Here is a 55,291-nt window from a genome sequence, read left to right as displayed (position 1 = left end):
TCAGACCTCTTCCCACGGTCTGGTATCATCAGTTAGAATAAGAGTACATTGTCCACCCTAAACTTCTTCCAGCACAGCATCCTAAATGCTAATGAGTTTCACTCTGTGCTCAGCTCTGTTACTGTATGCTGCTTATATCTCATGCTCTATACTTTAATGAATAAACTTAGTGATAGACATTCGTCTGATGTTATACTGGTGTGGCTGAGAGTGTGACCCTACGATAGCCTCCGAATACAAACACCAAACATGTTTGCAATAACAACCGTGTGTATTATTCATGTTACACAGAACGTATACGTGGATGTCTTGCAATCAATCAACAAAGAAAGGGCGAAAAGACTGAAGTGGGCGGATCAAACGGGTTAAGGTTTCTAGTAGTACACCAGACTGATAATCCCAAGAGTAAACCCGATTAGGAACTCCGGGGTCAAATAAGGTCAGCACGACCTGCAAACCCCAGACATGTGTACACAGTGCTTACCTGCTATGTTTCTGCCAGCTTTTTAACGAGAGAGGTGTTTCCAGGTAAGATAAGGTAATGTAAAGTAAGTTCATATAGGTTTGTGAGGTCAAAATAGAGCTGGAAAAAAACCACATAATAGACAATATAACTGTTAAGTTTTTATTAGTTGTGGAAGAGTTGCTTTCCGTTGTTTTTCTTGCTTGTTTTCACTGTAAAGCTGGGGCAATTCAGCTGCATACCCGTGTCATTGTAGGCCAAACACTAGAGAACGGCGTGTCTCTCTACACGCGGCGACGATTCGGGCCCGAGACAGCTGGGGGGAGGGGGGAGGGAGAGATTTGTGCCCGGGAAAAAATATTTGTCCGAAGAAGCAAAATGGTGTTATCTGGTTCCATCGTAGTCTTAGCTTAGAAATTGCCACGTCAGATTTGTTTCTCTCCTTTTTTTTTCTTAAATGGAGGGGGTTACACGTGCGCCCAGTAGTATACCCCTTCCAACCCCCCCCCCCCCCCTCCTCGTCCACCCCCTGTAATGTAGAGGCCGTTTTCATGACCTCATCCTGTTCGCTGCCAGCATCTAATTTTACACAAAGTATTACCTGTGTTTACCTGAATTGACAACTTTCAGTGCATGAATACACCACATACACACACACACACACACACACACACACACACACACACAAGCAAACACACATACATACACACACACAACCACACAACACACACACACAAGCAAACACACATACACACACACACACACACACACACACTCACAATTATGAAACGAAGAAGACAAAAGTATATACAGTACTATGTTTTTTGTTGCATGTCTGTCTCATTATCTTACTGGGTTATTACTGAAAAAAGTAGGAAGAATACATTCTAGTTGCCATTTAATTTAGTATACGTTATAATCATTTAAAGGACTGGAAACGTATGTCACAAAATGGCACACAGATCTGGATAATAACCTGTCTATGATTATAGACATTACCTCCCTTTGTTATTTGAATTTATAATGAATGCTCCGCCTCGCTTAGTTACAATCCAAATATTAGACCTGTGTCTCTTTGCCCATTCGATTACACAGCAGATGTTTTATCGTAGTTTCAGTATGGTAATATAATTATCACTGAGTGATTGCCGTTTGAACCATTCCACCACAGCGGTCGAGTTCTGGGCGACGCTCAACATTTTAGTTGTTAGTTTGTCGACCTCGAGCAGGAATGACTTTTGTCACCCCCCTGTATAGACGCATCACCGTAGCTTGACGCATGAAGAGGATAAAGAGCAGGGGCGGATCCAGGGGGGGTTTCCGGGGTTTCCGGACCACCCCCCAGCCTAAAAAAAAAAATTTAAAAAGAGAAGAAAACGAGTCGCGTAAGGCGAAATTACTACATTTAGTCAAGCTGTGGAACTCACAGAATGAAACTGAACGCACTGCATTTTTTCACAATGACCGTTGTCCGCCGCTCGTGCAAAAGGCAGTGAAATTAACGAGCCTGTTTAGCGCGGTAGTGGTTGCGCTGTGCTGCATAGCACGCTTTTCTGTACCTCTCTTCGTTTTAACTTTCTGAGCGTGTTTTTAATCCAAACATATCATATATATATGTTTTTGGAATCAGGAACCGACAAGGAAGAAGCTGCAACTGTTTTTAAATCGATTTCGGAAATTTAATCTTAATCATAATGTTTATATTTTAATTTTCAGAGCTTGTTTTTAATCCACATATAACATATTTATATGTTTTTGGAATCAGAAAATAATGAAGAATAAGATGAACGTAATTTTGGATCATTTTATAACAAAAGTAGTTTTAATTTCAATTTTCAGATTTGTAATGACCAAAGTCATTGATCAATTGTTAAGCCTCCAAGCTGAAATGCAATACTAAAGTCCGGCCTTTGTTGAAGATTGCTTGGCCAAAATTTCAATCAATTTTATTGAAAAATGAGGGTGTGACAGTGCCGCCTCAACTTTTACAAAAAGCCGGATATGACGTCATCAAAAACATTTATCGAAAAAAATTAAAAAACTCTGGGGATATCATACCCAGGAACTCTCATGTAAAATTTCATAAAGATCGGTCCAGTCGTTTACTCTGAATAGCTGCTCTACACACACATACGCACACACACACACACACACACACACACACATACACCACCGACCCTCGTCTCGAGTCCCCCTCTATGTTAAAACATTTAGTCAAAACTTGACTAAATGTAACAAGTCGCGTAAGGCGAAATTACTACATTTAGTCAAGCTGTGGAACTCAGAATGAAACTGAACTAAACGTAGTCCGCCGCGAGTGCAAAAGGCAGTGAAAGTGACGAGCCTGTTTGGCGCGGCAGCGGTTGCGCTGTGCTTCATAGCACGCTTTACTGTACCTCTCTTCGTTTTAACTTTCTGAGCGTGTTTTTAATCCAAACATATCATATATATATACGTTTTTGATCATAATTTTTATATTTTTAATTTTCAGAGATTGTTTTTAATCCAAATATAACATATGTATATGTTTTTGGAATCAGAAAATGACGAAGGATAAGATGAAATTGTTTTTAGATCGTTTAATGAAAAAATAATTTTAATTACAAGTTTCCGATTTTTAATGACCAAACTCACTCATTAGTTTTTAAGCCACCAAGCTGAAATGCAATACCAAACCCCGGCCTTCGTCGAAGATTGATTTGCCAAAATTTCAATAAATTTAATTGAAAAACAAGAGGCGAAGCCTTCAAGGCTCACGTAAGAAATCGACAAACAGTAACACAAACTCTAACTCCGTCACACACACACACACACAGTACACACATACACACACACACACACACACACACACACACACACACACACACACACACACACACACACACACACACAGAAAGAGCATAGGTGAAACTGTGCAAGAAAGCGAGACACTAGATCTAGATCTGTCTGTCTGCATGTAGCCTACTTACATGGACACGACTGCCAAATAGTCTCGGCCCGCTCAAAATAACAATCACCGAGACTTTCAGTAATTCCATCGCGTGACGTCTAACCCTCGTACGTCATAATGTGACGTCAATGTAATATGACGTCTTCAAATGTTAAAGTTTCTACCACAGACATACATACATACATACGCACGCACGCACAGACAGACAAAAGTTAGCATCGCATAGGCTACACTTACGTGAGCCAATGAGGGTGTGACAGTGCCGCCTCAACTTTTACAAAAAGCCGGATATGACGTCATCAAAGGTATTTATCGAAAAAATGAAAAAAAAACGTCCGGGGATATCATACCCAGGAACTCTCGTGTCAAATTTCATAAAGATCGGCCCAGTAGTTTAGTCTGAATCGTTCTACACGCACACACACACACACACAGACAGACACACACACACACACACACACACATACACCACACCCTCGTCTCGATTCCCCCCCTACGTTAAAACATTTAGTCAAAACTTGACTAAATATAAAAAGAAGAAGACAGACTTGCTTCTCTATCTGTTTGTTTTGGTTTGTGAATCTGTAGTACTGTTCTTCTTTCTGTTCTATCGTCTGTATTCTTCTTTTTTGTCTGCATTGTTTATGTGCCTGAAGAAGACCCTATGGTCGAAACGTTGCTGTTATTTGTTTCGCCTTCTTCGTTCACACGTGATCCAGTATATTATTCTTTGGTCTTTTTACCTTTCTTGCTTATCGATTCTTGATTTTGGAACGCTATCTGCTTCGGACTTCAGAGAGGTATTCGTAAAGGCTGTTCTTAACCAGACGAACCATTGGTTCGCCGAACTAAGGTTCGCGAACCATGGTTTGTGTCTTAACTGGGTGAACTTGTTCGGCAAACTCAAGGACTAGTTCGTCCAGTTAACCTTTGCCGGATGCCGCTTTTGACTACACACTCCCGACGATGCGGGTTTGTCTGAACCCATACATTTGAAAGAGGGTTTTTACCGTTTATTCCTCTAACGACGATGCGGGTTTGTCTGAACCCATACATTTGAAAGAGGGTTTTTACCGTTTATTCCTCTAACGACGATGCGGGTTTGTCTGAACCCATACATTTGAAAGAGGGTTTTTACCGTTTATTTCTCTAACGACGGGGTGGGTTCAGGGAAACCCACAGCGCTACTTCAGTGGTTGCATCGAGTTTCTCCCTTCACCGACCTCTTGCAGGGGAGGGAGAGGGGGAGGGAGAGACTGAGAGAGACTGAGAGACTAAGAAAGAGAGAGAGAGAGAGAGAGACTAAGAAAGAGAGAGAGAGAGACTAAGAAAGAGAGAGAGAGAGACTAAGAATGAGAGAGAGACTAAGAAAGAGAGAGAGAGAGACTAAGAAAGAGAGAGAGAGTCTAAGAAAGAGAGTGAGAGACTAAGAAAGAGAGAGAGAGAGACTAAGAAAGAGAGAGAGGGAGACTAAGAAAGAGAGAGAGAGAGACTAAGAAAGAGAGAGAGACTAAGAAAGAGAGAGAGAGACTAAGAAAGAGAGAGAGACTAAGAAAGAGAGAGAGAGACTAAGAAAGAAAGAGAGAGACTAAGAAAGAGAGAGATAGAGACTAAGAAAGAGAGAGAGAGAGAGATACTAAGAAAGAGAGAGAGAGAGACTAAGAAAGATAGAGAGAGAGACAAATAAAGAGAGAGAGAGAGAGACAGATAAAGAGAGAGAGAGAGAGACTAAGAAAGAGAGAGAGAGACTAAGAAAGAGAGAGAGAGAGAGACTAAGAAAGAGAGGGAGAGAGAGACTAAGAAAGAGAGAGAGAGACTAAGAAAGAGAGAGAGACTAAGAAAGAGAGAGAGAGAGACTAAGAAAGAGAGAGAGAGAGAGACTAAGAAAGAGAGAGAAAGAGAGACTAAGAAAGAGAGAGAGAGAGAGAGAGAGACTAAGAAAGAGAGAGAGAGAGACTAAGAAAGAGAGAGAGAGAGAGACTAAAAAAGAGCTAGAGAGAGAGAGAGAGAGAGAGACTAAGAAAGAGAGAGAGAGACTAAGAAAGAGAGAGAGAGAGACTAAGAAAGAGAGAGAGAGAGACTAAAAAAGAGAGAGAGAGAGACTAAGAAAGAGAGAGAGAGAGACTGAGAAAGAGAGAGAGAAAGAGAGACTAAGAAAGAGAGAGAGACTAAGAGAGAGAGAGAGACTAAGAAAGATAGAGAGAGAGACTAAGAGAGAGAGAGAGAGAGAGAGACTAAGAAAGAGAGAGAAAGAGAGAGAGAGACTAAGAAAGAGAGAGAGAGACTAAGAAAGAGAGAGAGCGAGAGACTAAGAAAGAGAGAGAGAGAGACTAAGAGAGAGAGACTAAGAAAGAGAGAGAGAGAGAGACTAAGAAAGAAAGAGAGAGAGACTAAGAAAGAGAGACAGAGACAGAGACTAAGAGAGAGAGACAGAGAGAGAGACTAAGAGAGAGAGACAGAGAGAGAGAGACAGACAGAGAGAGAGACAGACAGAGAGAGAGAGACAGAGACAGACAGTCAGACAGTCAGATAGACGGATAGACAGACAGACAGACAGACAGAGCAACTGACAACAGACATACAGACAGAGAGATACGGACAGACAAACAGAGAGACAGACAGTCTCTTGGAGACAAACAGGCAGACAGACACTGTTCCGCCGCTTTGGTAATTATGGGTGTAGCAGAACCCGCGCCGTCGGCAGAGGGATAGTTACAATCACTACTACTCTTTAAAAGTATGGGTATGTGTGAACCCGCGCCATCGGTAGTGTTTATGTAAATTATCATAATCAATTAATTCTGATGTTTTGTCATGTACACACTAAAAATTTGCAGACAGAGAGCAAATTAGGTGTGTGAGAGATACTTAAAATTTCAAAACGATACCTTTAATGGTTCCAGAGTTACAATGATTTTAGTGTGTCTCTGGGTACAGGTGAACCCAGGAAGCACGGCAAAGGTTAAGACACGAAACCTGGATCGCCGACAAACGAGGGGAGCTCACTCCGAGTCGACAATAAAAGCAAGTAAGTTATTCCCCTTCCAAAAATGGCTGCCTCCAAGACGAAATCACCGATTGAGTGGTAACTCCGTGCTGGTTGTCGATTTGGGTCTCTCCTTCCGACTTGATCATGGTGCACGAAGCCTGGTAATCTTGAACTTTAGTGTGTTAAATTCATAGCTCAGAATCGAGTGGCATACTTGACTTATTTTAGATCCAAGTACCTGTAATCAAGCCCAAGAACATTTATCATGAAATTAATTGACGGATTAAGCTCCAATTCCAAACCTAAGCATAATTAATTAATTTGGTTGTTTGATCGGCGAAAATGGCGTAGGTTGTCAACCAAGGGACTTCAATTACACGACAAAGTTGCCTCCCCTGTCCGCTGACACGGATAATTCCTTCTTTGACGCATGTGAACAAAATGCATTCGTACCAGAGTACGCTATGATTCGTACAGTTCATCGGAGTTCATTCCGTGACTTTAAAGGGATCTAAAAGACTTGTTATGATTACAAGTGCAGGTTCTCCAAATTTGGAGGCTTGAATGCCTCTGAATTATGAGCTATGAATTTAACACATTAAAGTTCAAGATTACCCGAAGCCTTCCATGTCATTTACCCTCCTGGGTTAAAGGTTATAAATTGATTCGAGAAAATAACATGACTGGTATGGACTGATCATTGTGTCTACCGTGGAGCCATCGGGGTTCTATGGGAAATGCTACACACAAAAACTTGCCTGTGAAAAGGGAAAGACGGTGACCAAAAATAAATGATGATAGCGATATTTCTAAAATTTTGTGGATCAGCAGAGTCGAGAAGCATACATGATGTTTACCAAAGTGTGTGTGCGTGTCTGTCTGTCCACGTGTGTGTTTGAGCTCTTTTCGGTACAGAATATGAGTTTGGGGATTGAGTGAAGAGGGAGACCTAAAAAAAAAAACTACTCGGTATTTTGGTTCTTTTTATCACAATTCAGTCTGTTTTAATTTTCAAGTTATATCAGAAATTTTCTATTTGCACTGATACACTGGAATCCCTTGTGGATGTATTGCTTTAAGGGTCTACAAATAGTACTACTGAACCAAAATCATCCTGTTTCTTTACGTTTTGAGCAATTCAATTGTCTTGTTTTTTTGTTTTTTAAAAATTTGATTCCTCTTCATTCTTCTCAAAAAAAGCTTTCATTGCGATAAACAAAACATTACTGGATAGACATTTTCTTGGAGAACGTCTGTATTAGCAAGCATTTAAAGTAGGAGGACGATATGGAACGTACGATAAAAGGATGTGCTTTAGCTTTCTGTCTCATCATTTATAAATGTTGCCCTTCAATCACACACACACACACTTTTGATCCAGCTCCAACCATATTTCATAAGGCTTTATTCAGGGTTGTCTCTTGTTCTTAAACATCCGATTTCTAAGCACACGTCTGTGCTGAGAATATGAACATGAACCGATATGAACATCAATGTCAGCCGCCTTTTTATTATGAAATAATGTTCATTTGTGTTCCAAACACTTCCGAAGAATACTTGTTGGTGTGTCTTCAGTCGCCCTGACATCATCACAACTCGACCCTGTCCTGCAAAAATACAAATATATACAGGGTGACACCCAAACATTCAACCCAAACAAATGCTTATTTCTTTAACATCTGTTGACCGAATTAGTTATCTTTCTTTTTTTCTTTCTTTTTTTTGTTGGTCCCTGTCCTGTCCTGTCTTGTCTTGTCATGCCTTGTCTTGTCATCCCTCTATTGGCCTACTGGCAACCTTTTCCTAACTTGTCTTGTCTTGCCATGTCTTGTCTTGTCTTGTATTGTATATATATGATAAATTAGTATATACATTTAGCATACATTTGGGTAAAGGTTTGCGAACAGGTAAGGGGTGTAAGAGAGAGAGAGAGACAGAGACAGAGAGAGAGATGGTGGTGGTCTATGTTACATTACACAGGTCAACACAGTTGCAAGTTCATAGGTTAAAGGCTGCCCTTTTCGTAGCGTTCATTAATTAATTCCTATTGTTTACATGTGCCAATAATGTTATAAAACTGTACCTAAGGGGATATAATAACGATTGGCTGTAGCTTTCAAAAACAGAAAAAATTATTTCAGTATTGCAAAGTGGTGTTGATAGTGTCGAATGTAAACAGAACAGTCTCAAAGTGAAAGTGGATGTTTTCCGGAAATTGCGAAGTTAACAAGAATACAGAAAAGCGCGCTTTCCTGCTTAGCACAATCCGCTACCGCGCTAATCTGGCGTGTCAATATCACTACGTTTTGCACGTGGAAGGTGAGCGATTTCCTTCACGCGGGGATTGACGAAGCTGTACTGTCTGTGTTGACGGTCTAAAAATAGCCCAAGCCCTGGAGAACTGTTTCTAAAGATAGCAATAAACTTTATAAAGAATTGATTATTTCTTGTAATTGGTAAGGACTTCAAACCTAAAACTTTGCAGGAAGCTTAATTTATACATCCCCGCAACGATGGGAAAAGCCCTGGAAGTAAGTAAACTAATTAAATAGGACTTTGTCAGCCTTTAAATGAGGGGTTATTGTGTATAGTGAGGAAATAATTTTCTGATGTATTTTTAATTCATTATTGGTGTTTTATGCAAAACGTACGGTCAATATTGAAAGTTTAAAAAAGGTACTGCCCTCACATTAATACGAAGGCGGGATCACAGCTGGATAAGACAAGGTACGGCAATTTCGACCCGGAGGTCTCTTTCAGGGCGCACAGAGGATGAGACAACACAGGAGAAAAAAAAAACCCACAGATAATAGCACACGGAAGGAACGATTACAGCAGTTATAATTAAATTACTTTGTGGGTCAGGGTTTTTTAGGAGTACAGGGGAAACCCCTTTTAAGACCTTAAAAAATGTGAGAAAATCAAGTCTTAAAATGGAAGGGGTCTAAAAATGGGGGTAATTTACAGGTTATGAACAGAACATCTTCTTCTTCTTCAGCGTTCCAGAAATTCTGGTGACGTGTGAGCTCATTTGCCCATTTGGGTTCCCCACACTATACTCTGAGAGCATAGTCAGCTTCACTCCGCTTTCGTTGAGTAGGCATGCTGGGTATTTTCGTGTTTCCATAACCCACCGAACTCCGACATGGTTTACAGGATCTTTTCCGTGCGCACTTGGTCTTGTGCTTGCGTGTACACACGAAGGGGATTAAGTCACTAAGCAGGTCTGCACATAAGTTGACCTGGGAGATCGGAAAAATCTCCACTCTTAACCCACCAGGCGGCAGCGACCGGGATTCGAACTCACGACCTCCCGATTAGGAGGCTGACGTCTTACCACTGCGCGCCACTTCACCCGTCACAGAACATCTAAAGAAGCAAGACCTTAAAAAGGAGGAAGTCTGAAATGAATGGGTCTGAAAGGGGGGTTCCACTGTGGAAAAGTACCTGTCAGTTTACCTGTATGTATTAGGACCGGGTGGCGGAGTGGTAACGCACTTGCGCTCGGAAGCAAGAGGTTGCGAGTTCGACCCTGGGTCAGGGCGTTAGCAATTTTCTCCCCCCTTTCCTAACCTAGGAGGTGGGTTCAAGTGCTAGTCTTTCGGATGAGACGAAAAACCGAGGTCCCTTCCGTGTACACTACATTGGGGTGTGCACGTTAAAGATCCCACGATTGACAAAAGGGTCTTTCCTGGCAAAATTGTATAGGCATAGATAAAAATGTCCACCAAAATACCCGTGTGACTTGGAATAATAGGCCGTGAAAAGTAGGATATGCGCCAAAATGGCTGCGATCTGCTGGCCGATGTGAATGCGTGATGTATTGTGTAAAAAAATTCCATCTCACACGGCATAAATAAATCCCTGCGCCTTGAATATGTGCGCGATATAAATTGCATAAAAATAAAAAAAATTAAAAAAATAAAAATCCCTGCGCTTAGAACTGTACCCACGGAATACGCGCAATATAAGCCTCATATTGATTGATTGAATAAGACCACCCCTGACATGCGGCACATACCAACTATCTACAAGTGCTTTGTGTGAACAGTAAAAAAAAAAATTTTCCTTTTTGCGAATTCATTTCATTAAACACAACAACAACAAAATTCATCAAATTCCAGCTGAGCAGAACGGCTTTCACAATTATCACTGGGCCTTTAAAGGCATGTTCCTCACCATATTACCCAGCATATCAGACACCACATGTTTGACTAGGTTTTTACATGGGAACAACAAGACTATACAGGATGGTAAAAAAAACCTCCCTATTTTCTTTTTAATCACATTTTTGACTGCGAAAAAAAAGAGATCAAAAAGGAAATATGGCGCTTTTTTTTAGACACCCCTTTTTACGTCCAGCTTCTTTTGGTGGAGATTCAAGTTACAGACACATGTGAAATTCATTAAGCAAAAAGGTTCCCACTATGCACTGCCACAGAACACAACCAGGTTATTAATGTGCGGTACAGTGTATAATTATGTTTAAGTAAAAGGATGCCCTTCTTTTGTTTAATTGGAGCATCTATGATGTCCGACATTTTGGTTCTAACGGTAAGGAACGTATGTTTAGGCTCTAATAAGGACAGTTTGTCTTGTCAAAAGCCTCATGCATATTCCTTCCTCCCCATGCAAGACTTTCTTTTATTTGAATATCTGCCTTTATAGTACAAAAATCAAATAAAAAGGTCGCACTCTGCGCATAGCGACAAAAATCGCAATTTTACCAAGAAAACCTCACACTCTTTATGTGGAGAAAGACCCTGACTGTTGCAGTATGTTATGCATTTGAAAACATCTGAAATTGTGTACTTGAATTCTACAGTTTGATCAGTTCTGTGTGTTTAAAAAGTTACCTTGATCATTCTGACATGCTCTTGCTCAAATCACATCCCAGACAATATTGTAGACTCCATTGATAGACGCTGTGGTGCATGGGAGAACTGCATTCTGAGGAAACGAAAAAAATATACACTGAGGAAGAACAGTCACAACAACATTTGCAGCAGCAACAGGCTATATAATTTTATTCAAAGAACACTTAAATAAGGTAAAATGAAAATCAGTGTTGTGTCAGTAAATTTGATTTGGGGGAGATGGAAGGATTGGGGTGGGGGTTTAGAGGCGGGGATAGAAGGATAGCTGGAAACCGGGGAAGGTGGGGTGGCTAACACAGTTTGATCATGTAATGACTGGTACAATGTTTAATATATCTAAAAAGGCAGCAACTCTGTAATGCATTATGTGAACCAACTTCTCCATAAACTAAATAAAGATCAGTAAAAGTTACCTCTTTCATTCTGGAATCTTTTTGGTCCCATCACAGCTCAGACGCAGACTCAATGGACAGATACTGTAATGATGAAAATAACACCAGCAATTTAAGGGAGAACAAGAATTATGCAGAGAGGAAAAACAGTAATGAGTAAGAACAACAGCAGCAGCAGCAGCAGACTCAATACTCTTACTCTACAGTATAACACTCTCACTGAATGACTGATTCAGTAACTAAATCCCAGTGAAGTGCAAGTGATCAAAATTACTTATGTAAAAACAGAGAAATAGAGAGACAGAGAGAGAGAGAGACAGAGAGAGACAGATAGAGAGACAGACAGACACAGACAGACAGACAGACAGGCAGAGACAATGTGTGTGTGTGTGTGTGTGTGTGTGTGTGTGTGTGTGTGTGTGTGTGTACATGGGAAATGCAGTGCCATTGAAAACAAACACTTGCTTCATTTAAATATCAACAGTTATACAACATAAGAGGCACTAGAAAAGTTGTACATGAAAATAAATGTTGCTCTTGCTGATGGAAAAAGAGCAGGGGGAGAGGGTCGATGTTGCTTGCACTTGCAGATAATTATGCACTAACATCCAGCTGTTTTTCTGTAAGTGTACTGTAACCCTGTAATGTTTAAGCAGAAATGTTTGTGGATCACGTTATGCTTCTGCTTTTAGATCAGTTTGAGTATTTGCAATATTACCTGGATCATTGCGGCATCCTCTTGATCACATCACATTTGAGACTTTGACCTATATAGACTCCATGGGCAGACGCTGAAGTTATTACAAGGGCATTCTGAAAAATGACAATACAAATGCAGAGATGTAGAACTTTACATTACACTTACAGAAGCAACAACCAGAGAGCTGATTTATACAGGTAGAGAGAGAGAGAAAGAGAAGAAGAAGTAAAAGAAAAAAGAGAGCATAGAAAGAGAGAGGGGGTGGGGGATGGGGCAAAGGGAGTGTGTAATGTGACGTGAGGAAGGGGAAGAGCAATGGAAAATGAAACTCTCAGTACTTTTAATTTATATTAACAGTTATGGAACTATTTGAGCACTCCCCATAACCACAAACAAGGTACAGACGGCAACATATGTTGCACGGAAGGGTGGGGGTAGTTGGACTGGAGAGTGTTGTTATGGGTTTAGGGTGGAGCTGGGGCGGAGTGTGTATGTAACTTGATAATAATAAGCATGATCAGTTAGTGCTAAGAACTATCTTGATCTTCACAGACATAAATTGCACAATGATTTCACCACCATGTACCTTTATTTTTGCCCTTGAGTTAGGTGGAAGACAATGTTGAGTGGTGAACGCAAGTTGTATTGATCACTGGGTCATCCTGCGGTCCGGGCCATTGATCTGCACATTGCACCAGCACAAACAAACACAATGTTATGATCTCAATCAGCCTGCATGGTCAATCATGAATCTAAGAACACAAACACTGTCCAGATCTAATTGAAAACGAGATCATCATTACTTGGGAAATTCAATGAAAATCTAGCAGTCAACGAAGCAGATAGATCTGTCCTTGCGATTGTTGTTGCAAGCAGATAAATGTGTGAACTTCCTTATCTCAACGTTATCATTCAACATATTGATATTTTGCCTGATGGATGTTGTGCCGATGAGATAAACAAACAATCAAAATCAAAGTCATAAACTTTTGAAGAAAAAAATTAAACAAATTGAGCAGAAAGAATCTAGCTTACTGCTGTGCTGATTTCGACAAAATCAATGCGTTTACATGCCGAAGTCATTCCTGCTTTTATTCATATCATACTAGATGATCCTAATCAAACACTGTACATAAGGAAGACGTGGAACTTGCGAAGAAAATGCGAAAAAGTGTTTGTGGGTTATCGTCCCTAGTTACATGCTGACGGCGAAAACAAAATGGCGGATCGCGTAGGTACCGATCGCGTGCGAGGTGGTGGTAAATTGTGCTCGGCTTTTTGTTGCAAGAACGCCCGTTACAAACAGAGCTGCTTCGGGAAAACTTTCCACAAGTTCCCTAAAGAAGAAAAAAGGTGGGTTGTGCAGTGATTATTTCATCAGGTTTACCTTCTTCAGAATGAGAATGCAATGGCTCGAGTCAACTCACTCAGATAAGCCAACTGTCTCTGGGCATTTTTGTCTGCTATGAATCATGATACTACAGTATTTATAGAACTAATATGCAAATGAAATATTACAAACATAGCATGGATCGGTTCATCCTGAGATTTCTGTACTAGCTGTACTATGTACGCGTGTGTCTGCGTGTGTACCTGTGTGTGCATGTGTACACTGTACTTACGACTGTGAGTGTGAGTCAGCAGTCAGTACAAAACAACAGTTTACACTTGATGACAAACTACCCGTGGGCATATTTGCCGAAACCTTTATCAAACCTTGCTTACGGGAAAACTACAGTACAAAGGTACATCACTCATCCGTTTTGCGTTCAGGCAGAGCGTTAGATTTAGACTGAAGATCTGATTTAGCTTTTTTTGTCTTTCCTTTTTGCTTAGTTTAACAATAACATTGTTGTTTTTATTGTCAAACTAGGTGCAGAATATGGATGCAATTCACAAGGCGAGAGGACTTTGAAAAGCTGCAGCCAGCTGATGTTCAAGGTCTCAAGCTTTGTACTGATCACTTTGAGGCCAACCAGTAAAACAATCCTGCAGAGAGGATCACTTGTGTGGAATGCTGTCCCGACATTGTTTGCAGTGCCCAATCCACCACCGAAGGTTATTTATTTATTGGTTTTAGGTTTTTGCAAACCAATGAAGCACACTATTAAATGCAGGCTGAGTAATGACAAGTTTGAGGCTGATGTAAGAATTGAAAAAAAACAGCATTGTTCCCATCAAATAATGCCTGTTTGCATTTAGCGCAAAAAAATGATAAGGCCAACAAAAAAAAGTTACTTATTTTGGATTGACGTCTTGATTATAATGATATGATGAACTTATTTTGCCAAAAAACAGCCCCAAATGGCAAAAAAAGTATAGGGTCGGCGTCAACAACAAAAAAGTTGTATGTTTCTGGTCACCTGACCCTACCTATGTTTTCCCGACGACCCTAGACTTTTATTTTGCATTTTCAAAAATAAAAGGGGTATTCGAAAATCAATTGTTTTCCTGCTTTTCAACAAAATAAGTTAAAAAGATGGTTTAAAAAAAAAAGTTTAGAAAAAAAATCTCCACCTTTAGTCATGTTAGGCCACAAAAAAAGTCTGTTTAAGGTAACATAGGCCCCCCAAAAATAGCGTCGGTAGGTCGGCTTTTTATTTTTGTATTTTAGCCATCTGAATATTTTAATTTAATTTTTTAATGCCCCAAAAAAGTCTAGGGCCGGTGGGAAAATAATAGGGTCGGTCCGGATACTGTAAACAGATTATTTTTTGTTTTGCCTTACGAGAAACATACACTTTTTTGTGTGGCCTAAGACCAATGCCATGAAATTGGGAGAATTGTTTCATTGTGACTGGGTGTTGGTTGTGAGTTTGTCAGTTAAAGAGCTGTGCATTTGCAGGTTGCTAGTGGGAGGAAGCCACCATCGCAAAGGGTAGCTACAAATGAAGCCAGCACCGACCTGTCGCCTGATGCACAAATTGTTCAACCAGGTAAGAGATTTTTAACCATGAAGAACACCCTGACATCAAAAAATGTTTAAACCCATCCATTACATAGTTGATAATTGCTGTATAGGGTGACAGGCGGGGTGGTAAGACGTCGGTCTATTAACTCGGAAGGTCGAGTGTTCGAATCCCGGTCGCGGCCGCCTGGTGGGTTAAGTGTGGAGATGTTTCCGATCTCCCAGGTCAACTTATGTGCAGACCTGCTAGTGACTTATCCCCCTTCATGTGTACACGCAAGCACAAGACCAAGTACGCACGAAAAAGATCCTGTAATCCATGTCAGAGTTCGGTGGGTTTTAGAAACACAAAAATACCCCGCACGCTTCCTCCGAAAGCGGCGTATGGCTGCCTAAATACGATCATACACGTAAAATTCCACTTGTGCAAAAAAAATGAGTGCACGTGGGAGTTTCAGCCCACGAGCGCAGAAGAAGAAGAAGAAGCTGTATAGGGCGGATGCATGGATGGATGAAATTGTACCTGTAGTTCCAACACGTAAAGATGGGAAACATATCCTGTTAGAGGCATGGTGTAACAAGAAACAATTAAGTGGCTCTATTCCCATCTCCCCCCCCCCCCCCTTTCCCCGTAGCGATATAAGCTTCGTGGTTGAAAACGACGTTAAACACCAAATAAAGAAAGAAAGAAAGAGGCATGGTGTGTGAGGAGTTTACCTGGTACTGTTGTCCTAATCAATCAATCAATCAATCAATCAGTATGAAGCTTATATAGCGCGTATTCCGTGGGTACAGTTCTAATGGCCTCACCCATTCAGTACCAAACAAGGTCAATTCCATCATTGTTCCACATCGTATCCATAGTTGCTAACACACTTCATTTCTGGCCTGCCTTCCTACGCTATTGTTTATTTTCATTTTGTGATTTAATTACACATGTTTTAATTTCTTCCAGGTTGTAACTTGTTATGTTATTTTATGTGTGTTTTCTTTTTTAGATGACATTCAGGCGATCCTGGAGGACATAGGATGTAAAGCATCAAAGTCGTCATCCTCCCCATCCCCTCGTGAAGCGGAACTTCGGCAGAAGGTCAACAAACTGAGGAGCAAGGTTTTCCGATTAGAAAAGAAAACGATGGAACCCCGTGTAAAACGAGCGAGTAAATTAGCCAAGCCTCCCAAGAAAGACTTTGTAGTAGAACAGTCGTCTCATATATTATCAGGCGAGGCGAGCTATTTTGCCATTTATGCCTGTTACATATTTACCGGTTATCTGCTGCTGTGTCCAATCCTGGCAGAGACGGGAACGCATGTTACCAAGGAGCTGAAGGAGAGTCAATGAGATGAGAGAATGTGATTAACAATTGCCAACTCTCTCCGTACAAAGAGGGTCCAAAATTGTATAAAAAAAAATTGATGGTAGGCAATTCAAAATTAAAAAAAGGACTCTCGGAGCATGGACTTAATGAGTCAAAAATTAAAGAAGGCTCTATCAGCCGAAGTACATGTTTTGTCTATTGTCTTTTTTATTTTGAATTCCCTACCATCTATATTTTGATACAATTTTGGACCCTCCCTGGTGTGTTGTTTCTGATGTACCTTTTAGTCTGTTTACAGTAACATAGGCACACAAAAAGAGGGTCGATAAATCGGCTTTTCTTAATTTTTTTTTATAACCATCTTTTTAAATTATTTTGCAAAAAAACAGGAACAAAATTGATTTTTTTTCTTTTTCTTTTTCTCCAAATGCCCCCCCAAAAAAAGTCTAGGGTTGGTCTAGAAAAATAGGGTTGGTCGGGATACCGTAAACAGGCTATTTTGCTTTGTTTTGCCTAAGCAATGACTAACAAACTTTCTTTAGGGTCTGACATTGTATATACTATACAATTTTTTGGGTATTAACTAAATACATGTATACAGTTTTCGATTCCTTTTATACTTTTTCACAAATTAGCCCCCCCCCCCCCCCCCTTTTTTTTTTGTGTAGTCTGCCCTGGGGGCGGGAGGTCTCCTAATTTCGGTTTCTAGGGTCACCTTATGCTTCCCCATGAGCTGAGAACTTAATTTAAAATGAGCCTCGATTTTTTTATTTGTATTTTGTAATTGTGCCTTTGTCCAGTCACAGGATTTCACTTTGTACTTAAAAACTTGGCGCTGTCATCATTTATTGCTATTTATTGTTCAGTTGTTCAGTATTTATTGCTATTGGGCATCAGTTGTTCAGTTGCCCTCTTTCGAATGAGCCATGCATGCATTATGGATGTGTTTAGCGAATTGGGATACCTCAAGCAATGTAAAAGAAGAAACAATGTGAAGCAAACATATAGCACCAAATAAAATAACCGAATCAGAATGGAAACTTCTTCAGTGTATGTGTGTGTGTGTGTGTGTGTGTGTGTTTGCTGTTTTAAATACCGAAAATGTGAAAATAAAGCAAGTCACAACATGAGAAAGATCGACTGTACTAGTCATAACAAAGCAGGAGACAGCCTGATCAGCATGCAGCAAAGGGGAATAACTCGTATTTAGCCATTCTCATTTCTAAGCATGCCCAATGAGGAAGTTATCCTTCTTCCCATTGTAGTTTCTTTGTCCTAATGCACAACAATACGAAAACGAGCTCAGCGAAATGAGTAACACTGCCTCACCTGCACTAACACAATGCTGCAGAAGCGAAGGTCGTCTACGACTGGAAATTTCGAAGTCGAACAGCGGCGTTTTTTCACTCTCAGCGGTTGTCTTGCTCGGAAAAGTGAAAAGCTTAACTTGAAATCGAACGGAAGTCACCATTCTACCTTTTCGTTCAAGCGTTGTTTTTATAAAATCTCAGAAAATGTAATTTTGACTTGGGTGATTTCGTCCGCCATTGAGATTCAGTTTTTCAATAATTTGTCTTCCTCCTTGGCAGAAGAGTCAAAGGTTCGGCCCGATCTTCAAGGTTCCCAAGACATGACTTGCAAACCCCGAACCTAGTTCGCCGAACCTCCCAAACCTAGTTCGAAAACTCAGGTTCGTCTGGTTAAGAACCAAGACAAGTTCGCCGAACCAGTCTTGAGGTTCGCCGAACCCCACGAACCTAGTTCGCGAACCAAAGGTTCGTCTGGTTAAGAACAGCCTTAAAGCTAACAATGTCGTTTTCAGCCCTATTGGACCCTGTGTGAACAACATCACTTCTAGATTATACGTCATTCGTTTTGTGGACGAAAATATGACATTTTACACATATCGAGATAGACAGCAGTGGCGGATTTAGGGGGGGAGGGGGCTAAGGCCCAGCCCTCCCCCCCCCCCCCTTCGGAGAACACTCGATCAGGAGCCCTTCGTCCCGTCCCCACCCTCCCCCTCCTTCTCCGGCTCCCCCCTCACGTGCTTTCAGCCTGTCACTCAAAACCACGTCAAGCTACTCATCACCAAGACAGCCATCAAGACCTGCGAGCTAGACCCCCTGCCAGGCTTCCTCTTCACCAAGTGTCTGGACAAGCTCCTGCCGTCTATCACAGATATCATCAACATCTCCCTGGCCACAGGCGTCGTTCCCGACTGCTTCAAGTCTGCCGTTGTCCGCCCACTCATCAAGAAGCCCGGCCTTGACGTCAACGAGTTGAAGAACTACCGTCCTGTGTCCAACCTGCCCTTCCTCTCCAAGCTTCTGGAGCGTATCATCCTGGAGCAGTTGAGCGCCCACCTGTCTCGGAACTCGCTGATGCCAGTCAGCGTATCGCCCTCACCACAGCACCGAGACGGCGCTCCTGCGAATCACCACGGACCTCCTGAACGCAACAGATAGCGGTCTCGTGTCTGCCCTTGTGCTGCTGGACCTTTCCGAGGCCTTCGACACGATCGACCACCAGCTACTCGTCGATCGCCTCAGTTCCACGTTCGGCATTCACGACACCGCCCTAGCCCCTCTCTTGGTTCCGGAACTACCTCCAGAACCGCTCTCAGACTGTCACCACTGATTCGTTCTCCTCTCAGCCTGTCCCTGTCCGCTTCGGCGTCCCACAAGGGTCTGTCCTCGGCCCTGTCCTTTTCACCCTGTACACCCAACCCCTCTCCCTGGTCATCGAACGCCACGGCTTGAACTACAACTCCTTTGCCGATGACACGCAGCTCCAGAACAGCGCCAAGCCGGAGGACGTTGACCATCTCCTGGGATCCATCTCCAGTTGTTTCACTGACATCAAGAACTGGATGACTGAGAACAAGTTGAAGCTGAACAGTGAGAAGACGGAGGCCCTTCTCGTTGGAACACGACAGAAGATTGCTTCCCTCACTGTGACCGACCTCCAGCTGGATGACGCGACTGTTCCATTCTCCCCTGTTGTCAAGAGCCTTGGCTTCTTTCTCGACTCTACTCTATCCATGCAGACACACATCTCCTTCATCATCAAGACCTGCTTTTTCCACCTACGACGCATCGCCTCCATCCGTCGCTACCTCACCCACGACGCCTGTGTCAAGCTGGTTGTCTCCCTCATCTTCAGTCGTCTGGACTACTGCAACTCCCTTCTGGCTTGCCTCCCCACCTCATCCATTCGTGGCCTACAACGAGTTCAGAACGCTGCTGCCAGGCTGACGTTGAGGAAGACGAAGCGAGACCACATCACCCCCCTACTTTGCTCCTTGCACTGTCTCCCTGTCAACACCCGAATCTCCTACAAACTGTCCACTCTGGTCTACAAGTGTCTCAACGACTCTGCTCCTGAGTACCTTCAATCCTCCCTGGACCTGTACACCCAGCCCTCCGACCGTCCCCTTCGTTCTGCTGCTGACCCACTCCGCCTTCACATCCCTCGCTCGAAACTCGCATCTGCTGGTCAGCGTGCATTTCCCTCCGCGGGCCCCTCCGTCTGGAACTCCCTGCCGCTTGATCTTCGCCAGAGACCCTCTCTTGACGCGTTAAAGAGTAGGTTGAAGACTCAGTTCTTCCCGTAGCTGGCTGCGACTTTCATGTTCGACGTGATGTGTTGTGCCCCAAAAGACATTCTTGTGCTGTGCTCTGTGAGAGGTGTTTTCTTTGTGCTTAATATTATTTTGTTTGGACCTAGCTATTGATGTGTACATTGTTGTTAAACAGTTGTTTGTTGTATGTTTATCAGGGTTTCCTAGTGTGTCATAGGGTTCGTGTCCGTCTGTAGATGTTAGTTTCTTTGTTAGTCCTGTGTTGACAACTCTTCGACAAGCGCTTAGAACTGTACCCACGGAATACGCGCTATATAAGCTTCCTATTGATTGATTGATTGATTCAGGGGGAAACAGAGAGAGAGAGAGAGAGAGAGATGACTAAATGACAGTTTCTGAGCTCAAGTGGTCCTATAGATTGCAGCATTTTGCTTCCTTGTAAAAAGAAAGTTCGGGGGGGGGGGGGGGGGACATGCCACCGGACACCCCTAGCATGTTCGGGCGCTTCGCGCCTTCAAGTTTGTGCAAAAAAGATCCTGGATCCGCCCTTGGACAGTGTTCCTCCGAGACCGCGCCAGCGGTCGAGGTGAACAATGACTGTCGAGATCGGTGTAAAATGTCATATTTTCGTCAACAATACAACTAACATTTACGTATCGATCGATTTTAGTTAGAATTCCCTTAATTTTTACGATTGAACGCACACATACATGCACTGTTTTGTTGTCTCGGCTGATCCGCCTCAATATGAGTTTTTGTCGGACTCTGACGTCACATGGCTCACAGACGTGAAATCCAATGTTCAATCGATACATACACGTGTATGGCTTCTACTGTACTAAAATAGTAATGTAAAAAAAATACACACGCTCGAGAGCCGTGCTTGTATGTCGAGGAGAAGTATTATGTCATTTCTGTTGGTTATAGAATAAAGTCAGGTTTGTGAGGTAGTATTTTATTGTCCCCTACCTCAATAAAAATCTCATAATGTTTCCATGTGACTTTCACTCATGAGCATAATCATGTGAGGCTATAATTATGACCCACCAAAGCAGTGAAAGGTATCGTAAGTGGTTGCTTGACATGGTCTTGGTTAGCCTGCACTCAGTCATAGACTATAGCCACCATCTCGTACAAAATCACGAGGCCAGTGTCACCAAGACCGACGCTTGTTAGCATTGGGTGTGAGGGGGAGAATGTTTGACTGGAAACTCTATAGCCTGGAAACTCTCGAAACTCTTTGTGGGTACGATTTCTTTGCATTATGAGAATTTAACCCACCACAGCAGTTACACGCACGGTAAGTGTTTGCTGGAAATGATCTCGGTTAGCCTAGAAACACTGTGCTCACAGACTGGCTACTATCTCGTCCAAAAGCTCGCCGCTAGTGTCACCAAGACCATCGTTGTTAGTGGAGGTGTTTTGCTGAAAGGTATATGTTTGACTAGAAACTCTAACCTGCGTTGAACTCAGAAGTTTGTGTGTACAAATTCTTTGCATACGCAGAACGCCTAAGTAAAGTCAGTGACGTTGCCCTTATCTTGGTAACAGTAAAGTGTTTGTGTCACAAGGGACACACAACTGAAAGTAGGTGCATGAGTTTTCTTTCTTACTTGACTAAATGTTTTAACATAGCCGGGGAATCGAGATGAGGGTCGTGATGTATACATGTGTGTGTGTGTGTGTGTGTATGTGTAGAGCGATTCAAAGAAAACTACTGGACCAATCTTCATGAAACTTCACTTGAGAGTTCCTGGGTATGATATCCCCAGAGATTTTTTCTTTTTTTCGATAAATGTCTTCGATGACGTCATATCCGGCTTTTTGTGAAAGTTGAGGCGGCACTCTCACACCCTCAGTTTTTGATCAAATCGCTTGAAATTTTACATAAGCAATCTTCGATAAAGGCCAAACTTTGGTATTGTATTTCAGCTTGGAGGCTTGAAAATTAATTGATGAGTTTGGTCATTAAACATCTGAAAATTGTAATCAAGAAATGTTTTTTTTATATAAAAGGATCTAAAAAGAGTTTCATTTTATTTTTCATTATTTCCTAATTCCAAAAACATATAAATGTGTTATATTCGGATTAAAAACAAGCTCTAAAAATTAGAAATATGAAATTTATTATTAAAATTAAATTTCCGAAATCGATTTAAAAGCAATTTAATCTTATTTCTTGTTGGTTCCTGATTCCGAAAATATATAGATATGTTATGTTTGGATTAAAAACAAGGTCAGAAAGTTAAAACGAAGAGAGATACAGAAAAGCGTGCTATCCTGCACAGCGCAACCACTACCACGCTGAACTGGGTTGTCAATTTCACTGCCTTTTCCACGAACGGGGGACAGACGATGCTATATGGTCTTGTCGAAAAAAATGCAGTGCGTTCAGTTTCATTCTGTGAGTTCGACAGCTTGACTAAATGTAGTTTCGCCTCACGCGACTTGTTTTGTTTTTTTTCCCTTCGAGATTTGCATCTCATGCTCAACTTTCAGTTTGTTTAACTTTACCCAAGACAATTCTTATTTTTAAGCAGCTTCAGCTGGTTTCAAATGACAAATAATTTTTTTTAAATATGAGCAAATAGTTTTGTGTAAAAGGCATAATGCAAAAGGGTATAATTACCTAAATAAGTTTGATAAAGAGTGGCACATGTGTGTGTGTGTGTGTGTGTGTTTGTGCGCGTGCCTGCGTGCCTACCTGCGTGCATGTGTGAGTGTGTGTGTACGTGCGCGTGTGTGTGTACGTGCGCGTGCGGGCGTACGTGCGTATGTGTGTGTTTCTTGCGTGCGTGCGTACGCGTGCGCATGTGAGTGTGTGTATGCGTGCACACATTAATGTGTACTTATAAAATATTCAAATAATTGTATGAAAGCTTTCCAAAATTCAAACTGCAGCATATTGAAGTATGGAGCTGTTAAAAAGTTGTATTGACAATGTGAATAGCCTTTTTTTTAATTTTTCATAGCCATATATGAAAGATAATAAGGCCGAGGCCATTTAGAAAGAAAGATAGTACTTACGGTATGTGAGTCAGAGTGCACATATTTTTTTTATTACTTTATTGTCAAAATTCCTGTACCTTATCCCAGCGAAAAGTTAGCAGCAACAGAGCCACGCGATACAGGTGTGTGCGTGTTTACCTGTAATCAGCCACCGGCCTGCACTACATGTACATGTATCATCATTAGGAGTGTGTACTGTAAATTGTAACCCTTTTATCTTACTATATAGCTATTCTGATGAACACGTGGGGGAATTCGGGGGCTGTGATTGGATGGTCTCTTCCGATCATCAAAGCATAATGCTACGGAAGTCGGCCATTTTTCTCAATATCCAAAAACATATTGTCAAATATCCAAAAGCATATTGTCAATAACAAAGTTTACCCACCTGTACCACACGATGTTTCACTGATCGACAACAGCATTCACTGACAACTTGAAATTCTTCTCGGGAATGTTTTTCAGCTTTACAAATGTCGATAGCATACCCTTTTATGCTAACTTCCCGATGAAACAGGACTAAACCTATTATTTTCTGTCCCTAAACACCACAAAATGCCCAAAGTCGAAAGATGTAGTACAAACAGGGGAGTACAACGGAACAGCCGTTTTTGTGTGCCTGTGAGCTTGGTTCTCGGTTGCCGACTGACACAAATTTTCGCATTCGGCTTTTCTTATCTCGTAACTCCACACTAAATACCCCACTTCCCCTCTAAAGTATGGCACTAACATTCATGTAGTCGTTTATAACTGAGGTTGAAAAATTCGCTTCATGACGAGACAAGTATAAATGCCATTCACCCAAACTGGAAACGTCGCTGCCGTCTGCTCGCTTTGTACGGATTAGCTGTTCTCTTTTCCTCCCCTTGTTGCATCCTAGTTCTTCAGTTGTTTCTAGTTTTCCGTTGATGTTGTGGTTTGGTCTTCTTCATAAGTAGTCTTGTTCAAAATTAAAAAAACTCAAACTTCTTTTTGTTGTATACGAATGAACTAATAAAAAGCTGTTTAACAGCTGTGTTGTCAAATCGAGTTTTTTTCCAAAGTCAGTGTGGCGCCTGCGCAAAACTAATGCGCATAAGAAACGGCGTCTGCTATCAAAACCTGAGATCAACGCATCGACGCAAAAACTGTCATTTTGTAAGTTTGGAACAACAAATAAAGGTCAGAACAGCTATATAATCGCTATTGTATTTTCAGCGTAGCAATAGGGTCCGATATTTAGACTCGAACAAGTATAATGCGACTCGTCTTCGACTCGTCGGCATTATACTTGTCTCGTCTAAATATCGGACCCTATTGCTACGCTGAAAACACAATAGCTGTTAATCGTCTTGCTTTTATATGCTCATATACTGATACATGGTTTTTTTTAAATTCTTTTTCATGTTCTCCACTCAATGAAATGTTCGAGGTAAATAGAAAAATAAGTCATCGAACGTTTAATCCATGTTGTTACATAAAAAGTCAAGACCATGAAAATACTTGTCGTGTTCAACTAGTGAAAGCAGCTCATTTCATTGGAAAAGATCAAAGCAAATGTATCGTGCATACGTGAGAGAGACCACTCATGTGACAAATAAATCATCTCTTCACTCGCGTGTATATCATGTAAATGAGGTCTGATCAAACTACGGTCTGGCAAGGACCTCATCAAGTATTATTCCATAGTTCGTGATGACAAAGTCACCAAGTCATTCTCGAAATACTTTCTTGTTTCCGCTGTAAGAATTTTGATAACTTACACGTGACGCTTTAATTTCTATTATGGCGTGTTTTTGCTTTTCGCGTCAGAGATTTCACATTGGAAGAGATAGAGGTTAAAGAAGACGTGTCTACGGTTTGGAAACTTCAACTTTGTTTGGAAGTTTGAGGTAGAGGGCTGTTACGGCTGGTACTTGTGTGTAAATGTATGTATGTGTGTCGTTAATACCCTATCAGAAAAATGCGTGTGTTATTTCTGTTCACAAACTCCCGTCTCACACACACACACAACACTCGAACAAAGCACAAAGACTAAACACAATTCCTGCCCTTTGCCCTCATACTTGTATTCAAGTGATCACACATTAACCAACAATCACAACAAAATATCAATATAATATCTCATCCACTCAAAGACTCTTTCATCCAATATAACATTATTATCTCGAGTAAGATGAAAGGAAAGTCTCTCTCTCGATGATGTCGTCCTTGCTGACTCTCCGTTCAAGAATCACACATACTAAAATAATTCACATGTCGGCTCACATTTCAGTGGCCGTACATCTATTCTGGATTCATCCAATCCGTTACTACACCACTTAGCTGGTTATCTTTACTTGCCAACTCACAATACAGTGGTTACAAGTTTATGTCGGATTCTCACAATCCTATTTCACATACAAAGTTCTGTAGGTGCGCACACTATTCCAGGTCGCACATGTATGTTTACTCACGAATCAGCGGGTCCGACACTTGCACCATATCTCACATAATATGGGGTTCACACCAGCTGCAAGCTCTCCAGCGCTGCGTTACACTCCCGCGCCGACACCTACTGGTCCTGGCCGCAAGGAGGGGACGCTCCTCTTCTCACCCCTCTACTCTTCCAGTCGAGCGCGTCCGTGCCCCCACTGGGAAGCTGTATAGAAAGTTTATGCTACCGTAAGTTTCAATTCTAGATAAACTTCTCTACACAATAATACTTCCATTCTTTCTCAGTATTATTCAATTATCCGCCAACTACTATTTACACCAGCTCATTTACAAGTAACTTCATTACCACAGAACATACCACACTCTATTCAAAATGGCTGACACAGCTCACGCACGTTTTCCACCCATTTCACAACATGACTCTCACAGTCATTTCACAAGTTAAAGTTACTGAACAAAAATACAATTCAATAAATACCTGTATTCTCACAGCATTTGAATCATAACAGATTCATTCACAGTAGCCACTAAACAGTCGGCTCACTGCTCAAGGAGCAACATCTGACAACAGCGTCGTGTTAACGCACCCTCTCCCGAGAGCGCTTTCAGATGTTCTGCCGGCTATCTAACATGGCGGCTTCAAGGTTATCATATTTTAGTCATCTCTGATTGGCCCGTAGCAGCCAATGACAATACAGGTCACACGAGTCAGCCGTGAAACACAAAGTATGGCCAGCCAATCTGTACACATTCGTTTAAACCATCTAACACTAAATTATGTACAAATCCATTTGTCACAAGGGCACACAAGTACAGAATGTATGATTAACAGAATACTACACTTGCTGGGTGACATCAGGTTTAACCTCGTTGCTTTTTCAAATAGTGATTAGCTCGCTCTCTATATCAATCAATCAATCAATATGAGGCTTATATCGCGCGTATTCCGCGCAGGGATTTTTTTTAATTTTTTTTTTATTTTTTATTATTATTTTTTTTTAATGCAATTTATATTCAAGGCGCAGGGATTTATTTATGCCGTGTGAGATGGAATTTTTTTTTACACAATACATCACGCATACACATCTGCCAGCAGATCGCAGCCATTTCGGCGCATATCCTACTTTTCACGGCCTTTTATTCCAAGTCACACGGGTATTTTGGTGGACATTTTTATCTATGCCTATACAATTTTGCCAGGAAAGACCCTTTTGTCAATCGTGGGATCTTTAACGTGCACACCCCAATGTAGTGTACACGAAGGGACCTCGGTTTTTCGTCTCATCCAAAAGACTAGCACTTGAACCCACCACCTAGGTTAGGAAAGGGGGGAGAAAATTGCTAACGCCCTGACCCAGGGTCGAACTCGCAACCTCTCGCTTCCGAGCGCAAGTGCGTTACCACTCGGCCACCCAGTCCTCTCTTATGACTGTATCGTCATCGTCGTCATCTTCATCATCATCGTCATCATCATCTGTAATGTGTGTATATTGGTGTTTGCAGTTTAATTGTTACTTCATAAGTGTTTTCATCGATAGTGTTGGTCTGTGTGTGAGTGTGTTCGTTCCAAGGACAGATTGTAAAAAAAGGCCCAGCCTTAAATCTTTAGCCTTGTAAAATAAAGTTCAGTTCAGTTCAGTTCAGTTCAGTTCTTAATCGTTCTTTCCTATCAGATGAATGCAGGCGAATGGCAACGCTGGTTGTACGGAGTGTGGGCGGTGGGGGAGGTGCTGCTGTTCGGGGGACTGGTCTACGGCTGGCCCTCACTCGTCCTCCTCCTCAAACCGCGTCACATCTTTAGAGACCGCTGCCTTCATGACGTCACTCATCAGATACGTCACAACCACTCTGACGTCATGTCACTCAACGGACCCCTTATCGCAGACATTAACTGTTCTGAACTGTCTTTAAACGAAGATGAGTTTCCCATGAGGGCTTACGTTTCAAAAGGTCCGGAGTATACCTCGACTACTATGGAAAGTACGACAGTGGGAAAGTCTTAGTTGATTCAACCACGGTGTTAAAATCCTTCACGGTAAGTAACGATAGTTCTGTGGAAGGCAACTTCTCCGATGCTGGTGTGGAAGATAGGGGAGAGAACTGCGTGGAGAGGGACGAGGCTTTTGCCTTGGCCTACACGATTATCACTACTGTCCAGTCCGTCGGAAGTATCGGTGTCGGGCATGCGCAACGGAGTTTGGGCACGCGCACAACCAGGATTGGAACTGGGTGAGTGTACTTTACTATGATGAAACCCGTGCTTTGAAACTCATTCTTCTTCATCGTTCATGAGCCGAAGTTCCCACGTTCACTCATGCTTTTACACGAGTGGGTTTTTGCGTGTATGGCTGTTTTTATCCCGCCATTCAAGCAGCCATACGCCGCTTTCGGAGGAAACATGCTGGGTATTTTCGTGTTTCTGTAACCCACCGAACTCTAATATGGATTACAGGATCTTTTTCGTGCGCACTTAAATTGGTCTTGTGCCTGCGTGTACACACGAAGGGGGATAAGGCACTAGCAGGTCTACACAGAAGTTGACCTGTGAGATTGGAAAAATCTCCACCCTTAACCCACCAGGCGGCCACGGCCGGGTTTTGAACGACCTTCCGATTAGGAGGCATCGATATTTTATCCACTAGGCCACTGCGCCCGTCACAGAGACTGATTATTTAGAATCTCACTACCCTAAAAAGTTGTTTGTTTAAAAGATCCCCCGAAAGCGGCGTATGGCTACCAAAATGATGGGGGTACAAGCGGTCATACACGTAAACACATGGGCGTTTCAGCCCATGAACGAAGAAGGAGAACACGTACGTTTGTTTTAAAGAATTGTGTCAATTCTCCCAGTTAATTTATCTCTGTGTACAGACTCCCTCTGTTTAAATACCTGATTTTCGACCAGATTTTCAGAGGTCTTAATATAATATAGATGTCACTGCACGTGAAAAGCGGAAAGTTCTAATCAGATTTTTTTTTTCGATGCTGAATTGTGTAAACTCTGTCCTGCTTGGTCTCAGAATGCAACAATTAAAGTAATATCTACGTTTGCAATCAGAAATAAGAGGAATACACGTGGTGCGGGTATGCTGACATATGGTTCGACAAGTATATTTTCTTTTGCAGTTTGACCTACATTGGCGGTTTGCTGATGGTGGGTTTCGTCACACCAGGTAAACTGTGGACCCCCCAACCCACACACACACACACACCCACACACACACACATACACACACACGTATGTGATGGTTGAGTTTGGAATTGGGCTAGATTCCGAATGTAGCTGGATAGAATGAGACAGGATTCCGATCTCAACTGGATGAAATGAGAATCTTTGGTAACAAAACACCTTGAATTCTGATTCTATCCAAAAGCTCAGTGACAAGAATCAAATCAAATCAGACCCGCGAAATAGCTGGATGAGATCGGAATGCTGATTCTATCCAGCCTCCCTGGCCTACTTTACATGATGAAGTTCAGAGCATTCAGCACTACTGATAACCGGTAAGATCTGCTCATTCTTTACATGATGTTTATTTTACATGATAAATTTCATAGCATTCAGCCCTAGCTCACTAGTTCACTACCTTGTGCATAATGCTAAAACGTCATTTTATTCTGCTATGGTTTCTTCCAGTGCCACATGCAAACAGCTCTTCAACAATATGACCACACTGTTAGGCACGCGTAAAAAAGCCTCCTTGCCTACCGTCTTTGACTTTCAACAACTTCCGGCCCTTTTTAGTGACTACTTCAAGAACAAAATCCTTTCGATACGTGACAGCTTTTCGCATGTTGCAAACACACAAAGCGCATTTCCTACCGATCCGTTTCAAGGCACTCCCTTTTTAGCTTTCACCACTGTGTCTGAAGACGATGTCAAGAAGTTAATTCTAAAAACCGCCCCCAAGACGTGCGAACTTGACCCGATTCCAACCAAACTACTTATTCAAAACATCGACATCCTCCTCCCTACCATCACTAACATAGTGAACGAATCACTCTCTTCTGGCGTTGTCCCCACGGAATTCAAAACCGCTTTAGTAAAACCACTGCTGAAGAAAGCTTCTCTCAATTCCAACGAGTTGAAAAACTATAGACCTGTCTCAAACCTTCCTTTTCTATCGAAAATTCTCGAAAAACTTGTTCTCCGACAGCTTGCCTCACATCTCTCATCCCACAACCTTCTTAGTGCCCACCAGTCAGCCTATCGACCACGGCACAGCACGGAAACGGCTCTTCTTCGTATTTTGAATGACCTTCTGACCGCTCTAGACCAGGACAAAACATCCGTCCTCTTGCTTTTAGATCTGTCTGCGGCTTTTGATACGATAGACCATGACATTCTCTTTTATCGTCTAGAGCACTACTTTGGCATTAGCGAGATGGCTCTCTCTTGGATTCAAAATTATCTCTCAGACAGGAAACAGTTTGTTCTGATCGATGGCCAACAATCTGCTGAAACCTCTCTTGTGTTTGGTGTTCCTCAAGGTTCTGTGTTAGGCCCGGTGCTGTTCATTATGTACACAACACCGCTGACAACTCTCATAGAGAATCATTGTGTGCTACACGAAATCTTCGCAGATGATACGCAGATCAATCATTCCGCATCACATGACAAGTACCCAGATTTGGTTCTGTCGCTACAGGAGTGTGTGAGAGATGTCGGGGCATGGATGGAAGAGAACAAACTCAAACTAAATGACGACAAAACTGAAGCCATGCGTTTTTCATACTCCACCCCTACCCATGCTAAGTCTATTTCAGAACTCCCACAGGCCATCTCTTTGAACAATATTGACATCAAGTTCTCGGATACATCCCGTGATCTCGGAGTCTTTTTTGACAAAGATCTTAGCATGAAACAGCATGTAGTCCAAACATGTAAAGCAGCGCGAATGGAGATCCGGCGTATAGGTTCCATTCGACAGTACCTTACCGAAGACGCAACCAAAAGACTAGTCTGTTCCGGCATACTCTCTAGATTAGACTACTGTAATTCACTGCTCGCTGAATGTCCCAAATCTGTCACCAAGCCCCTGCAACTAGTCCAGAACGCTGCCGCTAGACTCGTGTTTCGAACACCTATGAAACAAAGCGTCACGCCTCTACTCAAACAGCTACATTGGCTTCCAGTGGAACAAAGAATTAAATACAAGATCTGCTGCATTTTCTATCAAATTGCCGCGGGCACGGCTCCACAGTACCTGTCCGATCTCGTGCAGAAAAACAATCCTGAAAGGGTTGTCCGTTCTGCCTCCCAAAATAAATTTGTCAAAGCTCCTAAGTATCAGAGGGACGATCATGGTGGCCGCTGTCTTTCAGTCGCAGCTGATCATAATCTGGAACAAACTCCCTTTGTCTCTACGTCTCAGTCCATCTCTGCCTTCTTTCAAAGCAAATCTCAAGACTCACCTCTTCAGAGAAGCATTCTATGATGATGTAGTTGTCGCGACCCTGTAAATGTGCACTTTCGGATGAACAATGTTTACTGTGTGTGTGTGTGTGTGTGTGTGTGTGTGTGTGTGTGTGTGTGTGTGTGTGTGTGTGTGTGTGTGTGTGTGTGTGCATCATAATTGTTGTGTATACTGAGAGTTCGTTCCTGTAAGAGCCTCTGGATTTTTGTAACATTTATGTTTTGTTTTTGGTTTTTGTTGTAAAGTGTTTATGATTGTGTTCTATTCCGTCAATGGCGTCATTCTGGTAATGATGTTGTTATTGCTTTTGTAAAGCGCTTTGTGTGTTCGAAAGCGCTATAGAAATCACCATTATTATTATTATTATTATTATTATTATTATTATTATTATTATTATTATTATTATTATTATTATTATTATTATAACCGGAATGATGTTCTTCATACTGTACATGACACTTTGCATGCTGAACTGCGGTTGTTAGCACTAGTTATAACCGGCATGATCTGCAAATTCTTTCCATTGATGTTTGTTTGTTTGTTTGTTTGTTTGCTTAACGCCCAGCCGACCACGAAGGGCCATATCAGGGCGGTGCTGCTTTGACATATAACGTGCGCCACACACAAGACAGAAGTCGCAGCACAGGCTTCATGTCTCACCCAGTCACATTATTCTGACACCGGACCAACCAGTCCTAGCACTAACCCCATAATGCCAGACGCCAGGCGGAGCAGCCACTAGATTGCCAATTTTTTAAAGTCTTACGTATGACCCGGCCGGGGTTCGAACCCACGACCTCCCGATCACGGGGCGGACGCCTTACCACTAGGCCAACCGTGTCGGTTTTCCATTGATGACGCTTACTTCAATATGATGAACTGAAGCGTATTCAGCACTAGTAATAACCGGTATGATCTGCTCATTCTTTACATGACCCTTACTTAACATAATGAAGTTCACAGCATTCAGCACTAGTAATAACCGGTATGATCTGTTCATTCGAATTTCAGAGCATTCAGCACTAGAAACAACCGGTATTATCTGTTAATTCGAATTTCAGAGCATTCAGCACTAGAAATAACCGGTATGATCTGTTCATTCGAATTTCAGAGCATTCAGCTCTGGTTATAACCGGTATGATCTGTTCATGCGAATTTCAGAGCATTCAGCACTGGTAATAACCGGTATGATCTGTTCATTCGAATTTTAAAACGTTCAGCAATGGTAATAACCGGTATGATCTGTTCATGCGAATTTCAAAGCGTTCAGCACTGGTAATAACCGGTATGATCTGTTCATTCGAATTTCAAAGCGTTCAGCAGTGGTAATAACCGGTATGATCTGTTCATGCGAATTTCAGAGTATTCAGCACTGGTAATAACCGGTATGATCTGTTCATTCGAATTTCAAAGCGTTCAGCAATGGTAATAACCGGTATGATCTGTTCATGCGAATTTCAGAACATTCAGTACTGGTAATAACCGGTATGATCTGTTCATTCGAATTTCAGAGCATTCCGCATCTGTAATAATTAACCGGTATGATCTGTTCCTACCAATTTCAGAGCATTCTGCACTGATAATAACCGGTATGGTCTTCGTGGCTGTGGCTGGCTTGGCACTGCTGGTCACCAACATACAGCTGGGTGTTCTGTACGGCAAGGGGCAGACCACTTTTGTCGGTATCCTCTCAGGGTGTTATGACGTCTCGGCCATTATGCAGCTTGTCATCACGGTGAGTGACGTCATCATGTGAACTCTGTTCGGTTTCACCGGAGCCAAACTGTCTAATGCCAAGAAGGAATAACAAGTCGCGTAAGGCAAAATTACTACATTTAGTCAAGCTGTGGAACTCACAGAATGAAACTGAACGCACTGCATTTTTTTTTTACAATGACCGTAGTCCGCCGCTTGTGCAAAACGAAGTGAAACTGACGAGCCTGTTTAGCGCGGTAGTGGTTTCGCTGTGCTGCAAAACACGCTTTTCTGTGCCTCTCTTCGTTTTAACTTTCTGAGCGTGTTTTTAATCCAAACATATCATATCTATATGTTTTTGGAATCAGGAACCGACAAGGAATAAGATGAAATAGTTTTTAAAACGATTTCGGAAATTTAATTTTGATCATGATTTTTATATTTTTAATTTTCAGAGCTTGTTTTTAATCCAAATATATTATATGTATATGTTTTTGGAATCAGAAAATGACGAAGACTAAGATGAAATTGTTTTTGGATCGTTTGATAAAAAATAATTTTAATTACAAGTTTCCGATTTTTAATGACCAAACTCACTCATTAGTTTAAGCCACCAAGCTGAAATGCAATACCAAACCCCGGGCTTTCCCGAAGATTGCTTTGCCAAAATTTCAATCAATTTGATTGAAAAATGAGGGTGTGACAGTGCCGCCTCAACTTTTACAAAAAGTCGGATATGACGTCATCAAAAGTATTTATCGAAAAAAAGAAAAAAATGTCCGGGGATATCATACCCAGGAACTCTCATGTCAAATGTCATAAAGATCGGTCCAGTAGTTTAGTCTGAATCGCTCTACACACACACACAGACAGACAGACAGACAGACAGACAGACAGACAGACAGATAGACAGACACACATACACCACGACCCTCGTCTCGATTCCCCCCTCTATGTTTAAACATTTAGTCAAAACTTGACTAAATGTAACAAGTCGCGTAAGGCGAAAATACAACATTTAGTCAAGTAGCTGTCGAACTCACAGAATGAAACTGAACGCAACGCAACGCAGCAAGACCGTATACTCGTAGCATCGTCAGTCGACCGCTCATGGCAAAGGCAGTGAAATTGACAAGAAGAGCGGGGTAGTAGTTGCGCTAAGAAGGATAGCACGCTTTTCTGTACCTCTCTTTGTTTTAACTTTCTGAGCGTGTTTTTAATCCAAACATATCATATGTATATGTTTTTGGAATCAGGAACCGACAAGGAATAAGATGAAAGCGTTTTTAAATTGATTTCGACAATTTAATTTTGATAATAAATTTTATATATTTAATTTTCAGAGCTTGTTTTTAATCCAAATATAACATATTTATATGTTTTTGGAATCAGAAAATGATGGAGAATAAGATGAACGTAAATTTGGATCGTTTTATAAATGGTTTTATTTTTTTACAATTTTCCGATTTTGAATGACCAAAGTCATTAATTAAATTTTAAGCCACCAAGCTGAAATGCAATACCGAAGTTCGGGCTTCGTCAAAGATTACTTGACCAAAATTTCAACCAATTTGGTTGAAAAATGAGGGCGTGACAGTGCCGCCTCAACTTTCACGAAAAGCCGGATATGACGTCATCAAAGACATTTATCAAAAAAATGAAAAAAACGTTCGGGGATTTCATACCCAGGAACTCTCATGTCAAATTTCATAAAGATCGGTCCAGTAGTTTAGTCTGAATCGCTCTACACACACACACAGACACACACACACGCACACACACACGCACACACACACGCACATACACCACGACCCTCGTTTCGATTCCCCCTCGATGTTAAAATATTTAGTCAAAACTTGACTAAATATAAAAAGGGAGCCCGGAAGCAGGTCACACAAAGGTCGTGTTTCCGCAAGCAGACGAATTTTCTGCATATCGCTATTCTTTGAAGCCAACCGCCGCGGATAAGTTCGTGTGACTCGCAGTCGTTAGTTGCATTATAGATTCAGAGGTACACAAGTACGTGCCATTATAGATATAGCATGCAAGTCGCATTGAAATCACAAACTGACGACGAAATTGTGAGAAAAAAAAGGAAAGTGTGTGACACGGGTTCACAATGGCTCAGGGGTAAAATAAACCACGACATCTGGTGTGTGGTTTACGAAGCTAAATAGCCATTAAAACGAACTGTGTCATTTAATGCTGTTAAATGCTATTGCAAGTGTCTTAATTCCATAAGGTTAGAACTGCTTTTTTTCGTGAGAATATTTAAATCGTTCTGTAAATCATTTTAGGCAGACTGGGCCTTTAATGTTTTTTTGCACACCCACCCCATCCCACCCTACCCCTGGAACACAAAAAAAGCTCTCTCTCTCTCTCTCTCTCTCTCTCTCTCTCTCTCTCTCTCTCTTTCCCTCTCTCTTCCCCCACCCCACCCACATCCCCTGAATAAATGGTTTGTTATCTAATCCCTTGCAGGGTGTCGTCTCATCAGGGGCAGACTACCTCGGTACCTACATCGGAGTTGCTGTCCTTAGCTGCTTGACCTTGGTCAGTACGTTCCTATGGTTACCCAAAGGACCTGTGATGCTCGTTGACAAGCAAGTCAAGGGGCAAGAAATTGTTACCAAAGAAGAAGGTAGGATTCACACATTTTTGAAAAATGGATTGAAAGTTGTAAACCAAACACTGCAACCTAGTAATCATTTGATAGCTACAGTCACTATTCACGTAGGTGTCAGCTAGGAAAACTGTCTTCGGATTTAGTTGACACAATTGCTCGTTTCAGCTGACTACTCTCTTCGCCTTGTATTTGCACTGACCGTAATCTCTAACCTTATAATGAAAGGAACAAATAAAACATGTATGCAATTTAATCCCCAGAGAAACTAAACTTCGGGAACATACAATTCTTTTGTTTATCGTTGTGTTTTTCTCATTTGATCTTTTACAATTTACCTGATCGTTCGTTCTGGGCAGCAAACCCACGTTTGTTTTCTATTTTATTTTTTATTGTTTTATTTAAATGTATATGGCTAAGCTCATCTTTATAATTATTATTCGTTGTCGTTTTAATCTTTTTGTTGTCTGCACAGCTGTACACATCATCCACGCCGTAAAAGAGGAAGTCCGCGAGACTACGTCATACGTGACGTCACCGAAGCTACTGCAGTGTCTGACGTCACCGCTGTACATTTTGCACGTGCTGTGGTTCTCCTTTCTTCAGTTGCGTCTCTACTTCTTCGTGGGGGTCATGAACCCCTGGCTGAACTCACTGACAGGAGGCAACGTTGAAGAAGGTTTCATTCTCCATTTACAAATTGCATAGATCTCTCAGAAGTGTGTGTGTGTGTTAGTGTGTGTGTGTGTGTGTTAGTGTGTGTTAGTGTGTGTGTGTGTGTGTGTGTGTGTGTGTTGGTGTGGGTGTGTGTGTGAGTGTGTGTGTGTGTGTCTGTGTGTGTGTGTGTGTGTGTGTGTGTGTGTGTGTGTGTGTGTGTGTGAATAGCTTCTTCTTCTTCTGCGTTCATTTTCTGCAACTCTTGCGTACACTCGTGTTTTTTCATGAGCGTGTGTTTACGTGTATGGCCATTTTAACCCCGCCATTTAGACAGTCAAACTCCATTGTGGGGGGATGCGTGCTGGGTGTTTCCGTGTTTCTATAACCCTTAAAACTCTGACATAGATTACAGGATCTTTACCGTGCGTACTTGGTCTTGTGTACGCACGAAGGGTGGTACAGCACTAGCATATATGCAAATACATTGACCTGGGAGATTGAACAAGAATCTCCACCCTTAACCCACCCGGCTCGACTAGGATTCGAACCCCGAACTTTCCACGCGGAAGGCCGATGTCTAAACCACTATAGGCCATTGCGCCCGTCGGGCGTCCTTTCATCGAAAATACCGACACAAATAATCATAAACTATCCAGACCTTACGGTTTTAAATGTTTTGTTTGGCATCTTTTCCAACTTCTTATTGAATTTTTTGTGTTTTCTTGTGACTGGTTTCTGTGACGAAGTTTCTTTAGTTTCGATCGAGGCAGGTCGTTAAGCTTAACTTTGATCAATTTTCCTTTCATTAACTAAACTCAGAGGCAAAAGAAACGCAAATGCTGCAGTGAAGATGGGTTACCCATGAATTTTAATGTCGAATTAATTATTTCGGGTTAACAATAACAAGGAAACGAATTGACCGATACAAAAACCATACGGAAAAGTGTATTGGGATGAGAGCATGACGTGCCATGTTCCACTGAACACTGTTTGAAGACTGTTGAAAGTCAAAAGCGTGTTGCTCCTCCCTGGGCGTTGATGACTGTGGCGCACCTCCGGTACATGGAGAGGACGAGGTGATTAATTTGCTGCTGAGGGACCTGAGCCCACACCTGGGTCACGGCAGCACGCAGTTCTGCTGCTGTGCGGGGTCTCCGGGCAAGGGCATTAATCCTTCTTTGCATGATGTCCCAAAAGTGTTTGATTGGGTTGAGATCCGGAGATCGAGCAGGATGAGGCAGAATGTTCACGCTGTTGTGACGCAACCTGTCCTGGGTAGCACGTGCAGTATGGGGACGGGCATTGTCTTGCTGGAACAGGCAGTTCCGGTACCTCTGGACAAATGGAACCACATAGGGACGCAGGACTTGATTGATGTAGCGGTCTGCCTTGACACCATTCCCACGACCTTGGCCGACGTTCTGAAAGACGACAGGTCATACTCGATAATTGACACCAATGGCGCCCCATATCATGACGCTGGCACCTCCCCATCGATCATGCTGCAGGATGTTATTGTTAGCAAACCGCTGTCCAGGTCTTCGCCAGATCCGGACACGCCCATCGCCAGGTTCCAGGCAAAAGCGCTTCTCGTCAAAAAAAAGAACCCTCCGCCAGTCCCGATGGCGCCAATGGGCATGCTGCTGGGCCCAGGCTAGACGATCGAGGCGATGCTGAGCTGTCAAGTTTTATTTATTTCAATAAAACCCCGTGAGGGTACATGGAAAATTAAAAAACACAATAAAAACACATTTCATTCAACACCAAATAAAAGGAACTAAAACAAAAAGAAATCAGACTATGTACAGAAAAGGGAGTTGAGGGGAGAGGGAGAGCAAAAACAATACAAGAAACAATTCAACAATAATAATAATAAATAATAATAATAATAATAATAATAATAATAATAATAATAATAATAATAATAATAATAATAATAATAATAATGGTAATAATAATACAAAAAATAATAAAACATTACAAGTGCAAAGTGATTACATACATTTCTTTACTATGGGAAATGGGGGGAAGGGAGAGGGGGGGGTGATGGGTGGGTTAACATAAGGACAAAAATACTATTACAAACAACACAAAACAGATAACGGAATATAAAGCTAAAAGAGAATTAAATTTTACTCGCTTCTCAAACAGTCCATGACAAGTGTCATGAACTTTGCGAGTTTTAGCAATAAACTCTTTTTTATTGTGGAAAAAAGCTCTCTGAATTTAACTGAATTGGGGCGGGCATAATAATAGCACCGTAACAACTGTTTTCTATAATTGGTAAAGAAAGGACATACAAAAATATAATGGAACTCGTCCCCAAGGTCACCTGATGAACATTTGTGACAGATTCTGTCTTGTCTGGGAATACCAAGAGTCCTACCTTTTTGTATAGGCAATTTATGATTCAGTGTTCTAAATTTTAAAACAGCGTTTGCTAAATTAACCGGCAGGATGGACAAGTACTTTTCAAACTCAAAATTCTCTTTATACATTCTATAATTATAATAAAACTCATTGTTATTTATTTCTGAATGTCAATACAGGACGTCGAGCAGGACGCCGATTTACCAGGTTCTGCCCACCAAGGCGTCGGCGTAGAGTTCTGGCACTGACGGGTTGTCCATGCACCCCAAATGTGTTACGGGCTGTGTTGGCGGCAGTTTCGAATGCATCTCGCTGGTGTTGATGGACAAGATGGCGATCTTGTCGGGCTGTTGTTACCCGGGGTCTGCCACGTCCTGGTTAGTCGCAGGTACTGTTATTGGCATGACAACGTTGCTGCAGGCGATAAACCGTGGTGACATTTACTCCAAATGCCCTAGCAACTTGCAGAACTGATTGTCTGGTATCAAGTCTCCCGATCGCCTGTTGGCGCTGATCTGGTGATAGTCTCGGCATCGCGCCTGTGTCGCAGAAATGAATGCTGTAACAGTTTTGTGAGTACGGTACAGCTTGCCTGAACACTCTGAACACGAAAAGCAGCTTTTCCACATTGTGCATGAGCTGAAAGTGGTCCCCATGACGGTTTGGGATCCCCGTCAACAAGACCTCACGTGTGACCCAGATAACGGCAAACACGGTTCTGACAAGATAAGACCGCTAAAACAACACGTGCAGAACATGCTAGTATCATTATTTTATTTTTATTTCAAGTCCATAAAGGTTTAATTAACGCATCCTTTATTTGCGTTTCTTTTGCCTCCGAGTATATATTTGCATTTTTCCCTTGCTTTTTTTACAGTGGCTTATTTCACCAGTGTTCAGCTTTACAGTGGAATCAGCTCTGTGCTGTTTGCTGTGGTCGCTGGCTCGCTTTATGACATCCAGAGACATCGATATAAGGGTGAGAAGTAGAAAGACAATGATTTAGTTGTATGGTGTACTCACATTCTTATTCTTCTTCGTTCATGGGCTGAAACTCCCAAATTATACAGTCGTGTTTTTGAACGACTGGATTTTACGTGTGTGAGCGACTTTTATCCCGCAATTTACAAAGCCATGCGCCAATTTCCAAGGGTACATGCTTGGTATTTTCGTGTTTCTGACATGGATTACAGGATCTTGTACTTAGGCTTGGGCGTGCGTGTACATACGAAGGGGAACAAGGCACTAGCTAGCAAGTCTGCACATACGTTGACCTTGGCGACTGGTATTCGAACACTCGACCTTCCGCATTGGAGGCCGGTGTCACGATTTCATCTTTCGCCTGTGTACATATTTCCCCCTCGACATATACTCAAGACTAAAATGTTGTTTCCTGGTAAAATTAAGAAGTGAAATTATTTATGGACGAAAAGCATGTCAGTTTCTTGCATGTGAAGAATATTTGTGGTAAAATTTAATAGATTTCACCCCCAAAATCGAATTCTTCGAAAACGTGTACCGAGTGGTTACGTCCCTTGAGTAAGAAGGAAAACATTTTAGGATGAATCAAATTTCTAAGTTAAATAAAACAAATTGGTTGGACAAAATTTGGCCCCATGAATGTAAGGTACACAAGGTCGCCCATCAGTACTATCGAAGGGTGTTTTTTGTGTTCAGTGTAGAGTTTATACTAGATCAACGAGGCCGAGAAGCGAAATATCAACACGGCGAAAGAGGAAAACGTCACACCGGTACCGCAGTGTAGAGTTTATACTAGATCAACGAGGCCGAGAAGCGAAATATCACCACGACGAAAGATGAAAACGTCACACCGGCGCCTTATCCACAAGGCCATTGCGACCGCCGTAAGCTGTATGTTCCCCGCTCTATGACTAGTGTACCTTGCTTGTGTCTTCTTCTTCCCCTCAAGCTGAGATCCCTTGGGCGGCTCCGATTGGCTATAATTCGCACCCATTGCGCATGCGTCATATACACCTCATTTGCATAAACTTAGCAAGCTGAGTTTCCTCTGGCATCGAGTCTTTCCAATTCCAGACAGCATTGGCTTCGGACGTTCGATTGTACCTGCAATTGACTCCAAATTTATGCAGTTCGCTGACCAGATGCATTCTCTAATACATTATCTGAAAACAGGAGGGTACAACGTCCTGAGATATAAGCCATAAGGGGAAGAGTGGACACACAGACGGACAAAGTGATTCCAGTATACCCCCCTCCCTAAAGGGGGCGGGTGTATAAAAATGTTTTCATTTTGTTGTATTAAACATAAAAAAAACTGAACCACAAAAAAAAAGAGGAAAATTTAATGTACGAAGTTTGCGGACACAGTGCCCTGCCTGGTTTCGAACTCATGACCCTCTGATTCATGGTCGAACGCTCTACTTTCTTTCACCATTCACTATCAGCGCAATTTAGGCCCAGCCATTGTGGATCCATGATCAACAAACCCTATCTCTGCTTTCCACTTGACAAGATGCGTCTAAGGGAGTTAACTTTTTACAAAGTGTTATTATTATCGACTTTGGTCAAAGTACACATTCAAAATAATGTTCGCAAAATTTGTCACTAAACAGACATATAAGGGGAACTGAGATTGGGGAGAACTCAGATTGTTAACAGCGATCTGAATTCGTTATGCAAATGAGGTGTATTTGACGCATGCGCATCGGAGCCGACAAGGGATCTCAGCTTGAGGGGAACTCAGATCGCAACACCGGCGCAATGTTACCGATGTTGCTGGGGTCGGCGTTGTGCTGTGGTCTGTCGGCGCTGGCTAGCCGTCATTATTCAAGATGCCCAGAGTAGAGAAAGACGCTACCTGGCCGGCACAGTTTACCGATGTTGCTGGGGTCGGCGTTGTGCTGTGGTCTGTCGGCGCTGGCTAGCCGTCATTATTCAAGATGCCCAGAGTAGAGAAAGACGCTACCTGGCCGGCACAGTTTACCGATGTTGCTGGGGTCGGCGTTGTGCTGTGGTCTGTCGGCGCTGGTTAACCGTCATACTGTTCCTTCTTATTCCAGACCCCCAGAGCAGAAAGGGGACGCTACCTAGCCGGTGCAGTGTTTACCGATGTTGCTGGGGTCGGCGTTGTGCTGTGGTCTGTCGGCGCTGGCTAGCCGTCATTACTCTTCCTTCTTATTCCAGACGCCCAGAGTAGAGAAAGACGCTACCTGGCCGGCGCAGTGTTACCGATGTTGCTGGGGTCGGCGTTGTGCTGCGGTCTGTCGGCGCTGGTTCTTATCTCTACCACAGACATCCTGTATCTGACCTTCCTGGTGCTGGCTGCTTTCAGGTCCTTTTTGTACAGTCTGGCTGCTGCCTTCATCGCTCTCACGTGAGTACAGTGGAACCCCCACTTTTAAGACCTCCACCATTCTGAGAAAAGCAGGTCTTAAAAGGGAAGAGTCTTAAAATGGGGGTAACTTTACACAGATTTTGAACAGAAAGTCTCTCTTAAAAGGGAGGAGTCTTAAAATGGGGGTAACTTTACACAGATTTTGAACAGAAAGTCTCTCTTAAAAGGGAGGAGTCTTAAAATGGGGGTAACTTTACACAGATTTTGAACAGAAAGTCTCTCTTAAAAGGGAGGAGTCTTAAAATGGGGGTAACTTTACACAGATTTTGAACAGAAAGTCTCTCTTAAAAGGGAGGAGTCTTAAAATGGGGGTAACTTTACACAGATTTTGAACAGAAAGTCTCTCTTAAAAGGAAGGAGTCTTAAAATGGGGGTAACTTTACACAGATTTTGAACAGAAAGTCTCTCTTAAAAGCGAAGAGTCTTAAAATGGGGGTAACTTTACACAGATTTTGAACAGAAAGTCTTTCTTAAAAGGAAGGAGTCTTAAAATGGGGGTAACTTTACACAGATTTTGAACAGAAAGTCTCTCTTAAAAGGGAGGGAGTCTTAAAATGGGGGTAACTTTACACAGATTTTGAACAGAAAGTCTCTCTTAAAAGGGAAGAGTCTTAAAATGGGGGTAACTTTACACAGATTTTGAACAGAAAGTCTCTCTTAAAAGCGAAGAGTCTTAAAATGGGGGTAACTTTACACAGATTTTGAACAGAAAGTCTCTCTTAAAAGGGAAGAGTCTTAAAATGGGGGTACCTTTACACATATTTTGAACAGAAAGTCTCTCTTAAAAGGGAGGGAGTCTTAAAATGGGGGTAACTTTACACAGATTTTGAACAGAAAGTCTCTCTTAAAAGGGAAGAGTCTTAAAATGGGGGTAACTTTACACAGATTTTGAACAGAAAGTCTCTCTTAAAAGGAAGGGAGTCTTAAAATGGGGGTAACTTTACACAGATTTTGAACAGAAAGTCTCTCTTAAAAGGGAGGAGTCTTAAAATGGGGGTAACTTTACACAGATTTTGAACAGAAAGTCTCTCTTAAAAGGGAAGAGTCTTAAAATGGGGGTAACTTTACACATATTTTGAACAGAAAGTCTCTCTTAAAAGGGAGGGAGTCTTAAAATGGGGGTAACTTTACACAGATTTTGAACAGAAAGTCTCTCTTAAAAGGAAGGGAGTCTTAAAATGGGGGTAACTTTACACAGATTTTGAACAGAAAGTCTCTCTTAAAAGGAAGGGAGTCTTAAAATGGGGGTAACTTTACACAGATTTTGAACAGAAAGTCTCTCTTAAAAGGGAAGAGTCTTAAAATGGGGGTAACTTTACACAGATTTTGAACAGAAAGTCTCTCTAAAAGGAAGGAGTCTTAAAATGGGGGTAACTTTACACAGATTTTGAACAGAAAGTCTCTCTTAAAAGGGAGGAGTCTTAAAATGGGGGTAACTTTACACAGATTTTGAACAGAAAGTCTCTCTTAAAAGGGAGGAGTCTTAAAATGGGGGTACCTTTACACAGATTTTGAACAGAAAGTCTCTCTTAAAAGGGAAGAGTCTTAAAATGGGGGTAACTTTACACAGATTTTGAACAGAAAGTCTCAGAAAACAAGGTCTTAAAAGGAAGGGAGTCTTAAAATGGATGGTCTTAAAGGGAGGTTCCACTGTACGGGACACCCCCTCACTCCCCTCCTTTCCTAGTAGTAAAATTTATATTAAAAGTCCTACGGTTTTTTGCCATTAAGGACTTGAGTGTTTGTCCGCTTTAAAAAAAAAATAATAAAAAAAAAAATAAAAAAAATATTAAAAACTCCTTTCCTCCCTCCTTTCCTCCCTTTTGTAGTCACTTATATGTTCGTCAGGGCAGAGATGCATGAGAAAGTTACCAACCGGGTGGGAGCCAGGCGCGGTGTTGGTTTGGTTAGAAATGAGATTTGTTGTGATTGCAACGAATCAGACCCCGCGGTTTGTTCTCACTCGGTTGGGTGGCACCCACTTTCGCTTTGCGCACGTACGCCGAGGAGGCTAGAGGTGGCAGGAAAGATACAATAGATAGTGAATGGTGGAGATACAACAGAGATACAATGGTGGAGCTAGACCACCGTTAGAAATCTAGGTGGATTTTTATCCCAGCGAAGCTGAAGGTATCCCACGAACGCTATTCCGTAATCGACTTGAGAAATGTTCATACCGATAATACATGATAAAGAAGGAATCTTTGTGCCCTTACTCAGGCTACAGTTAGGGATGGAAGTTCACGAAAAATTGGGAACATACTAACTTAAACTAAAATACGGTGGGCCTTTCTCTCGCGCGCGTGTTTATGTGCACAAGTGTGTGTGTGTGTGTGTGTGTGTGTGTGTGTGTGTGTGTGTGTGTGTGTGTGTGTGTGTGTGTGCGTGTGTTTGTGTGTGCGTAGGTATGTGGATGTGTGTGCGTGTGTGTGTTTGTGAGTGTGTGAGTGTGTGTGTGTGTGTGTGTGTGGGTGGGTGTGTGTGTGAGAGAGAGAGAGAGAGAGAAAGAGAGAGAGAGAGAGAGAGAGAGAGAGAGAGAGAGAGAGAGAGAGAGAGAGAGAGAGCGGATGTGTCCTTCGCTGGGGGTATGCAGTGCCTTGGCATTGCACTTACATAATTTTAATTAAATTTACTCTTGCATAATTGTGCAGGTTTCCAGCCGAGCTGTTCGGCGTGCTGTACGGAACGATGATGGTCTCGGGCGGTGTGGTGGGCTGTCTGCAGTTCCTGCTCTTCATCTGGTCGGAACACTCCAACGACTCAATCATGCACGTGAGTGAGTGAGTGAGTGTGTGGGTGGGTGGGTGACTGGGTGAGTGAGTGAGTGATCGAGTGAGTGAGTCAGAGAGTGAGTCAGATAGTGAGTGAGTTGTAACTCTTCAATTTGGTCTGAAAAGCCTCAGTGCTCCATTCTGCATGTGAGTCAGTGTGTCTCTCCCTTTATTTGGTTTCAATACTTCGGGTATACCATGCCTCAATCCTGCGTCAATATGTGGGTGAGTGAATAAGTTAGTGGTTCTAAGAACTATGATGATTCTTAAAAAACTCAAAAATGATAATCTGTTTGAGTGGATGTTATGCTGACTATTTTATCAATGATTAACGAACAGACGAACAGACAGACGGACGGACGGACGGACCGACGGACAGAATTACTGGGTTTTTTATGCTTGCTGAGTGTTTGGTGTTGGCTCGTGGTGAAAGTGTGCAACTGCAAGGTATGTGAATAATGGTTCCGAGCTCATCATTCAAGGAACTGATGTGGAGCAGATACCAAGCTAGCCACATGAATCACGTCAAAAGGAAAGAACGATTCACCACTGACTGACTGACTGACTGTCTCACTGACTGACTGACATGACTAACTGACTGACTTACTGACTGACAAACTCACAGACCTACTGACTGACTGACTGACTGGCTGGCTGGCTTTCTGGCCGACCGACTGACTGATTTTTTTTCTGACTTTTGTTTAATGTCGAACCTCTCATGCGCAGAAAACTGAAGTTAATTTGAGATGTTCTTAACCAAAAAACATAGCACGAGTGACGTACATATAAATTTAAAGCACGGAACAGAACAGAGACGAAAAACCGAGGTCCCTTCGTGTACACTACATTGGGGTGTGCACGTTAAAGATCCCACGATTGACAAAAGGGTCTTTCCTGGCAAAATTGTATAGGCATAGATAAAAATGTCCACCAAAATACCCGTGTGACTTGGAATAATAGGCCGTGAAAAGTAGGATATGCGCTGAAATGGCTGCGATCTGCTGGCCGATGTGAATGCGTGATGTATTGTGTAAAAAAAAAAATCCATCTCACACGGCATAAATAAATCCCTGCGCCTTGAATAATGTGCGCGATATAAATTGCATAAAAAAAAATTATAAAAAAAATCCCTGCGCTTAGAACTGTACCCACGGAATACGCGCGATATAAGCCTCATATTGATTGATTGATTGAGAAGTTATATTTCTACCACGCCCTCCCCCTTTTAACCGACAATGACGTCACTATCTGCAGGTGAACGTCTTCTTGCTGTGCACGTCGGCAGTGACGTTTCTCCACCCCCTTCACCTCCTGTGGAAGTGCTGGCGGTCACACCCACCACCCTCGTCCTCCGATTTCTCCTCCGTGGCCTACTCTCCTGCTGATTCTGCCTCAAGGCAAAACCCTAGCGAGAAGGCCAAGGGAAACTCATCGTGTGACACGCCCAACGCTGAGGTGTCAATCTCACTCCTGAATCGCTGAGAATTGCTGAGTGTGAATAAGGGCAAAGACCAACACTAAAACGGCATGGAAATGCGGTAGAAAAAAAGGGGGACATTGATATAGTTTAGAATGTCCTGCAGGCAATTGAAGTTTAACTGCAACCACACAAAACAACAACTACAACCACAGCAACAACAACGCTATTCGGCTTCGTCTCCTTACTCTCCTGCTGATTAAGTCTCCTTCTGGGCGAAATCCTGGCCAGATGGGACAATGATGTGACACGCCCGACGCTGAGTTAAGGTGTCAATCTCACTCCTGGATCGCTGAGAATTGCTGAGTGTCTTCTTCTTCTTCTTCTGCGTTCGTGGGCTGAAAGTCCTACGTACACTCGTGTTTTTTTGCACGAGTGGAATTTTACGTGTATGACCGTTTTTTACCCCGCCATTTAGGCAGCCATACGCCGTTTTCGGAGGAAGCATGCTGGGTATTTTCGTGTTTCTATAACCCACCGAACTCTGACATGGATTACAGGATCTTTTTCGTGCGCACTTGGTCTTGTGCTTGCGTGTACACACGGGGGTGTTCGGACACCGAGGAGAGTCTGCACACAAGTTGACTCTGAGAAATAAATCTCTCGCCGAACGTGGAGACGAACTCACGCTGACAGCGGCCAACTGGATACAAATCCAGCGCGCTACCGACTGAGCTACATCCCCGCCCGCTGAGTGTCAATAAGGGCAAAGATCAACACTAATACGGCAGGGAAATGCGGTAGAAAAATAAATGGAAAACGGAAAAAAGTTTAGAATGGCCTGCCTGCAAATGAAGTATAACTGCAACCACACAAAACAACAACAGCAACAACAACGCTAAAACATATTCCGCTTCGTCTCCTTGCTGATTAAGTCTCCTTCTGGGCGAAATCCTGGCCAGAAGGTACAATGGTGTGACACGCCCAACGCTGAGTTAAGGTGTTAATCTTGCACCCCCGATCGCTGAGAATTGCTGAGTGTGAATTATGAAGGCAAAGACCAACATTAAAACGGCATGGAAATGCGTTGGATAAATTTTTTTGTTAAAAAGCGGAAAACTTTAGAATGGCCTGCCTGCAAATGAAGTATAACTGCAACCACACAAAACACAACAGCAACAACAACACTAAAAGTAAGGAAAAGGATTTAGAATTACCTGCGTGCAGCTGAACTTGACTCCTGTCGAGAAGAGACGCCGTGACACGCCGAACGCTTAGTGAGGGTGTCAATCACACACCGTGGATCGCTGAGCATCGCTGAGTGTCAATGAGTTCAATGACCAACGCTAAAAACAGGGGGGGGGGTGGGGTGAGGGGGAGAAATAAGGGGGACATTTATAATGACCCGCGTGCAACTGTACTTAAGTAATACGACAGAAAACAACAACTCTGACACCAACAACAACAACAACAACAACAACTCTAATAACAGTCCTCTACGTCTCCCAACTCTCCTGCTGATTCAGTCTCCTTCAGGGCGAAACCCTGTAGACGGTCTTTAATTGAGCCCGAAGTCAACTAGGGAAAACTCAGTGCAAAAGCTCCGTGGGGCTAGCTTCGCGAAGCATACTTCGCGTAGTCGACTAGGGAAAACTCAGTGCTAAAGCTCCGTGGGGCTAGCTTCGCGAAGCATACTTTGCGTAGTCGACTAGGGAAAACTCAGTGCTAAAGCTCCGTGGGGCTAGCTTCGCGAAGCATACTTCGCGTAGTCGAATAGCGAAAACTCAGTGCTAAAGCTCCGTGGGGCTAGCTTCGCGAAGCATACTTCGCGTAGTCGAATAGGGAAAACTCAGTGCTAAAGCTCCGTGGGGCTAGCTTCGCGAAGCATACTTCGCGTAGTCGAATAGGGAAAACTCAGTGCTAAAGCTCCGTGGGGCTAGCTTCGCGAAGCATACTTCGCGTAGTCGACTAGGGAAAACTCAGTGCTAAAGCTCCGTGGGGCTAGCTTCGCGAAGCATACTTCGCGTAGTCGACAAGGGAAAACTCAGTGCTAAAGCTCCGTGGGGCTAGCTTCGCGAAGCATACTTTGCGTAGTCGACTAGGGAAAACTCAGTGCTCCGTGGGGCTAGCTTCGCGAAGCATACTTCGCGTAGTCGAGTTCGCCGAATAGACGAACTCCGGAAATAACTCTGTCGGGTCTGTATGGGTTGTGAAAGAGTGAGTACCCTTGCATTTGCGCAGACAAACTTTGCCATGTGCTTCCTGTACACGTGTTTGAGACACGCCCTCTCGCTAGTGACTATAGCCTGTAATGTCACGTGGGAAAGTTTCCCAACGTGACATTATTTTCCACGTGATATAGTAGGCCTACAATTGTTTCGCACCGCCAGGAAAACACCTCAAGAAAGTCAACCTGTTGTCTGAAATGAGTAAATGTATTTAGTCCGCCATCATGTTAACCTTTGTTATGTACATACCAGGATTACTTAAAATAAGCATTATTTTTGTCATGATACAAATTAAATCAAGTTTTGTTTAAAACCAAAGTCAACCTGCAGAAACGCACCCACTTTGAATCGAATTCGACCCCTCCGGTGTTATAGTATGCCGGCCGTCACAGTTATAACTCTAAACTGGACGAGGGTGAAGTCATCTTTGCTTGCTTTTCATTTAAACTGTACAATAGCCGCCATTTATATGTACTTTCTAGAAAACTGTAAACACCACTATAAGCATTATGCTTGTTGTTGTTTACTCAATATGCGTTTTTTGTAAATAATGCACAAACGTTGAATAAAACAGTTTAAACCAAGTCATCTGAAGTATTCTATCTGGACACTGTGACCGTGACAGTTTGTACAATAAAACAAGCAGTCTTTACGACTTCCTAGACACGTTCATTGTGATAAATAGTTGTCTCTCGCAGTTGTGAATGAAATAAAATAGTATCAGGGCGTGTGTTTGTTGATACTTTGTAGAATTTGTCGGATAAATTGGAGATACTTTATAGATTGTGTAGTCTATACTGGGATTGTCCCCTCTTTGTTCTATTTTGACACGGTGTTAAAAATATAACCCGTGAAGTCATGACGTCGATTGTTAATACTTTGTGGAATTTGTGAGATACATTTGGAATACTAAATGGATTGTGAAAGCTGAACTGGGATTGCCCTAGCTATCTTTGTTCAGCTTTGACACGCTGTTAAAATTTAACTTGTGAAGACATGACATTACATAAACTAGGAATGCCCTATTTGTGTTCAACAGTGACATTTTCTTCAGAAACGTACGTGTAAAGATAGTTAACGGACAAACATTACGTTATATTTGCCAATTTAGTGACGATATTTGCTGTACAGATTTCTCGCCTTTGACAAATGTGTATGTGTTGTACATGTAATAATAGAATATTAAACTAAAATGTTTTAAGTATTCAGCAACAACAACAACTACTACAACTACAACAACAACAACAAACCTCTGTCATTTCTGCATAATTATGTTTCTGCCATTATTTACCTTTTCGAGATGAGTGGCTGATACGTGGACATCTTCGCCAAGCACACACAATTAGATCTACACACAAACACACACACACACACACACACACACACACACACACACACACACACGCACGTACGCACGCGCACACACACACACACACACACAAACACACACACAATCACACACTCTCTCTCTCTCTCTCTCTCTCTCTCTCTATCTCCACCGCCCATGACTAGTTCAAACCGGCGACGCAAAGCAAGCTGCAATGGGATATTCCGACACCGCAGCAAACGTCGCAATAAAAGCGGCAGTCAAGAGAACCATCCAACAAGCCGTAAAACTTTGTACAGCGTCACAGATACAGAAGCGCAGGACTTTCGTATAACTAGCTGAAATCTCAATGCGCTATGACTTCACAGGTGCGAAAAAGGATTCAGCAAAGACACACAAAGGCGAATACCTGTTGTCTTTTTGTTGGCATTTTTAAAGGGTTGTGCGACCCTTTGTTGTCTTTTTTCTCCATTAATACTCATATTATTATCCTAATATCTCCCCATTTTTTGCCCCATCAGGGGCGGACCAGTTGCTTTGTAAGGGGGGGGGGGGGGGGGCACTTTGAATCGAAAGTGAATGTGATAAGCGCGAAGCGCCCGAATTTGCTAGGGGGGTCCGGGGGCATGCCCCCCCCGGAAAAATGTTTGGCCCAAAGAAGCAAAATGGTGCCATCTGGTGCCATTTGAACTTAGAAATGGTCATAGAATCAGTTTTCCAATTTTTTTTTTCGGGGGGGGGGGGGGCACGTGCCCCCTGTGCCCCCCCCCCCCCCCCTCGTCCGCCCCTGCCCATTATATAGAGTGTGTTCGCACGGTACAATTATGCATGTAATTCAGGATAGTTTGGGAATTTCTGTTATATTGGCCTTACTGATGTGGGTAGCTATGTCGCGTGCGTCTTGACTCGTTTGTTATTGGCCTGCAGGCTGTTATTGTGGACTTTTTGCTTGTGAATGAAAAAGAATTTCTTTCATTGTGATTTAGGATGAATGGTACATTATTTTGTTCGTTTGTTTGTTTGTTTGTTTGTTTGCAATGAAGTTTCTCGCGTTTTGAGTTTTGGCGTGATTTCAAAGAGGCATTTCTTTTCTATCTGTGTGTTTGTTTGTTTGTTTGTTTTTGTTTGCAATAACATTTCTCGTGTTTCGAGTTTTTGGGTGATTTCAAAGAGGTTGGTCAAGTTGACTAAACAGAAGGTCAAGGGAGCTAATGTTTTCTACGGAACGCGGATCGTATCAACTGATGCATCAAATTGATGCATCCAAAACCAAGATTTGATGCATCATTTTCACAATTTGATGCATCATTTTCACAAAAGGATGCATCATTTTCCAAAACTGATGCATCCGATACGAAAATGATGCATCCTTTTAGAAAATGATGCATCATTTTGATGCATCATTTTGATGCATCACTTTCGGTTTTGTATGCATGCGAAAGATCATTCATTTCCGGTCTTTCCGTAAGAAATGCCTGAGCACGGAAAAACTTGAAATGACATTTTGACGAATATAAACAGATTGGTTAGATAAAACAAAAATAAACGTACAACATACCATTAAATAGGGAACAAGTCAAAGTCACGGCATTATGCATTTTAAGGCATTTTTTGTTTTGTTTGTGGTTTGTTTTCTGTGCACACGAAGTTTTGACGCCCTTGACCTTCGACTCAAACTTTCGTTTTCCGACGTTCGTTTCGCTTCGTATTCCGGTTCAAATTTTGCTTTTTGCTCGGCACTTTCCGGGAAAACCCGAAAATTCTGATGCATCCAAACGATGCATCAAATTGTGAAAATGATGCATCAAATTCTTGGTTTTGGATGCATCAATTTGATGCATCAGTTGATACGATCCGCGTTCCGTACTTTTCAGCTGTTTGACTGCTGGCTTCTTATTTGATCTTTCAACTTTCTGTATTCTTGTCAATAATGTTCTGTGTGAACATTCATCATATTTACTTTAACATGGGTTTTTTCAAAAAAACTAATGATTACTCAATAATATTTCACTTCACGTTGACTGAAAATCAATGTATGACTATAAACACAAACAAAGACACAAAGGAAGTAGGAAATCAAGTAAGTTGCACAATAACAAGTACAGAAAAAAATAATGAAATTAGAATAGAAATACGCAGGAAATTGCCAAGCTGCACAATGACAAATTAATTAATTAATTAAGTTAACAAATGTATTAATGAATGATTTAATAAATAAAAATAACAAAAGATATTTGAATGAAAATATGTGTAATTGAACGCCAGTATTCCATACAAAAAGTCCTTTTTCATAATGCCCTTGCTAAACCTAGAAACCGGGCGGTTCTCTCCCCTTTTCGTACAACACTTTCGTAACATATTTACAAGTCTAAAGAAAATTATCAAACTTTTTTTTTTTTTTAATATAAAGAAAACAATGTATTTTGAACTGCAAAGTGATGACGATATCTGTACAAGATCTGAACAAAAACCCTTGCAAAGGTTGAGGCTACGTAACATATTCACAGAGACTATAGAAATGTATCAAACCTTTTTTAACAAAAAAAATCATGAAAACAATGTAATTTGACATGCAAATTGATGACGATATTCGTACAAGATCTGAACAAAAAACCCATGCAAAGGTTGAGGCTACGTAACATCTTCACAAGTCTTGAGAAAGTTATCAAAACTTTTTTTCTTTTTTTTTAATATCAAGAAAACAGTGTATTAGGTTGAACTGCAACAAGATGATGACGATATTCACAGGATCTTAACAAAAACCCTTGCAAATGTTGAGGCTGCGGACAAAAATCCAGTGAACGGAAAAGCTTCACGCTGCAATAAACACGCCATAAAAGTAACGGTTTCAGTTGCATTTGATGGCCGGTCTGTTCAGCATCCCATTCGTGCGTGCAGTAGGGCTGATGGGAGAGACTTGAAGCAGTAGGGAGACAGAGCCATTGGAGACAAGTTGTGCGTCGAGAGAGGAGGAGAGTCATCGGCTGTGAAACAAAGCGAGAGAGAGAGAAACTAAAGGAAAGTGTGTTTGGCGATCCTTCGTCATTCTTGAAGGTGATCGAAACAAAAGCGGAACAAGTAAGTTTTTTTTGGTTTTTTTGTATCGTGGTTGTTGTTGTTGAATGTCGTTGTAGTTGGTGTAGGTGATCTTTGTTCTCTCTTTTTCTCTTTCTCTGTTTTTTTTTCTCTCTCTCTCTCTTTGTCCTCTCTCTCTCTCTCTCTCTATCTCTCTCTTTGTCCTCTCTCTTTGTCTCTCTCTCTCTCTCGCTCTTTCTCTCTCTCTCCCTGTCTCTCTCTCTCTCTCTCTCTCTCTCTCGCTCCCTCTCTCTTTCAATCTCTCTGTCTCACTCTCTCTATCTCTCTCTGTCTCTGTCTCTCTCTGTCTCTCTCTCTCTCTCTCTCTCTCTCTCTCTCTCTCTCTCTCTCTCTTCCTCTCCTCTCTCATTTCTTCTGTTTTGTATGTTCCATAGTTTTTCCGTTGTTTTGTTTTGTTTTTAGTTTTTTTCTCACATTTTTTCTTCTCAGGGGGTAGGGTATAATGGCCTTCGATGTTTTAACTTTTCTTTTTCTCTTTCTTTTCTTTTTTTTTTAGTTTCTTTCTTTCTTTTTTTCTTTCTTTCCTTCCTCCTTTCTTTCTTCTTATTCCTTCTTTCTTTCTTTCTTTTTTTATTTTATTTTTTTAATAATTTCTTTCCTTTTTATTTTGTTTTTTCTCCTTCCAGGGCGTTGATATTTGAGTTCCTTGAACCATATTATCTGTTTTATGTGTGTATTCCCTTGTCTTTCTGTCCTTCCTACGTGCACGTCTTCGCATTCTTTATTCAAAATCAGCCTGTGGTGGCGAAGGCCAAGAAATAGTTAATTTTTAGATATGTATACTTTTTATTTCTAACACGAAAGCATGTAAGACGAAATACATAATTTTATATGTTTGAAGTTACATTGAAAATGTTCATCAATAACTTTGTGTTGCCATGTGTGTGTGGTACTACATGCATATGTTGTTAATGTTTTCCAAGAAAAAATAAGCGAATGAGATTTGCTTGCACGAATAACTCACAAACTCAAAGTTCAAAGCAACAGAGAGGGGAAACTCACAACTCAGAACTTTATTACGAAAGGATAAAAGTTATAGGCTTAGCCTAATCGCCCAAGCTGTCCTTTTAACATGTGCAGAGAATCTTAATAATAGAGAATGATAAGAGAGAGAGAGAGAGAGAGAGAGAGAGAGAGAGAGAGAGAGAGAGAGAGAGAGAGAGAGAGAGAGAGAGAGAGGCTTTGTCAGTGGAAAAATTTGAATTGCGAGATAAAACCTGAACAAAACGACTGTTTTGTGAAGAAAAATGTGTTAACAATATCACTATATATTATAAATAGCAAATCACCAAGGTTATCGTTAATATCAACTTGATTTAATTCCAATCTTGCATCTAACTTACTCACAACTTTCAAAAGAAACAGGTTAGCTCACATGTACTTCTTAGCCAGGACATTTTCATATAATTTATTTTGATACATTCATTTATCTCTCACTCGACTAGGCGTTAGAAACCCAGACGATTTCATTGCCTCTTAAATAAAATACATGCACCGTGCTTCAGTAAAACACATGGAAATAAACTGTTGCGATTTGAGACGAGCACAATCGGATTTGCATAAAAGCTGACTCAGTTGGGAAAACCACTTCTAGTTAGATAAACTAAAAAATGAGAATTGTCGTCGCCATAGGTACAGTTAGGGTAGGTATGTTTTGCAAAGGTATAATAGAATATAACAGAAAGTATACAAGAACAACAACCAATGAAACAGTCTTTTTTTTTCTTTTTGTCTTTTCATCCCTCCTATTAACTCCCAACCTCTCTCTGTTTCTATCCATCTCTCTGTTTCTATCCATCTCTCTGTTTCTATCCATCTCTCTGTCTCTTGTAGTTATATTTCTCGCCCAAAAAGGTACACATAAGTCTTTGTGGGTTGGAATAATTACTTCACACGCAACGAATTCTTTAAAAATTAGTGTTTCAACATGGAATTATTCACAATTATATACGCTGCATTGAGTATCTAGTACGCAGCGCGTGTATATGTTAGCCTCGTCCGATACTTACTTTCTCCCTCTGATATCAGCGGAACTTGCTTGAACAGTGGAACCCTCCTTTCAAGACTCTCAATTTGAGACTCCCTTCTTTCTAATACCTTGGTTTTTTTTCAGGCTTTCTGTTCATGACCTCTGTAAAAATTACCCTACTATTTTAAGACTCCCTCCTTTTTAAAACCCGATTTTCTCAGATTTTTGGAGGTCTTATAATGAGGGTTTCACTGTATTTGCAAGCTCAAGGGTTTTGTCTGCTAGACGTATGTGTACTTGTCCCCACCAACACAAGAAAACATGACAACAAAAACCAGAACTCTGACCGGTTCCACAATTCACATTCATTTGATTAATCAGAAAAGTTATACGGAGTATTTTCGAGAAACCCATTGCTGTATGACTGTCTCAGTTACACTGCACCGCGAATGTCTCTTCGAGTTTGCTTTGTGTCAACATTCGTTAAATAATGTTTCTAAAAGGGTTTAGGTAGATAGTATAGTCCAACCTGTCTATTACGACAGTTCAAAGGAGTGACCAAAAGGGGTTCGTTATAGACAGGTGGTTGCTATTGAAAGATGAATAATATAGCCAAAACAATTAATGGGGATTCAGCGGGCGTCGTTATCGACAGATGGTCGTTATTGAGAGCTGGTCGCCGGTGTAGCTTCGACTGTGTATGCATGCGCTTTACACACACACAAATCTACATGTTATCC

The 55,291-nt window shown here is 41.9% G+C and overlaps 2 protein-coding genes and 2 long non-coding RNA genes across 5 annotated transcripts in view; 3 read left to right on the top strand and 1 right to left on the bottom strand.

The window, feature by feature from the left end:
* Positions 1 to 6,703: 6,703 nt before the first annotated feature.
* Positions 6,704 to 18,402, bottom strand: LOC138975732 (uncharacterized). 2 transcript variants are annotated; one of them, XR_011458726.1, is made up of 6 exons: positions 17,928 to 18,402; positions 12,958 to 13,053; positions 12,390 to 12,484; positions 11,693 to 11,755; positions 11,259 to 11,352; positions 6,704 to 8,009 (listed from the first exon to the last, which is right to left on the bottom strand). It is a non-coding gene; the product is annotated as an uncharacterized lncRNA (long non-coding RNA). The 2 variants fall into 2 exon arrangements; XR_011458725.1 differs by lacking the exon at positions 17,928 to 18,402 and having other exon boundaries at positions 12,958 to 13,484.
* LOC138975733 (uncharacterized) lies at positions 13,488 to 17,632 on the top strand. The gene is made up of 3 exons (XR_011458727.1): positions 13,488 to 14,429; positions 15,217 to 15,307; positions 16,278 to 17,632. It is a non-coding gene; the product is annotated as an uncharacterized lncRNA (long non-coding RNA).
* Positions 18,403 to 44,397: 25,995 nt separating the features above from the next.
* Positions 44,398 to 47,272, top strand: LOC138977400 (uncharacterized). Its single transcript, XM_070350291.1, has 2 exons — positions 44,398 to 44,515; positions 45,769 to 47,272. The coding sequence occupies exons 1-2, from the start codon at positions 44,432 to 44,434 to the stop codon at positions 45,994 to 45,996; spliced, it is 312 nt and encodes a 103-aa protein (XP_070206392.1). The 5' UTR covers positions 44,398 to 44,431; the 3' UTR covers positions 45,997 to 47,272.
* A 5,112-nt stretch (positions 47,273 to 52,384) lies between these two features.
* LOC138975727 (uncharacterized) overlaps positions 52,385 to 55,291 on the top strand; it is a 72,808-nt gene continuing 69,901 nt past the window's right edge. Inside the window, exon 1 of the mRNA XM_070348481.1 lies at positions 52,385 to 52,564. The gene's annotated coding sequence lies outside the window, so the exon portion shown is untranslated. The remainder of the gene's footprint in view (positions 52,565 to 55,291) is intronic.

Source organism: Littorina saxatilis, linkage group LG9, assembly GCF_037325665.1.
Source record: "Littorina saxatilis isolate snail1 linkage group LG9, US_GU_Lsax_2.0, whole genome shotgun sequence".
Classification (NCBI taxonomy): domain Eukaryota; kingdom Metazoa; phylum Mollusca; class Gastropoda; order Littorinimorpha; family Littorinidae; genus Littorina; species Littorina saxatilis.
This window is presented reverse-complemented; position numbering and strand designations above follow the sequence as displayed.

Coding starts and splice junctions, on each gene's coding strand:
- LOC138977400 (XM_070350291.1), top strand. CDS start 44,432: ATGATGGTCTCGGGCGGTGTGGTGGGCTGTCTGCAGTTCCTGCTCTTC. Junction 44,516..45,768: donor CCAACGACTCAATCATGCAC/GTGAGTGAGTGA, acceptor CACTATCTGCAG/GTGAACGTCTTCTTGCTGTG.